The sequence below is a fragment of the Macrosteles quadrilineatus genome, unplaced genomic scaffold, assembly GCF_028750875.1.
Source record: "Macrosteles quadrilineatus isolate MER2022 unplaced genomic scaffold, UCM_ALF_1.0 Scaffold_3__2_contigs__length_128488019, whole genome shotgun sequence".
In the NCBI taxonomy this organism is placed as follows: Eukaryota; Metazoa; Arthropoda; class Insecta; order Hemiptera; family Cicadellidae; genus Macrosteles; species Macrosteles quadrilineatus.
In genome coordinates, this window is record NW_026542596.1 from 105,594,603 (window position 1) to 105,666,691 (window position 72,089).

General features: G+C 33.7%; 1 protein-coding gene across 1 annotated transcript; it reads right to left on the reverse strand.

Annotated features, from left to right (window-relative positions):
* Window positions 1-8,932: 8,932 nt before the first annotated feature.
* LOC128988349 (zwei Ig domain protein zig-8-like) lies at window positions 8,933-46,608 on the reverse strand. Its single transcript, XM_054409561.1, has 7 exons — window positions 46,530-46,608; window positions 19,880-19,966; window positions 19,096-19,283; window positions 15,872-16,085; window positions 13,236-13,413; window positions 9,995-10,131; window positions 8,933-9,043 (listed from the first exon to the last, which is right to left on the reverse strand). Exons 2-7 carry the CDS (start codon window positions 19,941-19,943, stop codon window positions 8,940-8,942), a joined length of 885 nt encoding a protein of 294 aa, XP_054265536.1. The 5' UTR covers window positions 19,944-19,966; window positions 46,530-46,608; the 3' UTR covers window positions 8,933-8,939.
* Between the last annotated feature and the right edge of the window lie 25,481 nt (window positions 46,609-72,089).

The window sequence follows — 72,089 nt, forward strand, 5'->3', positions numbered from 1 at the left end:
AGAAATAAGGTAAACAAATGAAATGAAAAAAATGGAAAATGGAAAAAAAAAAAAGAGAAAATAAATGTTAAGCAAAAAAAAATAGAAATAAGAAAAAAAAAGTTAAAAAAAAAAAATTGTTTTAAAATAAAATTTTTCCCAGCATGTTTTTCACACTTTGAAAATATTAATATTGAATATTTATTATATGAGTATTATTCAAAAAAAATGTAAATGTGAAGAAATTGTTTCGTGTTTAAATGTATGTAAATTGTAACTGTGTAAATGTGAAACTGTTGTGTAAACGTCTCTCCGCCGTCACAAGCGTCGCGTCGCGCCGCCGGTTTGAAAATTGTCCCGGGTTGGACGAAGTCTTCTTGCGGACCTTGTGGTCGCTCGGGCCAATTTTTTTGGCAAGGGGGCATCATGTACCGATTCAAAATGAATGACCAAATGAAAATTCAAATCAAACTGAAAACGCGCGAAGGCAAGGACCAACAACGGCCAATCACGTGAGCGCGGAGGAACACCAATTTGCTGACTTGTGCGGACGTCTTTTTCTAACGGTCACTTGGGACCAAGCTCTGAGCCGCGATGTACGGAAATCTTTAAATTCTCCTTTTCAATTTGCAAAAATCACTTTTGGTAGTCGTAACGTGTATTTCGTCAACGAATCAATTGTTCGATCTCCGGAGTGCATTGATATCTAAAACCGTGGAACAGCATTTACTAAATTACGAATTGAAACAAAACGAGTCTTTAAGTTCGACGTCGACCGGCAAAATTCGTCAGATTTGACCATTTTCGTAGAGCCTATCCCAAGTACAGTGTCGTAATTATATGTTTATGTGTCGTCAAAATTGTCTTCTGTGTATGTAAGTAAATGTTTTGTGTAAATTGTATTTATATCATTAGGAGAAGCCAATCTGTCCACATTCATATTTGTTTAATCATGTTTCTTGCAGGTTTCATGTCTTAGTGTGTAAATTCAGTCACATTGCTTTAGAATTATTGCCATTTACTTATTTTAAAATACATACTGTGATACATTTGTAGATATTGTTATATTAATAATTTGGGTAAATTTTTATACCAGTTAAATTTCATATTAGTTTTGTGCTTAAATTCAAATTATATTGTTAGGGTAATCAGCTATCTGTCACGTAAAACTGTTACAATTTGTTCTTGCTTTAATATTTGGGTTTGAAATCACTTCAAAAATACATAAAGAGATCACTGAGAGTATTTGATTGGGTGCAAATTCAGGTTTCAATTAGAGCATTGTCCCGGTTGAAGGTTAGGTGTCAATACAGGCTACAAGGTAGGCTTCCATTAACGCCATAAAAATCATATTTTTAACTTAAATTAAACAAACGACTCAGTAGTCGTTTTGGTCCAGTTTGCTACTGAGCAACAAAGTGTGCTGTACACAGATCTACGAATAGCCCCTTTGCACATAAGATCAACTGGCCAGTTGTAAGTAAATACCATACTTTGGGAAGCCTAATAGCCTAAAACAGATTGAATAAATTAAACCTAGGTTCCCGAGGCTCTGCTGTCAATATTTCAGGAAAGAAAGTCAAAAAGACCACAATCAATACTCTCTCACATTAAATTGAAGTGTAATTAGTAGAAACTAAAATATTATAAATTATAGCTGAAACTTGAATATTATTAATTTTAGCAGAAACTTGAATATTAATATTGATTATTTGTAATATTTGTATTATTTATAGTGATAATACACAAAGCTTATTCTTTCATCAATTTTATTAATTCTCCTGTGTTAATCTTTTCAAGGTAATCGGCTTAACCGAACAATTGCAATAAAGTACAATATCATTAAGTAGTCAATTGACACATAATTTATTATATATTGGTTCATCAATATTTTGCATAATCGTTTCAATATTTCAGAGTCAAAACCAATGTTTTAACAAAGTTTCAACAAAGAGTGTAATTTTGCATTCAGAGTATTTGATAGACTTTTTATTGCATCTTAAGAAGTGTTACGTTTAAGATTATTGAAAGCACTTTCAGGAGGACATATCAGACCTCTCAACGGTCCATAAATCGGACTTCTGGGATACACAATTATCAGGGCTCAATACAACATCTTACTTCCACTGCCGGCTCTGTGATTGGTCCTCAGTTGTCTGATCAACTAAATTAAATTCATTGAAACCCCACCAGGGGGCAACTTTTTGTTGTACTCACACCTATATGGAATAGCCAAATTGCATTACATAAAGGTGTGAGGCGATTTTAGTGATGGAATGATCAATTAATGTAAAGAGTATATTTTGAAGTAATAAGTAAGTAAAGAACGTTTATTTTTTCTTTACAATCCAAACAGTCCCTGATAGTCTTGTAATCCTTCGGCTTCAAGCAGTGTACCAACAGTCGTACTATCAAAAGTAAAATGCATTGCTAAATTACAGACACGCAGAAAAAACCATGTTTTGAACCAAGCTGATTTTATGTTGGCAATATGAATTCTTATTGGTATATTCACTTTTTATAGTAAAATATTTACATAAAATATTGGTGGCTTATTTGTAAATATCTTTACTATCTGTTACTATCTGTAAAGAGAGCATTACAGTATAAACTGAAAAATGCATTTAAATATGACGGTAGAATTGCATAATCGTTGATTATACGCTAGGATATGGTCGATTACGCTACAGGACCGGAAAGTAGTTTTTTACGGTACAAACATGATAATAACTAAGTGGCATTGTCAAGCACGAGTTTTCATATTACAGTAGTTATTCAAGGAGAGTACTTAAACACCTCCGACGAGTCGCGTACGAGACTTATCCGCACACTTTTACCAATAACCGATTTTCATTTCATTTAATTTTCATTCAAATTAAATATTCAGAAAACACTCAAAACCCATGCACATATTCACAACACTGTTTACTTTACACTATTAAGACCTTTTCATGTAGTTTTTCATAATTTTGTCTAATATTTATTGCGAAGGTGAGAAAGTACAATGTGTCCGTACAAAGCTACTCTAAACAGAAGTAAAACATTAATCCCAGAAATATAAAAACCAAGATGACTTCAACCAACGAAAACAGTTGTAAATACTGTACTAACATTACAAACCCTTTAGCCTTTTGACTAATAATTAGCTTAAGTTTGCTAAAAACCCCTTTCCATAGGTATCAAGTCAAGACCAAGTCAAGATGTGATGTAACAACAATAACAGATTGTCCCAAGAGTACTCTTGTGTTCTAGGCTTAGTAGGAAGCAATACATTCTGTTCTCAAGAGGGCTGCACGTCAAACAGATTCATTTGGTAATATCCAACTTTACTTAGACAAACCGCACTGTTAACTATCTCTCTGTCAAGATATTTTTAAGCTTTGGACCCATCTAAAGGTCGATGGAAGAAGCCAAGTGATGAAGAATATATGACGCTTGGAAATTGTTAAATGGATTGAACTTATTTATAACTTCCAAACTGGACAAAACAAAACATACAACATGTTTGTGAAAATTTTTGTAAAAATAGACAAACGGGAGTTTTAAATTTGATTAATTTTTACTTTTAAATTATAATTTCAAACCGTTAAGGAAGAAATTTTAAGGAGGGGAAGCGGTTGAAGATCGTCTAAAAGAACGGAGAAAATACAAAACTTTACTTTTTACTTTTTCAGCTACTACATACCTTAGTTTTAGTGTCTTTTTTGACGTTTTACTTAGAGATTTCGGCATTATCACATTGATAAAATCCATTGGTGATTTGGCGGGATTTGAACCTGGGACTTCAGGAACCGAAGTGCTGCGCTTTAACCACTAGACCAGTTCGTTCCCCACCTTAGTTTCAGTAAAAATAGGATCAAGACCATTTAAAATATATAATACATACAATGGTTCAAAAGACTTCTCGTTCGATTGAAGGGTGGCTGTCAAAGATATTTGATTGACAGACGACACATAGATGAAGCTGATGTACACTGACAGAGCATTATATCTCTTTGCCATAAAGACAGGCTTCATGCCACAAGTTGGACCCCCCCAATCGACTAATGGAATGTCAAGTATACATATGCAATACGTTCACTGACTACCGATCTCTAGACATTGCTCTCGTGATTATGAATATAGCTAATGCTTATGACTGTATAGAGAGAAACTACTGCTACAGTTTCAGATAAATATTAAATTGTGTGCTTTTGATATTGTTACCACTCTGTTTGAGCATTTTTGTTAAATTTCTATTTCCAATTATTCTAGCTTACCTCAACTTACTGCAATTGTTGAGTCTGGTTAGGTTAGGATTATTTTCCTTTATACTGCAGAAACAACAGCAGTTTTAAATATATGCGTTTTTGGGTTAGAGTAGCATTTATATTTCGTACCTAGGGCCGAAAATGAGGTTTTGCCGGCTGGAGATAGTTTTAGAACTTAAAAACGATCGAGAGCTGCAAAACCATTTCGGTCCGTAGTACGAACGCAGTTTTTCACCACACTATACCCTACTACCAATATTCACCACAATAATAATGCACACTGATAGTCAACAGAACTAAAACTTTAAGGTTATGTGAAGAAATAATTGGAGGAATCAGCAAAAATAATATTAAATAGTTGTTGGTAGCGCTGACAATAAAACAATTCTATTGCAGTGCTATGGATACTGATTGTGTATTTAATATACATTCAAGTAAGCGGGCAGCTGATTTTGCGGCCCTAGAGATTTAAAAACCTGCTCGGCCCCCAAATAACGATGACAGCTGGCATGGTCAGAAAAACGTAGCTTTCAGCCATCAATTAACGTATGTAAAACAGCTAAAAACGTCATAGTGTGGTGAAAAGCATTTTTAGTCAATAGGGAGTAAAAATTAGTTGTCAACTCAGCTTTAAATTTTGATTGGAATCAAAATCCCATGTATCGAAAGTATGTATCGATTGTTTAATCGATTGTAGTTTGTTGTTGCCTTATTGTAAAAAGGTATGGACAAAAAGGTATTGTAAAAAGGTAGATATATCGATATTCCTAGGGGTATATCGATGTCACTCTAACATCGAAAATGTTCACTAACACAATCGACTAAAAGACTACAAGACCGCGCCACTGATCCTACACTCATCCTTCACTCACATTTGGGTTAAAATATGCACATAGTGGCGTCACCATCTTAAATAATTGATATAATTGTAATAGACGGAAATATTGAATCACAGCTGCTCGTTTCCATCAGCAAATTAAATTGAAAACAATTTAGAAGTAGTTTTGATGGATTATCTTTAGGTGAAATAGTTATTTGTGCAACTAGTGTGTGAAGTGGCACTTCCCTGTACATGAGAGAAATGTTTACTCACGAGCCGCAGGTGAGTGTGGAAAGTTTCCTGAGTGTAGCAAAGACACTTTGCACTCGCGTTACACATTATATTTTTCCTACATTACTATAAAGCATTAGTATTTCAAGCACTACACAACACGTGTTCAAGTTAGGTGAAATCCAAGCGTTGAATGAAATGGCAAACGATGGACCAGCTGATCGTAGTCTTAGTATCTTCAAGTGTTGCCAATTTATTTTCAAGCGTACACGTATTACGTGCCTAATAAAAGAACTCTGTTTTGTGTTGTTTGCTTGGAATCCTGGAGTGCGGCAAAAAGATTTTGCTGCAAAAGTAAGTAAACGCACCAGTTAGTTACCTGGGGAGCAACTAAATTTATAATCAGTGCAAGAAAGACCACTTTGTCTGGTAACTGTACAAAAACTGTTTTGTAGCATAATTCCTTAAAATAATGGTGTAATATGGCGAAAAATATAGTTCATCATACGGACAAAAATAGTCCTTCCAACCCTTGCTCATTTTCAGACCTCGACTTCACCTCGATCGTAAAACTTGAGCTCGGGTCAAATACAGTTACGGCCTTTTTGTCCTAGGACGCTAGGAGCGAGCCCGGAATTGTTTACACATTACTTCAGGCTAGAACTAGGGTTTGCGGCATTATCACATGGATAAAACCCATTGGTGATTTGGCGGGATTTTAACCCGCCACCTCTGGAACCGAAGTCCCGCGCTTTAACCACTAGTCCAGCTCGCTCCTTCACTTTAGGCCATATTGATGAAATATACAATATATAATACCTCTTTATAATGGTATTATACAACTGTCGTGCAGGCCATGGATCAAATCTCGCTAAGCCCCGATTGCTTGTAGCTATGTGATAATCGTCACCCATTACTGGAGCGCTTGGATTTAACAGTTGGTGGACCGTTCTAGAATGATTATAGAAAGTTTCTATCAAACAAGGCAATATTATATATAACAACAGGTAATACCTTTCCCTTCTTTAGTATTTAGTTACAGAAAATAAACATCGCAAACACATACACCCATATGCAACCCTCCGAGCTCTTTAAAGTGGGGCAAATGCAATTGAAACATTTAGGAAAATGAGAAACTTGTGTCGAGTCTTGAGGGAATTCCGTGATTCCTGAAACAAAAAGTTTGTTTTTGTTGAAAGGGTAATCTACGAAAGCAAACATTGGGTTTTGTTCAAATCAAACCCACTTTGATTTTATTACCTGTTTCGATAGGTATTGCTATCGTAAATTTACTAATCCCAGGTGTAAAGAGTTTACCCTATTTTACTAAGCTACCTTCCAAAAATACAATTCTCTAATGTTAATACAAAGTACCCAAGTTAATACAAGTACCCCATACCACACGAAATATAGTCAAAACGTTATAATAATACAGGTATTATGACACGGTATAGGTACTATTAAACTAATATGTACTTAATCAGAGATGTCTTTACTATAGTTATTTTAGTAGCCGTACAGTGGTAGTCTTGTAGTATCAGTAGTGTTATTTTAGTAGTTATCTTGGTACCATAGTGTATTCTGGTATTTTAAATTTTTAAATCAGCCAATTACTATCCTCCAAGTATATTTTTTTACTCAATTCATTATCCACAAACAAAATATCTTAATAGGTTACACCAGATAAATAAAAGGATAACAAAATATTGAGCTATGAAAGTATTGCGTTTGTTTAAACAAGAGATATTTCAGTTGAAATATTTTTTGTCGTCAGAAATGAAACTGTTGTAAATATTGAACTTAATTTGAAACGAAATCCACTTAGTGGCGTGAATAAATTTTCTTGAAAATATTGTTTGCAAAAATAAATTATCTTTGTAAAAAACTTGTGTAGTCAGACATTATTAAAAACGTCAATATCCAAAACTTGAAAATATCCTCAGAAAACTTAACACCTTAGGAGTTATAAATTCCGTCTTTTTAGTACTCCATAATATGTTCCAAATGGTAGGCCTACAGTAGTACCTTATTATATTTCTTTACCTTTTCCTTATTTTTTTAATTGTATGTATTCAAATGTGTATTAAATATTTTTCTACTATTTTTTAGAGGCCTAATTGCGAAAAATGTTTTTGTTATTGATAGATAAAAATTAAATCTTCACTCACATTTTGATGAGCTTGCCAACATTCAAAATGATTTTGGACATTCACAATTTCGTAAGTAAGCCAACAATTTTAATCATACATTTAGTCTATTCTTTATTATATTTTAAATTCTAATACATAGATTGTTGAATCAATAATCTATTTTTATTCATTTATAGAATAAATAGATTTTTGAATCAAATAAGTAGGTAGTAATATTTAACCAGCCGCTATACCCGTGCTTTGCAGCAGGGGGTCAGGCTTCAGTAGACACAATACCATAAAAATGGAAAATACCGTAAAGTGGTTTCACATCTACCATTTAATTCAGAGACGGAATGCAACTATACCACTTTCTTGATACAAATTTTGTTTTTGTATGCTCGTTGAACAATTATTTAGGCTATCTGGGATGATATAAAAGTGGTGCCATTGTACTTATAAAAATAAAGTATGTAACCTTTGGCTTGTTATAAACACATGTTACAACTCTCTTGTTTAGTTTTTCCTTGCTATTTCGTTCAAAAAACATGGCTACCTGGCAACCTAGAAGGCCAGTTGTGAAAATATTTTTACTTTCAATTATATTATTTTGCGTAATTAAATTTTGTTGGCAGTTTTAGCTGCATAAACACGTTTTAAGGCCAGAAATAAATCATTTACAACGTCAGACCCGTTTTTGAGATCTTTGTTCAAACTACATACATACATACATACAAGCAAACATTGCTCATATAAGAGTATAGGAATAGGATAGGATGATTTGTCAACGTCTTATTACCAATGTATGTACCGTAATATTATTACAGTTTTTAATATGTTTGAATCAGCTTCAGCTCCGTGGAATTGTGAAATCAAAATGCATTTGACATTTCTACATTTCTACATTCCTAGATTAAATTTTTTGTTATTGTAAGTTTGCTCCTTGTTACCATAGAGACTAATGAAGATTTACTTTTAAAAGCCTTACCTAAAAACATTGAAAGCCCATGGGGCAGAGTCATAAGTCAATTTCGAAGCGGGGATAGCTCTAAACTGTTCCTCGGTCATGTAGCAATGTATTTGTGAAATTTTAATCAAATCAGTTCAGTAGTTTTATTCTTTTATCTCGTACAAACTGACACCACCTCTTCTTTATAATATAACTAGCAGTCGTACCCGTGTTTTTCAACGAGAAGAGGGCGCGAAATAGAAGCCTCTTTGATATTTATATCTGTTGCATGAAATATTTACTCATCCGCCAAACGCTTTTAGAAAACAAAATTCAACCCAAATATTTATTTGATAAGCGTTGATGCCTTTTAAATAAAGGTAAAATGGCTTTCTTGTCTACAAATAATACCTTGTAGGTTTTTACAACTAAAAATTAAAACCCAAATTGTAAACAGCAAAATGTATTCATTTCTATACACTTTATACAAAAGTTCTCCTAAGAGCTACACAGGTTGAAATTCGTATAATAATGATGATGGAACTCTCGAAGGTGTGGATTGGCTAGCGTTGCTGATGTGGTCAGCTGAGCATCAGCAGCCATGACGTCATCAGCAGCATCAGCTGGGGCCAGCAGGCTGATAGCTGAGGAGAGGTCCCATGCTGCATCGCTGCCGGAGTCTCCCCTAACAAACAAAACATTCGTATCTTGTCACTGTGTCTCAAGCTTTCCCTAAATCATATAGCTATATCATAGAAGCAAGCATAATTATAGTTCAATAATGGGTTTCCCTGTATCGTCCTTTTCTCACCCGTCCTACACGAATGTAGAGTGGGTTAAAGCTATCTAACATAGGGAACAATTGTAACAAAAAAAGTTAATTTTAATTTAATGTAGTAGTTTTGTTGACCTAATAATTTTCTTCAACCAACGTGACCTTTAAAAGATTAAAGGGTATTGGATTATTAGTTTTGCCTCAGAAACAAGCATTGACCCGTATTAAATTCGTGATTTGGACACGGGTTCCCTCGTTTAATTTATTAGGTTTCAAGAAAAAGTATTTCGTGAGAAAAGTATTACAATAGAAAATAACTTCCTACATTGTGTAAACTAAGTATATATTACGTTTAATATCCTCGCTGAACACCAGTAATTTGAAATGACTTGGCTAAGTGGTCTACATATTTTTGTTAATGAAGATAGAAAATAAACAAAATAATAAACTATGAAATAAATAAACTAATTTGTCGTTTGCCAATGCCAATTTAATATTAGTTTGCGATATTTAATTTGGGGTTTGGATTAAAACTATCCCACTTCCATTTGGTAATACAAACTAAGAGGGGTCGAGTTTCAACCCATAGTCTTAGTACATCTAAATCCTAAAGCCACCTGAATTTCTAAGAGCTGCATTTATCTAAATTACGTGCAAACACGTGTACTTTACGGAACTGCGTGTCATGTAACCTAAAATTTAATTTGAGATTTCCATACGGAGTTTGCATTTAAGTGGAACTAAAATGCATAGCAGTGGAGCAAGCCCAATGGACATTTATACTACAATTGCTCCAAGTAAATATGTTTGAAAAGACATAAAAGCACGTTATTTGCGGTTATAAGGAGGCTCCTTACTTACCGTCAAGGACATGCACAGTTACGGAAGTTGTAGCCACATCAGATAGGGAACAGGAGTAGTTTCCGGTGTCACGTGGGGTAGCGTGAGCCAGCAACAGTCTACTCCAGGCTCCGTCTTCGGTCACATCGGTCCTCACACTGACCAAAAACATAAATCTGACATTCAGTGACAATAAATAGTTAATAGATTCTATGATTGACAATACAGTCTGACACTGCCACGTAGTATCTTATATGGTGGTAGTATCTTCTGGAAGTGGTGCCTTAATTTTTAGAAGTCTACCAAAAGGAAAACCTTTAACAACAATTTTGTGTATTTATTTCTAAATTTAGTATGCTGAAATTTATGAGTTTAAGCAGGACATTAATCACTGAAACCACGAGAAACTGTGGCGAATGGCACTACGACTATTATGTTTTTTTAGCCCGAGCATGAATTAAATATTTTGTATTACTATAAGCTAAGTCTTAATGCAGACATTGCAGTTATTATACGCACTTTATCTAAAACACGAAGCATTCTGGGTAACCTAGGTCTCGTGTTCAAATCCTGCCAATCATTAATAAATTAATAACCATCTGGACCTAGCCTAAAGTAAGAACCAAGGGTCCTAGGATCTAAAAAGTATCTACATTGTATGTCTACAGACCTGATGCCCCCTCTGGTAGTGTCATAGTTGAGTATCTTGTCTCCGTGTCTCCAGTGTAGGAAGTGTGAAGGACGAGGTACCTTGGTCAGTCTACACTTGAGTTGTATGGTGCTGCCTGTGTTGTATTACTCTATGGTATATCTACATTGTACGACTACAGACCTGATGCCCCCTCTAGTAGTGTCATAGTTAAGTATCTTGTCTCCGTGTCTCCAGTGTAGGAAGTGTGAAGGACGAGGTACCCTGGTTAGTCTACACTTGAGTTGTATGGTGCTGCCTGTGTTGTATTACTCTATGGTATATCTACATTGTATGACTACAGACCTGATGCCCCCTCTAGTAGTGTCATAGTTGAGTATCTTGTCTCCGTGTCTCCAGTGCAGGAAGTGTGAAGGACGAGGTACCCTGGTCAGTCTACACTTGAGTTGTATGGTACTATCTGTGTTGTATTACTCTATGGTATATCTACATTGTATGACTACAGACCTGATGCCCCCTCTAGTAGTGTCATAGTTGAGTATCTTGTCTCCGTGTCTCCAGTGCAGGAAGTGTGAAGGACGAGGTACCCTGGTCAGTCTACACTTGAGTTGTATGGTACTATCTGTGTTGTATTACTCTATGGTGTATCTACATTGTATGTGTACAGACCTGATGCCCCCTCTAGTAGTGTCATAGTTGAGTATCTTGTCTCCGTGTCTCCAGTGCAGGAAGTGTGAAGGACGAGGTACCCTGGTCAGTCTACACTTGAGTTGTATGGTACTATCTGTGTCGTATTACTCTATAGTATATCTACATTGTATCTCTACAGACCTGATGCCCCCTCTAGTAGTGTCATAGTTGAGTATCTTGTCTCCGTGTCTCCAGTGTAGGAAGTGTGAAGGACGAGGTACCCTGGTCAGACTACACTTGAGTTGTATGGTACTACCTGTGTTGTATTACTCTATGGTATATCTACACTGTATGACTACAGACCTGATGCCCCCTCTAGTAGTGTCATAGTTGAGTATCTTGTCTCCGTGTCTCCAGTGTAGGAAGTGTGAAGGACGAGGTACCTTGGTCAGTCTACACTTGAGTTGTATGGTACTACCTGTGTTGTATTACTCTATGGTATATCTACATTGTATGACTACAGACCTGATGCCACCTCTAGTAGTGTCATAGTTGAGTATCTTGTCTCCGTGTCTCCAGTGTAGGAAGTGTGAAGGACGAGGTACCCTGGTTAGTCTACACTTGAGTTGTACGGTACTACCTGTGTCGTATTACTCTATGGTATATCTACATTGTATGACTACAGACCTGATGCCCCCTCTAGTAGTGTCATAGTTGAGTATCTTGTCTCCGTGTCTCCAGTGTAGGAAGTGTGAAGGACGAGGTACCCTGGTTAGTCTACACTTGAGTTGTACGGTACTACCTGTGTCGTATTACTCTATGGTATATCTACATTGTATGACTACAGACCTGATGCCCCCTCTAGTAGTGTCATAGTTGAGTATCTTGTCTCCGTGTCTCCAGTGTAGGAAGTGTGAAGGACGAGGTACCCTGGTTAGTCTACACTTGAGTTGTACGGTACTACCTGTGTCGTATTACTCTATGGTATATCTACATTGTATGACTACAGACCTGATGCCCCCTCTAGTAGTGTCATAGTTGAGTATCTTGTCTCCGTGTCTCCAGTGTAGGAAGTGTGAAGGACGAGGTACCCTGGTTAGTCTACACTTGAGTTGTACGGTACTACCTGTGTCGTATTACTCTATGGTATATCTACATTGTATGACTACAGACCTGATGCCCCCTCTAGTAGTGTCATAGTTGAGTATCTTGTCTCCGTGTCTCCAGTGTAGGAAGTGTGAAGGACGAGGTACCCTGGTTAGTCTACACTTGAGTTGTACGGTACTACCTGTGTCGTATTACTCTATGGTATATCTACATTGTATGTCTACAGACCTGATGCCACCTCTAGTAGTGTCATAGTTGAGTATCTTGTCTCCGTGTCTCCAGTGTAGGAAGTGTGAAGGACGAGGTACCTTGGTCAGTCTACACTTGAGTTGTATGGTACTACCTGTGTTGTATTACTCTATGGTATATCTACGTTGAATGGCTACAGACCTGATGCCCCCTCTAGTAGTGTCATAGTTGAGTATCTTGTCTCCGTGTCTCCAGTGTAGGAAGTGTGAAGGACGAGGTACCTTGGTCAGTCTACACTTGAGTTGTATGGTACTACCTGTGTTGTATTACTCTATGGTATATCTACGTTGAATGGCTACAGACCTGATGCCCCCTCTAGTAGTGTCATAGTTGAGTATCTTGTCTCCGTGTCTCCAGTGTAGGAAGTGTGAAGGACGAGGTACCCTGGTCAGTCTACACTTGAGTTGTATGGTACTACCTGTGTCGTATTACTCTATGGTATATCTACATTGTATGTCTACAGACCTGATGCCACCTCTAGTAGTGTCATAGTTGAGTATCTTGTCTCCGTGTCTCCAGTGTAGGAAGTGTGAAGGACGAGGTACCCTGGTTAGTCTACACTTGAGTTGTACGGTACTACCTGTGTCGTATTACTCTATGGTATATCTACGTTGAATGGCTACAGACCTGATGCCCCCTCTAGTAGTGTCATAGTTGAGTATCTTGTCTCCGTGTCTCCAGTGTAGGAAGTGTGAAGGACGAGGTACCCTGGTCAGTCTACACTTGAGTTGTATGGTACTGCCTGCGTTGTAGAACTTGTCCCTTATTGGAACGTCCCTCTCGTCTGTGATGTCCAATTCTGGAACTACAACACGGATGATACTGACGAAAGCCAGAGTATATATTAGGAGTCAATCCTTATTTGCCTTTTCCATCACTCCATTTTCGACGCATTACATATGGTTAATCAAAGAGTCTGCCTGAATTATTGCAATAAATCTGTGCAATTTTGTTAATTTAAGTAGGCCCAAATGTATATAGGGAAGCAGTATACATAATTTGTAAGATAGGAATTAGAGGGACCTGGCCAACCTCAAACGGCTGTATTAGCATGGGTGTATACTCTATCTACTTTGTGAAAAATGGGAAACTAAAATTATTGTTTTTATTTCTTCACATATTACAATCCTAATTCGTACTTAGTCTTGCTAGTAGTTGCAGCATTTAGTATGTATGATTCTTATTAATGCCAACTGTAAACATAATACCTATTTTACCTATACCTATATTAATCAGTAGGTACTACATGAAGTCCATAGCATTTTCAATCATAGAAACATTCTAAGTAAATACTAGGGTGTGGTCTAATACATTTATATTCAATGATCTGTACTCTCCATAAAAAAATTAAACGTTCAGTATTGAAAGTTTTTAGAAACCATAAAGATACAGTTCAAAACCCAGTTCCAATTGCTTTGCCCTTTGCTCTAATCTTGTGTTAAATTCTACTCAGTGCAAAATCACATAAACGTTAAAGACAGTCATTGAAATATATCCGCTAGGCCAGATAAGGTAGAAATTGTTAAAGGGAAAAATCCACTCAAAACAGTCTACACTTCATATAACTACTTAATACATTGCGGATTAAATCCGACTGTAGTTTAACAAGTTTTCTTAACCCCAAAAATGAAAACAACAAACTTTTGTTTTTTATCTTTCTTTTCATTGAATCTGACCAACGTTGACACGGATTTTAAACTAAAACTTTTCAAGAAGCGTTTGAATTTAACTCAAGAGTCCTGACTAAGGTCGTAAATTTCCTTTTGGCTTCCTTTTTATGTCCTGGTGATAGATAACGTTCCACTGAAGTTAATGCTCTTGGCTTCATAAGCTCTTATTTTCGGAGTCATGAAAACAAGGTTATTCTAATTTAGTGGAAGAAAATGTTCGTCCTGTTTGCAATAAAAAAAACTAAAAATATAAATAAACAACCTTTTTATATAACTTTACTGAATCAATCAAACTCCATGAAATAAAAAGGTCTGTGAATGGAAATTTGAAATTAATTAACATAAATTTTAAAATAATGATACAATGCAGGGTATAAAATAAATAACACGATATACTCAAGTTTGTAAAGTATATTGGTAAACCACTAATGTATTAATTTATTTTAGAATTAGCTGAATGCAAAAACGTGCTTTTAGGAAACACATAAACTGCATAACCCTTGTGGAATTATGCTTCGGTTAGGCCTATATTATTAACTCTTTATTATCTGTCCGGAACATTCACTTTACTAGGCTACTTAATGTCTGTAGTCCTATTTTATTGGTAACCAAAGGCGATTGCCTTACAAAAAAGAATTCAGATATAACTATAGCTCAATGATCGCATCACTCGAAGAGTATAGCTACATGTTAAACCATTGAAGACTGGTTATAGCTAATAGCTCCATAAATATATCTATCGCAACCAGATGTAACTAGACCACATCATTGATTTATCACACCCCTCATTACGTTGAAATACGCAACTCTATAAGTCGGCATCATACAGATCTATTAACCACTTGAACATCAAGGGATACAGCATACTCAATAAATAATGATACTAAAAGATTACTTGGATTATATCACTTGTTTGGAAAACACCGTCTCTAAAATAACAGTTAATTTGCTTGAATCTGTTACATTTATTTATATTTTCTATAATAATATTTTAAGGAGATTTACTGGTTAATGATAACAACAATGAGGAAAACCAATGTTTACCTCGTCCAAACATTTTAGGAAGCTTCTGACTCTGGGTTTTCATTTGTCGAGAGAGATTGTTTTGTCAGTTCCAATTATGTGAACTCAACATGTGTGGATAAGCTTTTTGCTCGCTTCAAAAGAAAATATTTAAAACATAAAGGATTTAAGTAATTTCTTTTTGTAAAAAAGGATTGAAATTTTTTTTAAGAGCCCTTGGAGGCTAGCGCCCATCTTGGATTATTTTTAACACCTGCTGATATATTAATTATCATTCAAAATTAGTTTTTCAAACACATAAGTGATTATAATGTAAATATCTAGTATACTGTGGGATTAGAAATTTGCTTTGTAGCTTTTTAATTGTTTTATGAGTTAAAACGTCTAGGCTCCAAGTACTTTTAATAAAGTATCGCATGAACTAGGGCCATAATAAATAGTAAAATTCTTTATTCACTATTCACAAACTCACTATCAAGTTGTGTTAGCACCTACAGAGAAGTAACGGATGGGAGGGGAATGTTCCCTTTGGAATCCCAACTAATGTTTTTATCGTAGTTGAGAACTCACCAACGACATGGAGGTGAATGGAGTGTACTCTTGGAGGATGCGATGGTACTTGACACTCGTACTGTCCCTGGTCAGCCTCCTGGAGCACCCTCAACCTGAGACTCCAGTCCCCGGGGTCTGAGAGCCTCACGGAGTACCGTGGGTCCGTGGAGTAGATCTCCAGACCTACAGCTAGCAGTCTCAGCTGACCGTCCTGCCGTCTCAGCCAAGACACCTGGGGATCACATGGTCGGTCAATGCTATCCACACGATTGTCAATATTTATTGGCAATCCGGAGGCAGTAACCAGGGGGCTGTAACTAACATGAAGAATTGTAACCGTTCTACGAAATTTGTCCGAGCCGTAGAAATCTAGCTCTTTTCTAGATAAATGGACCCAACATGGTGGCGAATCACCGCCTCACAGAATTTCCAAATCTATTGTCGAATAAATTCATGTTGGCCTATTAAATATATAGATTTTATACTTGGTTATTTAGATTTATCGAATGTGTTAGATGTAATCATTGAAACTTGCTTTGTCCGTCCACGGAAAGGAGCCCAAGAGAATTTAAGAATAAATAGACCGAAGTTTTGATTTACCTTTGTATAAAACGTCTGCACGGTCGATTTGGTAGCTTTTGCGTCCACTCAAAATAAACAGACACCAAAACCTCCTCTTTATTATATATTCTATGTTATATATGACTGGGACGGGTGGCGTCGTCCTGTAATCCAGGTACTAGGAGGTCACGAATTGTGGATATTTATAGGGATTCTCTGTGGATGCGATGCTCCCTGGTGTGGATTAACGTTCGCACTAGTGAGTACTACGACTATCCGCAGTACTATCCTGATAATTAGACCAATTCGTAAATTACAAGGAAAAAATATGGTTCGGATTCCACTATAAACTGTAGGTCCCTTAGTTGCCATTAGCTGTATGGGCTATTAATTAACAGCTGTGTATAAGGAACATGTCGGCCTTAGTCACTAACAAGACTACAAGATCGCGCCACTCATCCTACACTCATACTTCACTCATATTTGGGTTAAAATACGCACATAGTGGCGTCCCCATCTTAAATAATTGATAATTGAAATAATTGATAATTCTTTTAATTATACTGGCTATTTATTCTGACCATGTTTCGGGGTGCTATAGTGTGAGAATATAGAAGAACAATGCATTGTTTTCAAGACTTACAATAAGAAACAGTTATAATACACTTACCATAAGTCATAGAGGCAAAGCTCAATTGAACTTATTGTTTATTTAAATTAAGATCTCTTTTGTATACAAAGCTAACTAATGAGCTGTCATAGCATAATCAAAACTCATAAATTGTTTGTTTTATGTACATAGACGATCTATAAGCTTAACTGATATGAAAGTTAATCAACCAAATATAAAAAATCCAATACTGTAAACGGGTGACTTAAATTCAATATTTAAAAAAATAAAAATAAAACTGTAAGGAATTTTTCAAAATAATTTTGACCTGACAAAATGTAAATAATAACTTGTATTGTTTTTTTACAAATATGTATCTGTAAATCCAATCTGACGTTTGTAATCCAAGGTATTTTTCGACTACAATAAAAAAAATATTATTATTATTTAAATGTGATAAAAACGATCCTTTAATTAAGGTTTGTACCAAATACTTAAGGGTTTATCAAAAACTAATATTTTTCGAGGAAGCTATCAAGGCCTTTCATTCAGGTATGCGATTTATAGGTGTTCAGAAATTCAGACCCTTCTTAGCTTTATATTTAAATCATGATCAAGGTAAATTCATGCCAAACTATGTCTGTTAAGGTATTAGAAGTTGGTTTTTCTCTACAAGGTGCAAGTTATGTTATTGAGAACAGACATAAATAAACGTGAAACCGACAATAACCATGTTCTTTTGTATTTGCGGAACCTTCAATAAAAACCTTGTCGTCGTGTTCGGTTCGACAGCTATCTGCATTTAAATTGAACATTTTCCAAATGAAATTGTTTTCTCCACTGTGTTGACGGGTTCTGATTCAACAATCAATCCGCAATAAATACAGACCGTAGCTGAGTGTGCACAATTTATCGTTGATAAAAATTCTGCTCGTCATCGTTTTGTCAATGTAGCCCATCACTAATCTTTACTACTCTGGTTTTTAATCACTCGATTTAGTATTTTCGTAATTGAGAATTATAGCCTAATTATTCTTGATGGTCTAATTATTCAATTTATTGTGTTAGTTGTTGATTTTAACCTTTTGAGATTCATCCCTCAGTTACTCATTATTTTTTATTCTTAACAGCGGCAATTATAGTAAGTTTATAACATCTTGAAAGTATTTAAAATTATTAATTTCGCTGCAACTAAGAGTTTTGTTTAAAATAATGGCGTATTAATTTAAAAAATAAAATAATAGAAGTCAGTAAATTTTAAGGTAAATGTTAGATATGCTTTAAATGCTTAAGCTTTTATAATTTTGGGATTTGTTTAATTTTTTTGTTCAAATACCATATCATAATTACTACATTTCTTATTATTTCTTTCGGTCTCCAAATACTATCTTTGATTTGAGAAGGCTAAGATACTATCCTTTGAGTGAATAAAAAAAATGAATTTATCGGAATGTGTATATGGTGTAACATAAATGTTGATGTAGTGATCACAGTGTATAAACTTTTATAATTAAATCTGTACAATCTCCTTGTCTCCTATCTTTATTTAACCTTAGGTTTAAACACCTTACACTATTGTTCCTATTTAAACTCATAAAAACATTCAAGCTTAATTTTCTTTCAACTCATGTTGTATGAAAAATGTTCACCACTACAAATTATTGAATACAATCTTCTAAACAATATTTCCTGTAGTACCCTAGATGTCTTTTTGAAAGGGCTCGTGGTATGCAATATACACAGCGCACTTACAAATGCAATACAATTTCGTTAACTAGCTTAATAGGTTTTCAATTAAGTTTTCGGGTGCAGGGTGGGAAGAGCAGCCTCGCCAAATGCCTTAGCTAAAATAAACTTAAACTACCCAGACCCAAAATATGTATTTGACCTAAAATATGCTATTTTAGTCTAAAGACTCCCACTAAACTGAATAATCTTAATAAAATGTGACCTGTAATTCACTAACCAAAATATTTACTATCCATCCTTTACTAACCTCGTCGTTAAAAGGTACTAACACATACAATAACTTAATACTACAAGGAAACTAAGCCAACCCTATGAACCTCACCGTGGTATCTCCTGGCAGTCTGCTGACTCTACAATGAAGGTCGACGGCAGCCCCTAGTTGGCCGGTGACGTTCAAGGAACTCTCAGGGTCCAGGAAGTACAGAGGGGTGGAGGGTGCACTGGAGGTCAATAGGTCCTCGCCCCAAGCAGTCGTCTTCAGCACGGACATGCCGGAGTAGCTCTGGCCACCTTGGAAGATAAAAACAACTTTGATAATGCAACAACTTTTGGTGCACTAAAAAAATTTTCCATATTCGTTTTTTTCTGTAAATCTACTCATATATGCCATGTGTTCATACATTGCCAAAGAGTTAATTTTATTGACACACTCTACAGCACATTTGATTTTTTTGAGCTGGGAAAACAACTTACCTACATCGTACTCTGGACAGGATTAGCCCAATTTTAAAGAAATTGATATTTTTCCATAGTGTTTGTAAACAAGAGAAAGGAGAAGTTTTTTGATACATCCTTAATATATCCATACATATTTATATTTAATATGTATATATATGTGAAAGATTTGTGCCATTCCAATACCTCCTGCCTTAAAAATGTTAATGTTATGTTTGTAAATACGTATGGCCTAAAGATATTTTTTTACACGAGCCTTAATTTACCGAAAGGAACCAAAGATTTCAGGTCAGAAAATAATTGAGTGTGAGAAATACTCTTTTTGCGCATACTATGTGCACGTATGATTTACTTACATTCTTACTTAATGCTACTATTAAAACCATGATTCTGTAGTGTGCGTGGTATAAAATGAAGTAAATGTAAATTACCTGGTATGTATGACGAGGAGTCAGTTGTAGCCCAAAGACCGCCCAAGAGTATCAAAATTAGCATGTCGTGCACTCATTATCAACGTTCTGAAACAGAATAAATAAGACGATTCTTTAATATTGTGGGAGAATATTAAGAGTTAGTTAAAACTTAAACTGATGACATTATTGTGAGATGAAACTCTAAGGCGAATAACTCTGCTGTTGTATAATCGAAAATACTAATTATATAATTTTTTTTTTATTCATATTATTTTTTAGTTAATTATAAGAAGGTTTTAATGTGATGTGATTATTGCATACTAATGCTTATGTTGAATACAAAAGTATTTGTTATTTGAGGGTACATTTACCATATTTGCTTTTTTTCTGGCTCCAGAAAATAAGTATTAGTTTACAAATAAATCATTGTATTTGATCATCATATCCTATCCTATTTCCTATCCTATATGCTATCTATACTTTATATAAGCTATGTTTGCTTGTATGTATGTTTGCTCAAAGATCTCGTTATACAAATATAATGAATAATTTATTTCTTGCCTAAAAACGGGTTTACTGCAGTTAAAACTGCAAACTATGAATTTAAAAGTTGAAAATCTTTTTAACATTGGTCTTATGGGTTGCTAAGTTTTTGGCCTGTCATAATGTTATATGATGTCAGTATGTGAGTTGAACAAAATAACAAGGGGAAAGTAAACAAAAGACTTGTAAGATCTGTTTATGACAAGCCATCCACAGTCGACTAGCAAATTACAAAATATAGTAATAAGGGGAAACACCAGTTACTTTTGTGCAAAGAGTACACTGTAGATTACTCGATATAGATGAAAAATAAAGTAAAGTGTTCATAACAGCCATCCACAGTATACTAGAAAATTACAATTTACAGTATAAAGGGGAAAAATCTGATAGGGGAAAATAGTTTCGATCAAATACTGATTATTTTACTCAGCCCTCCCTCCCCAAAACTTAACCCCTGAAGTACTGAGGCATTCCAAATAATATAATTACGTCTGAGGGTATTAATTGGCATAAAACTATTACCTTATGCTAAATACCAATGATAAAACAGACAGAAACTAAATTTATTTAGAAGTAGTAGTGAAAAAGCGGAAAATTGATGTCACAGAAATGTGAATTTTTATATTATATTTTTATCTGCGGTCTTTGGTGAGCTTAAATGTCAAACGATGTCAATGACAAGATGGGAGACTTAAACTTATGTATGGGCGTAAGAGTGTTATTCGTTTTATTGCATACTTTTACATTTCAAAGTTGTTATTATTACAGCGATCAAATATACGCTAGAATTTTTTGTTTGTAATACAAATGTTTTTCGTTAATTCACATTTTCTTACGATATTGTTTTAAAGATTAACACGTTCGCTACCAGGCGTCGTATAGGGTGAGTCATTTAAGCTGTCCTAAACATATTGTACACAAACGGCTTGACATACAGTGATAGAAACGAAGCTTTCCCCCCTAATTCATACCCAAAGAACAACGTTAACATATTTTTGCATTTTTTTTAATAACATGGTGTTCGAGAAACTGGGGGTCATGGGTTCGAGTCTCAGAGTTTTCAAATATAAACATATGTAATGTTATGCGTCATTTTAAAGCTCTAGACTAGACAAACAATTAAGTGAAAACATAACTCAAAATGACGGCCATTTGTATGGAAAAAATATATATATTTACAAAATACCCTGTAGGCCTATCTTGGAAACCACCAAACTTATTTTCGTTCTGTTTGAATACTCTTAGTCCTCAAGATTTCAGATTTACGTTTATTTGCAGATATCAATATTTTTAAACTAAATATTTTTTCAATGATTTTTTATGTTGGTAGCCATGTAAATACAAAAATTTTAAATGGCAACATACGTTAAATTGCGTACCATTTTGAAAGTTTTGCGAAAACAAGCAACTGTTAAATTTAAACCCACCGTCTATCTTTTATAGTTTTCCAGTATTTAACCAAAAACTCCAATTGCCCACGTAAACCCCATGTTAAACGTGCAGTACTGGAGATTAGTGGATGTAGATACACTATTCAAAACCCGGACACGTGGTTTTGTAGGTAGATGGTAAGCAGGCCCGGACTGGTACCATTTGGGATTGATAAGTCAGCACTGGAGAAAATATGACTGAAAATAACTAATACAAATTAATGGTGCATATGGCGTTTTTATTAACTGTGTATCTTGCTGGAAAATAAATATTTAGAGTTAAATCACAGGCTGACGTAGCAGAAAAATAGGAAATATAACCAGTTTTTCAACCCTGATACGGTGGCTAAATTTGTTTAAAACTTATAAATCCACTCATTCACGGATTCACTTTCATTATGAATCCTACAGCGGTGAATCCCTGTCCTTTATTAAACAACTGAATCAACTTGGACTTAGTGATTCGTCAAAAAAGACTGTAAAAGAATTCTCCCTACCAACCTAGATCAGATGAGATTCCGAGGGTTTAATCAAAGTTTCGAATTTAAGTTCATTCCCGGATGGTGAAATAACACTAACGAGAGAAGTAACCACATCATTTTCTTTACTCGTTTCTTTACCAACGATGTTTTCAACCATCTAAATCAAAATTGTGTAAAAACATTGAATTTACTTTTGACGAATATATGGTTGCCAAACATAAAATCTAATCAAAAGTATTTCAGAATTACGATGTTTTACTTTTAAATCAGCACAATTTTAATTTCTAATATTCTATTTCTATATTCCTATATTTCTATATTTCTATATTCTATTCCATTTCTCTTTCTTATTCTGGGATAAAATGATCTAGCCTCTTTCTCTAGTTTTTTTTCAACCAGTCCAAAACTATTTAAATAAAAACAGATTATGTAGTGTAATATATTCAGTAATATTCTGTATTTATTCTGTAATATATTACAGATCATGTAGGGCTTTGAATATTATTTATTCAAGTTGTTACAAAGTAAGGGAAACATAATAAATAACTTATTACAATTCAATAATGGCCACAGTATCTAATTAAACTGTATTTTGTTTTAGTTATTATTTTTGCCAAAGTTTTACACTGGATGGAATGAATAAATGATTGTTTGATTTATTGATTCTCCTTCATGAAAATTACTGAATAATCCCTAATAGAAGTTTAGGTGGATTATCTATTTATTGGGAACTAGCTGTAACCCGCGGGCTTTGCCCCGTTTAACTTCTTAATTTTCAAGATTATCTCGTTCGCATGGCTCAATCACGTCCTGGTTGAAGTTTGTTCGCTACGCTCACTCACCTTTAGGTTGGAGCTCGTTCGCTGCGCTCACTTGCCTTCAGGTTAGCTCGTTCGCTACGCTAACTCGCCTCCAGGTTGAAGTTCGTTCGCTACGCTCACTCACCTTTTGGTTGCAAATTAGCTGTTGTCATAAATGTAAAAGAAATAATAGTGCTGCACCCTGTTGGTAATCCTTGTAACTTTAATGCTATTGAACATCATAGAACAGAACCAACTTGTTTAATTGAAACAGCTGTTAAGATTCAATAATTCCATTTCTCATAAGGTTAACATGGGATACTCCAGAGCCACTGGCGAAAGGATTTTTGAAATAAGAATATGCCTATATGTTAATCGGGAATGTGAGCTATCATCATGCCAAATTTCAGCCCAATCCGACCAGTATTTTTTGAGTTTACTTTATAATAGTATAGATAACAAAATTTACAACAATGTCTTGCTTCGTTGTAAAATTATTTGATAGAAAGGTAAAAGTATTCTCATTCTGCGAAATTCTGATTCTTTTAACATTTCCAAACTTAAAGTTTAAGTGAAGTCGAGCAAAGTCACCGAGGATAAGGCTAAACCTCATCTTATCATAAAGCTGTAAACATAAAACTTTTGCATTTATGTTTTATAAAGTCGCTGTAAAGTTTTAAGAATGAATCCTGCATTTCAATGAAGATGTGCAGACGTTTATGGATATTTCTTAGTTTTAGCCAATCCTTTGATCAGGTAAGTTATTCTGCTTCATTTTTGGTTTTATTAAAATATCGTTAAAAATAAATGTATTCAACCTCATACGTGAGGGCTAATGTATACGTCTTACACTTTTTTCCAATACGTTAAATATATTTTGTAAACTACTGATCGATTTCAAAGCCGAAAATCATCAGACCCACCACGAATGGGGTTTGTCCTTCCTCCAAGGGAGAACAATAATAGTCCGGAGACCCTTCCTTGGCCCCTAACTAACTCGTGGTCATGCAACTACCACTACCTCTGCTTCGCCTATTATTCTTAAGGGAGTTTACCCGGTATCCCATCCTCATTGCGTTCCTATTTTCACTTTTCACTGACCTGTCGATATTTATGTCTAACCAAATTCAAATGTAGATGTTTTTTAGCATACCGACGATATCTTACTATGGGTTTCAGCCAGGAATGGGGATCATCTAGGGGCCTTGGCATTTGAGGGTCGAAACAGAGCGTTTTGCAATGCTTTAATTGCAATAAGCTTCTTTAACTATAAAAATATAATTTTGAAGTTCAAATCAGATTCTCAGAAAAGCCAGCTCCATCGATTGAATTGCTTTGCAATTAAGAGCTCACTTCTAGTAATAAGGCTCCCAAATGTCTTGGCTTGGTGTTGGACAGCTAGATACCCCTTTAGGGCAGTATAAATCACATATAGTAAAATAAAATATTATCAAGGATTAATGGCAGAAGAGTCTTTAAAGGTTTTTCAATATCCATGTAACTGTGAGTGCGAATAGTGGACTCATTTATCCCAATATTAACTAACTTAGTGGCAGACTGGGGATGTGAGAGTGTGCGAACAAAATTTGTCTTCCGTCTTCAGAAAACAAAAATCTCCGAGCGGTCTTCAGAATACTGTATAATATCTTGTCACTTCATGAAAACCTCTCTTCAAGGAGCACCAAACTCGTATATATATATATTTAAGAGGTTGGCGGCCTCTTTTAACCTTGCATTTGCCCGTCTACATAGACTTAAGCGCCCGTGCGTGGATCGTTTACAGCAAAGCAAGTGAGCCGGTACAGTACAAAGGTGAACTGTACTGATAAATTTTAGTGGCAGTGACCAGGATCCGAACCCACGACACCGCTGCCTTGGGCCCAAAGTCCGCGACGCAACCGACTGAGCCACGGACTCACATCACATTTAATATTTAATATTTCCATCCATCCTACATACTGAATTGGTTAAAGTTTTTTAAAAAGAAATTTTTATCTTTTTCAACTGAGGTGCCATCAAATGCAATTTTCTCAGACAGAGACACATTTAGCTACCCAGATATATTGAAAATCCTTTAATACGATCCGGTATTTTTAAACATTACTAGGTTTTGTATTGCACTGCTTAAGCCGCTTAGAGATAGGGTTGCACCGAGCAATGTGGGATATCAGTGAAACACTTAACAAAAATAGCTCTCAATAGAAAAATAGATAAGTTTCTGAGCAAATCTAGTATAACTGAGTTAAAATTTGACCTTAAATTTATTTACTTTTAATCACTTTCCTGGCACTTCCATACCGATTTACTCTGGCTATAGATAAAAACTATTTGATTCCAAGAATGCTTTATGTTTCCTTCCTTAATGTTCTCTTCAACGTCTGCTAATGTATACTTGATAATATACATTGTTTGAAATCAATTGCCAATTCAAATGCTAGCAACAGAGCCCGTTGAGGTTAAATACAACGGTCTCAAGAAAAATAGTACATTATAATATGCTTTAACTACAAAGGTTAACAAAGAAACTACTGTACCTGTTGCTTGAATTCGAGCAATTGCGAAGTATTACAGGCGTTATTTTAAAACGAATAACAATCATAATTCCCGATGACTTTAAAAGAGTCCACTCAAAGATTATGGAAATACTCACTATGTACATAAAGTTCGATACAATCCACATTTCTTGTAAATATCTTATTATTTTTCAAAATCTGATCTAGTTTTTTAGTATTTTCTACAAATGTTTCCCACTCATAGCCGCATTATGTTGTCCATAATAACGATTATAAATTCTAAAAAAAAAACATAATTTCAATTTTTTCTACTTGATTGTGTTCTATGACTTTCCTATGTTTCTATAATTTGCAAATCTTCTCTTTCAATGATTGCTCAAGAGATGCAACTCAGTGTTAATTCAGTTTTCTTTCTAGTAGGATATCAAATTGAACACTGTTTTTCACCACACTGTACAAAATTTAGAAAATGCATTGTATACAATATACACACTAACAGTCACCACAACTGTAATTTTAAGGTTATGTGAAGAAATATTTAGAGGAATCAGTAAAAATAATAATAAATAGTTGTTAAGCAGTGGTGACAATGAAACAAGTATGTTGCAATGCATATAGGTATCTTATGGGTAGCTTATGTAGTTCAAAATGTACAGGGTTCGGAAAAAGTAAGGACAGCGCCTATTAAATTTTAATGGGCTACACCAGGAAAACCAAACTCTGGGCACCCCTATATTGCATAAAAGTGCACTCTTCTGTTGGTATCAAAATCTTGCCGGAAACCCCAAAATGAGTTATATTGGGGACAACTCAAAAATTTTAAATGTTAAATTTGAGGATTCAGCCAAAAATAATAATAAATAGTTGCTAGGCAGCGATGACAAACAATTCTATTGCAATGCTATGGATACTGATTTTGTATTAAATATGCATTCATGTTTTAAGAAAGTAAGTGGGCGGCTGATTTTGCGGCCCTAAGGATTTAAAAACCTGCTCGGTCCCCAAATGACAATGACAGCTGGCATGGCCAGCAAAACGTAACTTTCAGCCACCAATTAACGTATTTATGCAGCTAAAAACATCATAGTGTGGTGAAAAAGCATTAACATATGTTCAACATGATCAGAAAATGCATACCAGCAAATCCATTGTATGCAATCCAAACCCAGTAAGTGTTTTAAAAAAATCTAGCTCTCATAATTATTTGCAAATCTACATGAATTAAGCTTTCCAACGACACATTAATTAGCAAAATTGATCCAGTAGAACTGTAGATTTTGTTGTACAAAGTTAAACATATCTCTAACTCAGCATTTCCTCACCACTATAAATTCGTAGGTTGCTTAGCATTTTTGCAAATAACTTTTAAGTGGTGAAAAATCAACCAAAGTGGAAGGTGATATTCTAAAAAGAATACAATTTCCTTCATATTACCTTTGTGCATTTCTTTTAATACTCAATAAAGACAACCAAAATTGTCTCCAAATGAAAAGTTTGAAAGCCTCCAGTTTCAATGTATTTCTTATGGGAAACATGTTTTTTAGATTTTTCACCATAAACTCTAACAAAAACAAACGTTCGTAACTATTTTCAAATCTAAAGAGTGTACGCTTTCTAACAACCCATTATGTCAATTCATAAAATTGGCTCAGTAGAAATGTAGACTTAGTTGTACAACAAATTATTAAACTGAATTACTTTAAGAATAGATCAATTGTTAATGTCTTTTTAAAATAGGTTTAAATATAATATAAATATCCTTAGTAGTGTTTTATTGTATGTGTTAAATAATTCTATCTACATATAATAGTATCAATGGTTTGAAAATGAATGAGGTTCGGATGCTTCATGTGATTTAATTATAAATGATGCATCAAATAAAACAAAGAGAAACTGAAAGGGGTTTTTCTAAAAGCCAACAAGTAAGACAAAAAGACCAAACCTTTGTGAGAATTTTCTCTAGAATACTTGATGCAAAAGCTACATGGATTCTGTTTGCCGATTCATGGAGGTCGAATTTTTGTTTGTATTAAAAACCCCACTTAACTAAGTGGCGACTATCACAACAATCATTGATTTCATAATCGTGGAAATGTGTTGTACCAAAATGTGCATTGTAAATATCTTGGGTTTGTAAAAAAGATTTAGAAATTGTGAGCCAGCTCAATAATATCGAGTACAAGTGTACAGATTTGGTCTTCATTGGTCCAAATGTCCACTCAAAATGTGTGTATAACGGGTGTATAATGACGAAATAATGCCAAGCCAATACGTAGAAAATTCCATGAAGGACTAGCTATATGTAATCATGTATACCATATATACAGGGTTAGTAAAAAGTGTGTGGAGACCCCCTGTTATTTTTTTAACGGCCCATACTAGAAAAACTAAACTCGGCACACCTTTATAACATGTTATGAAGTACTTTTTGGGCATAACCGTCACTTGTGGTGCACATCCCCAAAATGGGGGATTTTGGGGAAAACTCAAAAATTTCGAATACAAAGACCCATCGAGTGACCCCTCATTTTGAAGGTCCAGGTAAAAAGAAACCAACATCGTAAACTAGAGGTCTTTATCTCAATCCAGTAAAAAATAGCAGCCAATTGAAATTCTCAGAAGTTCAATTTAACTTACAGCTTTCCAAGTCTGGAGACCTGCTGTACATTTTGTAGCGGCTCACACTAAGAAAACTAAACTCTACACACCTTTTTGGCATGTTATGAAGTACTTTTTAAGCCTAATAGCCACTTGCTTACCAAACCCAAAATGGGGGATTTTGGGGGAAACTCAACAGTTTTAAATGATAAGCCGCATCGAGTGACCCCTCATTTTGAAGGTCCTGGTAAACGAAAACTAACAACGCAAATTAGAGGTCTCTATCTCAATCCAGTAAAAAATGGAAGGTGATTGAAATCTTTAGAAATTGGAAATAACTTGCAATTTTATATTCAACTAGCTGTAACCCGCGGGCTTTGCCCCGTTTAACTTCTTAATTTTCAAGATGATCTCGTTCGCATGGCTCAATCACGTCCTGGTTGAAGTTCGTTCGCTACGCTCACTCACCTTTAGGTTGGAGCTCGTTCGCTACGCTCACTCACCTTTAGGTTGGAGCTCGTTCGCTGCGCTCACTTGCCTTCAGGTTAGCTCGTTCGCTACGCTCACTTGCCTTCAGGTTAGCTCGTTCGCTACGCTCACTCACCTTTTTGGTTGCAAATTAGCTGTTGTCATAAATATGTAAAAGAAATAATAGTGCTGCACCCTGTTGGTAATCCTTGTAACTTTAATGCTATTGAACATCATAGAACAGAACCAACTTGTTTAATTGAAACAGCTGTTAAGATTCATTAATTCCATTTCTCATAAGGTTAACATGGGAAACTCCAGAGCCACTGGGGCGGAGCCTATTGGACGGATCACGAAATTGATGGTGTATAAACCTATTCCATGACATTCTACACGTATGTACCAAGTTTCGTGGCAATCGGTTCAGCGGTGTCCGAGTTTATCACCCCCAAACAAACAAACAAACAAACAAATATATATACAAACATCCTCTTTTATACTTATAGATTAGCTGCCATATTTTACTGTGTTAAGATAGAGACCTATAGTTTGCGTTGTTACTTTTCTTTTATTATGACCTTAAAAATGAGGGGTCACTCGATGGGGCTTATCATTTAAAATTTTTGAGTTTCCCCCAAAATCCCCCATTTTGGGTTTGGGAACTTATGAGAATTTCAATTGGCTGCCATTTTATACTGAACTGAGATAGAGACCTCTAGTTTGCGTTGTTGGTTTTCTTTTACCAGGACCTTCAAAATGAGGGGTCACTCGATGGGTCTTTGTTTTTGAAGTTTTTAATTTTTTCCCAAAATTCCCCATTTTAGGGATGTACACCAAGTGACGGTTATGCCCAAAAATTACTTCATAACATGTCATAAAGGTGTGTCGAGTTTAGTTTTTCTAGTATGGGCCGTTAAAAAAATAACAGGGGGTCTCCACACTTTTTACTAACCCAGTATATTGTGCACTATAATTGTAGTAAATCATTTGAAATATTTCATTTTCCACATTATTCAAATACATCATCCGTTGAAATTGTATAATCGTGGCGGTGTGCTTAACATTTATTTACCGATCCAGTGGACAGACAGTAGTTTGCAAACATTATTTTCCTTTTTGTTGTATAATGTTTATGTTTATAGATACAAAACTTAAAAAATGACTTAACCAGTCTTGTGCTTATCCATAATTAAATTCAGACACACTTCTGTCCAATTTCTTGTGTCTATTTAATAGAAAGTTTGTTTCTTGCACAAATTACAGTAATTTAACAGCTACTAAAAATGTTTCATTATTCATTTAAAAAAATATTAAACAAATTTAAACGTTACGGGAGTTCCCAAAACTTCAATCAGATATAATACTTTTCTGTAGAAAAATAGCATATTGCTTATAAAACTGTTGACATAAACATTTAATTCCGAGAAGATACCATTATGTTTTTGCAAAAGGTACGATTCAAAAGCAGGATTATTAGTATTTTTACTCATTATTTCAGATATTGATTATTTTATTAGTGGAAAACAGAATAGTTATTTGATAGAATAGTATTCCAAGTACTATTCTTCTCTTTACTACTCCCATTCATCAAATGCATTTACCAATCCTTCTAATCAAGATAAGAATAATTTTCAATACAAAACATATCTCGTCCAAATGGACGATCATTAGTAAAACAACATTTACTAAGATTGATTCGCTCATGAAACATGGATGAACGCTTTTCTCAGCTTGGAATTCATTCTTCGCTAAAACCACATTAACTAGAGAATTTATTTTTAACAAACACAATTTTACTTGTTCAGCCGAAAATGTTGAAAGTTTCCTTTTACTACTGAACCTGAAAGACCACGGGATTATGTCTGGAGGCAGCAAAGACGTAAGAATTGAAGAGAAGCTTACTTTCCTCTAGGGACTTATTGATCTCTTCAGCGAGTTATTGCTAACTATTAATTAGAGATTTTTCTGCAAAATGCAGGACCAAATTAAAATTGTATATCTTTTTAGCGAATTTCCCATATAGGGAATAAGCTATTAACGTAGTACTCATTGTAAGAGCTGGACCCGGGACCGATTTTCTTTTTCGTTTTGAGGTACCTGAACACCATCCATTCAAATTCATATACAGTATATATATGTGTGTGTGTGTGTCCGTTATCACGATAACTCGAGAAAAAATTATCCTATTTTGATGAAATTTTGTATAAACTTGTAAACCTACAATTAATCATTCGAACGAGTTTGCGATCCAGCATGATCAGACTATAGGGACGGGGGTTTATGGGAGGTTTTATGGGAGTAAAAATTGAGTTTTCTCATTTTCGACCCTAAGAACATAAAAACCAACAATTTCTTTCCAAACCATTTTGTAGAACTTAAAAAAATAATTTAGTATATTAAAACATTATTTTGCACCTAATGATTACAGAAAAAAATTTAAAAAAATTTAAATTTAATTCCCACGTTATTCATATGAAGAATAAGTAAAACTGTTGTTGTTTGCTTGTTTATGGTTATGATCACATTTGGAAAATGTATTTATTTCATACTAAACTATTAACATTAAAAAAAACTTTTTTACCCCTCCCCCCCTGTTGCAGCAAACCTAGAGTACTCGTTAAAATAATCATATTTAAATAGGGAATAGATGTGATAATTTTAATGAAACGTGTGGATCCAATTAGGCAAATGGAAATTCGATTAGTCTGCAGGGCTGCTGCGGTGGGGGTATTTTTTTAATTTCAACGCAATTATCAAAGCTAGTCGTAAACAGTGCAGACGTACTGTGAAAAATACGAAGGATAAATAGTTGTTTGCTGTTAGTCTAGTTGTGAATAAAAGCATCGTTTACTAGATAAGGTTCGTCAATTACGACAATCGAAAAAAATGTCCAGCCTTATTCATAAAATAACGTAAATTATGCTTTCTTTTGATAAGAAAATGCTGTTTTTATAATTTCAGATTAAATTACACCATTTAGGAATTCAATTTATTGTCGTGGTGTTACCGGAAGAATTAATTGACAAATTAAAAAATAATCATCTGCTGCCGCCTTGTGGTCCAAGTAATGTTTTATGTGTACATGCGTTTTGTTTGTGAACTTTCGACACAGCCTCATCAGGCAAGAAGGTTTTTATATGGATCTGACTGTAACAATTCAATATTTTCACTGATTTTTTCCATAGAATAATTTAATTTTTACCATATGTTTTTCATTTTATCTAAATGTCAATCCACCTCTTTTATTAAACCATGTATAATATTTGTCCTAACAGACTAATAGGTAATTGATTCAATATAATGTAATAGGTATAGAACATTTTTGAATAAGCTAATTATATGTAAATATGTGATAGCTTTTCTAAATAATAATTTTGTCACCTTTTGTAACAAAATTGCTTCAAATTTAATATAATTTTATTAAAAAAACGTTTAAAAATTCAAATTTAGCTCTTTAGCAAATGAGTGTTGTTATAATATATGTGTGAACAGTGGCCTAAAATTTTACTGTGATAAAGTCAGCATTGACATGTGATGGAGTGAAACAATTCCTAAACTTTCCTCACATCCAAGAGAGCTGAACTAGTGTGAAGATGTGAATTGTTAACTGGCATATTTCAGTATCAAAATTAAAAAATATATATATTTTGAACAAAATTAATGAAATTTAATGAAAGAAGATTCGTCCTTGTTTTACAAACATTAACCTCAAGAATTATTGCATTACCGGAGAACAAGACTTCAAAATTGGCGAGATCACTCCTGTATAACCTTTTTCTTGGATATCCATTAAAACATTTTAGTCCTTAACTTATATTTAAAAACCAAATTTAACTAAAATCACAAGATTGAATTCTAACGCCAACCGATCACACCAACTTGAGATAAAGATCCATGTAATAAAACCCCTGAGCCTAATTTAAAATATTGTACTAGCCTAACGCTTTTAATTAGTAAATTCAACTCCTCACATTGTAAACTCTTATTGTGAATCCTTTTTAGCGAATTTCCCATATAGGGAATAAGCTATTACCGTACTCATGGTAAGACCTGGACGCGGGACCGATTTTTTTCGTTTTGAGGTCCCTAGAGGCCAAAAACACCATCCGTTCAAATTCATATATATATATATTTATATATGTATATATTTATATATGTATATATTTATATATGTATATATTTATATATGTATATATTTATATATGTATATATTTATATATGTATATATTTATATATGTATATATTTATATATGTATATATTTATATATATCATTCTAATATTATATATATATATGTGTGTGTCCGTTAGCACGATAACTCGAGCAAAAATGATCCGATTTTGATGAAATTTAGTACAAACGTGTAAACCTACATTTATTCGAACGAGTTTGCGATCCAGCATGATCGGATCATGTGAACGGGGGTTTACGGGGGGTTTTATGGGGTAAAAATAGGTTTTTCCCCCTTTTGACTCAAAAAACATTAAATTTAGCAATTTCTTTCCAAACCATTTTGTAGAGCTTAAAAAAAAAATAATTTAGTATATTGAAGCGTTATTATGCGCATAATGGTTACGGAGAAAATTCCAAAAAATTGTAAATTTAAAATTCCCATGTTATTCTTATGGAGAACAAGTAAACTGTTGTAGTTTGCTTGTTTATGAACATATTTTGATCAAATTTGGGAAATGTTTTTATTTCTTACTAACTATTAACATAAAAAAAAACAGTTTTACCCTCCCTGATGCAGCAAACCTAAGTGCTTGTGAAACTAATTCTATTTAAATAGGGAATAAATGTTATATTTTTAACTAGACATTTCAGTGTAAATCCAATCAGTCAAATGGAAATTCGCTTAGCCTGCAGGTTTGCTGCGGCGGGGGTATTTTCTACTATAAATCTTTTTGTACTGTTATTTAATAAAATTAAGTTTCTGTATTGCAAATATGGAGTTTCCATTGTAGGCTTAAGTTAAGAATGATTACACGACAAAGGCTTTCGCGCCGAAATGCGCTACAGTAGGATACTATTGTGGATTTTTCTACCGACACAATCAGCATTTGAAACTAGGCCAACCATTTCAGAAAAACTTAAACCCCCCTAAAACCTTAATGACAAGCGTTTCTTTTCAATTGGAAATAATTTACTCATAAAGTATAATATTTGTTCTCTCAACTTAACTAAAACATAATTTTACTGAGAGATTTGTGCTATATAACTAAATGGGGAATTCAGACATTACTGCACTTTTATAATTTTATTCTATAAGTGTTAACGTTATTTTACAATAAAAAATAAATATTTTTTTCGGTAAATTTTCAAAATAGTTTACTTGTATATTTTAGCTACTGGTTGAATGAATTTAGAATATTTCTTAATTCTGTTTATCAAAATAGTCCTTTTCAATACAATTGATGTTATTTATTCTGGCCCAATTCGTATTTAATATATCACTCTTCAAACGCATTCTTCTGTTAATTAATACAGATTTCCATAGAAAGTTGATCTCATAGGATATGAAGAGCATTTTGCTTTTTTTTATTTTAGACATTTTTATATAAGTTCACAGATGTAACTAGAAATAATTTACGAGAAATTAGGATTTATTTGTTTTCTGTATATGAATGAAGAATTCTTCCCGAATTAATTGACATTTCATAATAGGAAATAGCTTAATGTAAAACTAATAAAACCCCCAAATAATTTAGAAGAATTTTCTTTCAATGATAAGCATTGGAAAATATTTTTAGTACATTCCGTTTCTTCGGTGACACTATCGTTAGGCCTATGTCGAGTCTACTTGTTAACATTGTGACAATAGAGAAACCATAAACCCCGGAGCAAATGTGTTGAAACAACCAAATGCCTTTGTGCGGCTGGTAATTAGGCATTTGTTTGTGGTAAAGGTAACAAAAGTCCCGATATCCACATTTGTGGTGTTGTTGACACGTCATTAACCGCGGTGTGTCAATTATCTCCATACTTGTGGCCGAAAATTATCAGTTAGTAATTAAATCTTCAGGTATCAGTATTACTATCCATATTATATTATCCATTTTGAAATCTGTAACATATTTCGAATTCACTCAGAAAACGTGTAACTATTTATTATTTATGTTATTAGAGCTCGACGGTAACCATACGTTGTACTGATCAATGGAATGTTTGGTATACTAATACTTTGGCCCTACTTAAATTTCTTAGAAAAACAGGCCCACTCGCTTTTACAGTTGATTAAATAAAGCTAATGGAGTAGCATTTCTCCCCGAAAAAAATACAGGATTGAGAAAAGCAGTTTAGGTGGTAAGAGACCCGTGGCCTGTATACTTTGCAACCTAGTACAGTAGTAACCTAGCCTAACCTAACCTAACTTAACCCTACCTAACCTAATGCAGTTTGTGGAGAGTCTTAGTTTTAAAGTGTTAGTTTTTTACTATCCTCCCAAATAGATAGAGAAGACCTGTAAAGTATTTTTGGGACGAAGAGTTACTAGTGAGCAGGAAGAGAGTTGGACCTCAGGCTACATCAGAGGATTTCGGGCCGAAGTGTAGAGAATGTATGTAAGGACAGGTGGACAAGGAATATTTTGTCAGAATTTTTTATATTTAATGTTATGTACTATAGTTTATAATTATATTCCCTTAATTTCACGCCAGTGGCATTTTATGATTGTAAGGGCACAGATAAAGCCCTAGTCATGTTGTTATGTGACTTTAATCCACCCCGTCGTCGCCTTTTACCTCCCAGTGACGATTGGCCACTGGGTGGTTAGATGTAGTTGTCATGTTTATTCTGAAATTAGGAATTGACTTCAATGAATTAAGTGTAGCTCAGTGGGTGAACATGTTTTTTAGAAATATTTTAATCTCAGTCTAACGTTGAATTTATCCAATTATTCAATTTATTAAAGAAATCTAACAGATTTATTTTGTAAATTATGGTTTAAGAACAATTCAATCTTAGCTCATCTTATTGATTGTGTTATTTAAAATACTTAAACGACTCAAAAACTACCATGCATTTCATAACAAAAACTTGAGCTACTAAAATGTGAAAAAGATACCTCTGATTATGGAAAAGGATCGTCGTTAGTTTGTAGTATAAATACGTGTATGGTTATTTTGTTTTACTGAAACTCCGGCAATACATATTTTAACGGAGGAGAGTCCTCAAACGCAAAGAAGTTTCTCCTCCACTCAGAGGCAACCACTTAATTATTGAATAGCTTGATCAATATATTAAAGCGAGCTCCAAACCACCAAAAGAGGTCAGATCTTAGCGTTGGCACAAAGCTAAAAGGTATTAGTAGTAGGAAGGATTGAACCAAAGTCTTCAGGACAAAAATCCTGCGTTTAAACTAAACCAACTGCATCTTGTAATTCAATAAAGTGATAGTTAAACCTATTTAATCCAAATTCTTTAAACATTATAGCTATTTCTATAAAACCATTACTATACAAACTATAGTAGTGTATAAAGTTAAAGTTAACTTATACTATTTCTGAGTAGAAGTTAAAGAATAATTTGAGTAGCAAACTGTAAGAAAATGTGTAATAATCAATAATCATTACACCCATTGTGCTCAATATAAGTTCCCTAAAAGTGGTAGTTCCTCAAGTCCTGTACAATGCGGTTTACTCGAGTTTTCTCTGTCTGTGATCATCAGAAGCATATTCTTATACGTTCTCGTAGTTCTGTTCATTAACTACAGAGCACAAACTTTCTGCAAGTTAATGCATAAACAAGTGAGTCAAACTTGGAATAGATGAGTTATAAAAGTGATTGAGTTAAGTGGGGCCAAACTTATCACAGAGAACATCTGAAAAAGATGTTTGACTGTTATCGCAAAGAAGGCGAGATGAGATGCCAACTTTTAATTGAATCTTCATAAGTATCTGACTGGGTTTTATGTACCAAGTCTGAACGGTTTCTTGGCAAAATCTTCTTTCTTTGAATTCGTGATATTACTGGTATACTAAGATCAAATAAAGTAATAGGAAAATAAGTTAGTTTGATGTTTGTTTCATTGTATTTAATATGTGTTTGTTTCTTGTCATCAATACAACATATCGATAGTATAATGTTGTGTTCCTCACATGGTTTAATTGTAGAGCCTAGTCTGGAGATGTATTTCATTACTTGGTGTTTCCACTTCATCCAAGACCTACGGTAATAGCTTATTCCCTATATGGAAAATTCGCTAGAAGTAAACAACAGTGTGTTGGAAGAGATTTTTTAAAGATTTTTCTCACCATAAACCTGGTATTCACGCCAAACTTGATTAAACACAAGCGTTTGGGATGCATAGTTTAAAAAGACACATTTCCTGAAAATGCAACCCGGTCACGGTAAGAAAAAACTCGCGAATATTAGGTAAAATTATAGGTTACAAAATTTGCAATACCGACGATCGGTATTTTTGTACATAATTTGTAACGTAAACATATCAATGACAGTTTACACAAAGAATCTTTCCCGTAACTGCTGATCGATTAAAGTATTAAAATTAAGAGATACAGTACGAACAAAAACAAATCAACACAATCTACGAGTGGATTATTAAACTATGCTAACTAAGTCAAACTATTTTGCATTAAATCAAATTTTAAATGTTAGCCACTGCTGCTAACATTTAAAATTTTTTTAAATAAATTTCTAAAAAATTTAAAATAAAATAAAAGTAGTGGCTTTGGCATTTCCGTTCCTCTCAAAACTATTTTATTCCCACAGGAGAATTGTAAACATCCATCGAGGGGTTGATTCGGAAAAAGATTTAAGTGCAAACTGTTACAACGTGCAATAATAAATTTAAAAGGCTTTGATTTGTATATTTTGTATATGATGTCCAATATAAATGCAACTCTGGTCACACAAATACGTCTTGTATACCTCATAAACAGTTATTTTTAACCTCTAGCTTTTAGATGACTTATTAATAATATTACAAAATCCCTGGTCAATATTGAAAAAGCAATTTCAAAAGATTAGATGTCAATTTCAGGAGCCTATAATGTAAGTAATCTTCTTAAAAGGCAGACAGCTCAGACGCAGAGCGTAAGTTCATGGAAAGCTTGTCCTGAATATTTGATCTAATAACTAAAATTGAATTGAATTTAAGTTCAAAAAAATTAATCACCAATGTTGATTTTTAACCAATTATTTTTCAGAAGTTATAGTTTTAATACTTAACAAGTTTCCTTTTGAGGGTTCTACTTTTATGAATTTTCAGGTTTATTGAATGCATGTGAAACCTTTGTAATTAAAAGATTGCATCGCAATAGTATTGTTTGAACAACAAGAACAAATGTATTAACAATATTTGTAAACAACATTCAATGTAAACATATCAGTGACAGCTAGAAGAAAAATAATCTTGATTTGAACAGCTGTTCGTTATTTCATAGAAGAATATGTGCTAAACATTGGGAGAAAACTTTACAAAAAATCGCACAAAATTGGGTTTTTAAACGTCCGTCATTTTATTTACAAAGTGGTGACGCCATATTTTAATGTCTAAAGACAATCTCGCCAATCCAGTGAATACATTAAAATGATTTGGAACTTGATAGGTACTCTCGTTTTTGAGGAGTAGGCCACGTAAAATGGCTCTTGGGTCGTAACAGACAGGAAGACAGACAGAAATTTAGATGAGACTTGTTTCGGTTTCTCCAATGTATAAAACGTAAAAATAACCTAAAAGTTTATGATTCTGAGCAATGTACAGACAAAATTCTAATTTTATTTATATAGATAGATGTACTGTATTAACAATGCACCAAATGTAAAGTTAATTATATTACTATCAGTGCGTATTCTAATCCTCAATGTCAATTACCTATTTAAAAACCTATGTAAAAAAGGATATGTAAAAACCCTTCGGCCCGGCAGAAGCCCATCTTTAGGTTATTATATTACGCTACAGGTCTATATTTTAAGCAAAACTAGTGCTTGATTAGGAAAAAGGACTGTCTCTGTATTAAAGATCTCCTTAAACGGAAATCCATAGAATGGTTAAGGATTTACTGATAAACCTACTTTTAATTTTTGTTTGAATTAATCAGCCTTGACACCTTTTATATTTTTACCATCGGTAAGATTTTACTTACTTTTGCCTGAATATGTCAAATGCAGTTAGTTCATGTCACATGTTTCGAGCTACTAACAGCTCATCTTCAGCATCATTCTTGTATTAAAAATATCACATTGAACGATGTTTGTTGACTATTCACAGTTTATGGATTATTTACACACACACACACACACACACACCCACACACACACACGCACAGAAATAAACATAGAAATTTCTTGAAATTGCAAGTATTACACATGTTTCAGTACGCATGATTAGATTAATATCGACTCGACCGGTCGACATATGATGACATTTGTAGGCATACAAACTTTAAGTTTTATTTCAATTCCCTCTTTGTACACTGTTACTGTTAGATTCTACTGTGGGTAATTTCTCATTCACTTGAAATTTAATTTATTTGTAACGATTGATAATTATCATCAAAATATAATCTACGATAGCTTAATTATCTTGTAAAAAAAGTACCCCATTATCATAATCAGGTTGCATTAATTGCTGGATAAACTAAAAGTGTTACAAAATTCTTAGTTACTGCTAGAGTAAAACATATGAACATTCGGTTAAGGGTTTGTAGACCTCAAATCAGGAGTGGTATTGGTGATGCAAAGCCGTACAGCAGGATTGATATGGTAATGCATATCCTTCCAAAGGATTATGTGGCTTGATGAGGTAGTCAACTACTGTACGTTTGGTCCAAAGCGGGCCTTGACTTTAGTCTCCTCACAGAGTAACCACATTCGTAAGCATTAGTTTCGAAAGCAAGGCATTCGCAATGTCTATGTGTTGCAATATGTCAATACTTCTATATATTTGCGAACAAACGTTTCTTTAGGGACAAAATTCAAAATATTAAATTTAAATATTTTAGTTTTTATATCAGCAAATATTTAATATTTATATCGCAATTATTATTAATTAAAAATCTAAATCCTTGACAACGTAAAACATTGACTTTACTATACAAAAGGAGACATTCCATGTATATGGACCAGCTGCACCAATGTATATATATATATGTTGGGTTTTCTCTTCCGAGTCAGTTCGGTTTTTCTACCCAAGCAATTTTCATAATTTTGGTCTTAAATTAAAGGTGTTCACTGTCAGATTTGCCATCAAGCATCCGCACTCTTTTATCTGACGAATATTTCGAGTTATGCACAAAAGCAACTTCCTCCCTGTACTTTCTTAAGAGACTTAAATTTGTTTATTTTTCTTTTTGAGATCGTTTGGCTCTTCTATCCAACCTATTTTCATAATTATCTACTGTATTACACAACCAAAAAAACTAAATTTGATTTTTTCGAATTCTTCAATTCAATTTTTTACTATTGATACAACCGGACTTCCCATCCCCATGTTGAAGTTTTCGCCAGTTTTTAAATCAAAATCGTCGAAGTTAATGTAAGCCACCGACATTGTGCTGATCTACAATTAAATAATGTATATATATCGATATTTTTCATTTGAATGAGTGTAGGACGTAAACTAAAGTGCAGCCGATGCTATAACTTACAATTATATCGAAGATTATTAACAAAACTTAAACCGTCTTTTACTATTACCGTCCTAACTGTCTTTTAAACCGATCACAAATAACATAAGAACACCTAAGTGTTTCATAGAACAAGCGAACCTAACGACCAATCAGATTAATCATAATTAGTTCTGCCAAACTTCTAGATGATCGAGTTTAACAAGATGAAATTAGATTCTCTGGTCAATCTCTATATTTGGTCTTATCAACTCATGAATGACTAACAATTTTGTATTTATTTTAACATCATTATACCATACACAAATGATACAAATGGATGTAGTTTATACCCGCTACCACCAAAACAGGGGCTGCTTACTTACTACTTTGACTATAATAGAAGTAGTTCACGTACCTCTGACAAATTGCGCTGAGAAAATAACAGATTTTTGACGAATATGTCGGGGTTTCAACCAAGTCTTACTTTTGTCGCAAAGTTGTTGCATTGTCGTACGGGTTTTCTTTGTCGCACAACAGTATCCCAACCAAACAACACAAAAAAGTATGCTTTCATTATGCACGTAGTCCGTGTACGCTTGGAAATAGGTTGGCAACACTTAAAGATATTACAATTACAATCAGCTGTTGTAGTGTTTCCCATTTCGTTCAACGCTTGGATTTAACCTAACCTAAAAAGGTGTTGTATAATGTTTAAAATACTAATTATTTATATGATTCATATTAACTGTATAATGTGTAACACGAGTGCAAAGTGCATTTTCTACACTCGATAAACCTTCAACACTCGACCAGGAAGAAATATGCAATACGTAAGATATCTACTGATAAATGTATATAGAAAATGTACCTTTGCAGAACGTTTTAGTAATACAGTTTTTAACTTCAATGGACCTGTGACTAAATGTGTAAATCCATTTAAAGCACTTAAATAGTAACTAAACTGTATGAGAATGGATACCAAAGCAAAACAACGTGTGTGTGGGGTTTATGGGAAAGACCTGGAAAACTAAAATTTTATGGACATTCCTTTGGTAGGCAATGTTTTAGTGAATTCGTTCCAGCGCTTAAGAAACTTCGTTGTTACAAGAGTCACAGAATGCATTAAGGTCAAGTTAAAAACCAATTGAGTTTATAACAAAAGATGCATGTAATGTTTGTATAATTTTAGGAATTCATTAAGTCAACCTATTTGAAATGGGATAAAAGTTTATTAATGAAAAAAAATTGCTTGTAATTGCTTTTTAGGCCTTCTATACGAAGGTCTACTGTACTGCTCTGGTTATTTATTCCCAAAAAGATTAGAAATGTAAGAGCGCCTGTTTTAACTGTGATGCAAAACGAAAGGTGTAGCGATATTGCATTGTACAGATGTAACGGCGCGCGCATCGTTACAGCATTTACTGATCCATTTTGGTGGAATTTGTAAACGTATACACATACAGTACAATAGTATACTAGCAGCTACCCAGCGCGCGTTGTTGCGCTTAACAACTATTATTTTTAAATGGTAATTTGTTGTTAACGATAAAAAATAAATATTAATACCAAAAACTAGAATATTAGTTTTACTTTAATGCCAGTGGATAAACAATGTTTTTGTTTTTGCATTAGGTGTATACAACGTGTTGGTACGCCTAAAAACTTATATTTTGTATATAAGTTTTTAGGCGTACCAACACATGAGCACCCAAAATACAGCTGTCTATGTGAAACGCATTCATATTCTAAATTTAAACCGGCGATAGTCAGGGATTGCCCTTGTGACTTATTAATTGTTGCGAAAGCAAGACACAAAGGAAATAATTGTAGTAGCTTGAATTTAAAGGGTAATTCAGATGAAATCATCGGTATTCTTGGGAAGACTAAATTCTCCCATGAACTCACCACTGATGATTGTTGCTACGATCAAGTTTGATGTAATTTGATTAATCGTCAGTCTGGTTCCGTTGCACAGCTTGGGTGGATTTAAGTTTCGCATTAGTATTATTGGAGTTCCTTCATTTAATGACAGTAATTGTGGTGGGTTAGTTAAAAATGGGAGGCATTTGCATATATGATACAGCAAGCACGATTATTATTAACTTAATAAATTATGTAAGATTGTGTGGGAATAGAAAAAAATAAAAAAATCAAAAGTTTCAAATATATTACTAACATTTTGTAAATGGACTTAGAACTTGCCTATAAAAGCCAACTGTCAGTTTATGATTCGTATGACTTCTTTAGAAAATAAAAAAGATCATTAACATTTGAAAATCCTTTAGTAGGGCCAACAATTCTTGCTTCAGTTAAAATTGTACCTTCAATTGATTAAAATTAAGGCCTTAAACAACTGAAGATATATATTTGGTTGTATCGCTAATAAAATGAAGCCTGTAAAGTCCGACAGAAAAGCCACCGAAGGCCAATAATTTACTAGGTAACCTCAGAATTAGATAAACATCTTACAGTAAATATCTCAGTCCAACACACCAGCAGCATCAATAATGTACAATTTACCTCTAATAAATTCACCTTTCTGTTTGACTGAAAGTGATTTAAGAGCGTTTCCTGTTTTCGTAGATTATTTATTTCACTTAACCACAATTCCAGGTCGGGTACAGGACGCTGGTTTGAAAAGGCTCGCTTTGTTTTTGCAAAGACTAACGTAAGACATATCGTTTTGAGAGGAAGCTTCAGTCTCCAAAGGGTTATCAAAGGAGGTTCCGGGCTGTCAAACTACTTTCCCCGGAAGGTAATTTGAATGGATTGTTACGGCGTGTTATGCTATCCAATACATATATCGTCAGGCATCATTGGGAGATATTGCACTTCCAGTATTATCCCAAGTTGGCAATCACTTGTTGTCCCTTTAATCTATAATTATCCATTATTTAAATTGTGACCATGGATTCTTATGACAGATTGTGATTGGAAACAGATGTGATTTTTTGTAACATATGAGGTTGAATAAACTACGGTGTTGATATAATAAACTGACTAACTTAGTGGTAAGACAGTGTAGGGTAAATTCCCCGCCCAATAGGTATCTCCGTCTACAGTAAGCTAATAAAATATTCTCTTAACCCAGCATAAAAGTATTTCAAATACTTTTATTTCTCAACTGTATGAAGATAAATATCCAAAACACCCTTTATCGTTAGTACAAACCCTAAACAACGTACGCCATAGACAATTTTGCTACGTAAAAATCAACATTTCTTCTAGACATTGTCAAAAGATTATTGAGCCATACCTTTATTAACATTTTACCTGTGCTGAGTTTCTTGGGTTTTTACGTGAGTACCCGTTTTTATTCTAGTCGTTACAATACGACATCGTTTGATCAAGATTGTAGTACCATCAATGATCCTCTAAAAAATCTATAAAACACTACATTCATCAAGATTGGACTTTGTATCCACGTTTCAAATAGGAAATTAAAGGATATAGTCAAACGAAAATTTTATATTTCACCCAACAAGTCACACCTAATGTAACAAAGTCCTATCCAACAATAAATGTTATTTTAAGATAAGACTTTCCCCATAAATCCAATAAATGATCTAAAATGTACACATCTCCTTCATCAATCAAGCACAGTGACGAAATCAACTACAGTTGACACAGGTGATAGTCGGGCGGTGATTGGCTGGATTTAACCATTACCCATTAGGCCAGCCGAGCCCCAATTGACTAATTGACTATCGATTCGAAAAGCAGACATCCTCATCGATGTTGTGACGTTTGAATCCGGTTTTAAGCGTTTGTAACACCACAGAGTGATGTTTATAAAACTCTCACATTTTGTTTAGGATTTATTAATTTTATCGTTTGTGATGATTAAATTCTTAGAGTTTTACTCAGTAACGTGTTAGAGGTGCAGAAGAAAAGCTTTATAGTTTATACCAGCACACTTTACATTTGTTGTAAAGCTACATTGACAAACCAGCCGAGCAAAGATTATAAGTTGCCTCAGATATTTTGCCAAGGTTTGATTGAGAAGTATTCGTATAACTTTTTACTAGTATTACCTAGAGAGAATTAGAGTCAATGGGTTGGAGGAACATATGTTTTCACCACACTATGATGTTTTTAGCTGTTTTACAAACGTTAATTGGTGGCTGAAAGTTACGTTTTGCTGGCCATGCCAGCTGCCATCGTAATTTGGGGACCGAGCATGTTTTTACATCCCTAGGGCCGCAAAATCAGCTGTCCGCTTAACTTTCTTAAAACATTAATGCATATTTAATACACGATCGGTATCCATAGCATTGCAATATAATTGTTTTATTGTCACCGTTGCCTAGCAACTATTTATTATTAATGTTGCTGATTTCTCAATTCATTTCTTCACATAACCTTAAAGTTGTAGTTGTGTTGACTATCAGTGTGCATTATTATTGTGGTTAATAGTGGTAATAGGTTATAGTGTGGTGAAAAATAGCGTTCGTACCACGGACCGAAATGGTTTTGCAGCTCTCGATCGTTTTAAGTTCCCGACTTCGTCTCGAACTTAAAAACCATCTCGAGCCGGCAAACCCTCATTTTCGGCCCTAGGTACGAAATATACTATTATTGTGTTGTTACCTCTTATGGATGTGTCTGTCGATTATTAAACAGTCAATTTTTCATAACTCGATTTTGTCCGTCCAATTAGTGTGCATTATACATGGTGAATAATATGTCTTAGGACGGCTTTATAAATTTAAAAGTATATAAATTTAACAGTGATATCACAATCAAATTTGGCATATCATTTCTGTTAAAAGTAGGCTACTTTTTGTGTATATGGTGACCGGATGTCAGCTATGGGGTAGAACCCAAAGGGAGTAAGTTGTAAATTTTAAAGGTTAAAGGTTATAGATTGGTATGTACATCACATTAAATGTCTTGTTTAACTAAAAACAATGAAGCAACCCGGACCTCAAAAGGACAATCGAGTCAACAATTACAGCTGTTCAAGGATTAATTAACTTGCAATGCGTAGGGGGTGGAGGTCCCTATAAGAGGGGGAAAACCATTAACGTAAGCATAGGCCGATATACACACACAATTAAAGTCCTTTAGTAGTAAATGCAATGCAACAAATTTGAGCCCAAATTAACGATGAAAAGGTGGCAGCCGTTTAAAGATTCAAAATGGCAGATTCAAGAAATCTTTGAATGGCTGACATTTTTGACTCAGTTGTCCATGCCATGAGGTCCGGTTTGCAGCATTGATAATAAGACCTCAATTTGATGTACATTTCAACATATATGCTTATCTTTAAAATTTTGAACTTATTCCCTATGGGCCGCTCCCATATGTGACATCTGATCACCATGTACACAAAAAAAGCTTACTATTACCACTATGCCAAATTTTGTTGTGATATCTCTTTTTTTTTAAATTCATAAAATTGTCCTAAGACTTAACTGTCACCCTGTATATTGTTAGTCACGCAGCTCAAGAAAAACGGAGTTATGGTCACCGAGAGTAAATTGATGTTGAAATTGTTGGTAGATAAGTAGTAATACCAATGAGATCTAAATTGACAAAATAAATTGGTATTTTATCCCTTACTTTTGTTCCTACATTATTATAATTTGTCTTTTTAAGGGAACGGTAAAAATTCTGGCCTAGTTACTATCTAAAAAGTTCTTTTGTTAGATGACATCATTGATTAATCACCCATGTCTAACGGAAACAATAAAATATGGTTTGATTATTTAAGATTTTTCAGAACTGTTAGTCGAGTTTAATGAACATCCAATAACTCCAGTAATTTGAGTGCAAATAATGATCAAATAACACAAAAAAAACTATTACGACAAATGCATACAATATTTATCGATTTAGAAAAGTTTTAAAAACTGTAGCATTTGACTGAGCTTAATGTCAATTTTATTTGTAGGAAATAATATAAAATAAATTAATGGTAATTGGAAGTATTTAAGTTTAACAAATAGGCTAATTAATAACCGCAAATAAAAATTATTAAATCTTAATTTCAAAATAACTTTAAAATTGTAAACGAATACCAAAGAACTTTTTTCCAGTAATATCTTGGTGGGCTTTTAACTTTCATAATTACCAACAACCTACAATATATTCACTTTCGATTAGCATCATCAATAACAGTGTGTTGCCAATCGTAAATAATCAATAAACCACAATTAATATGTTTATTGATTAGTATTTAACACAGTCTTGGTGCATTGCAGATTCACTTAAAGGAATAAACTGTGTACATTCAACAAAACTACAACTAGTTCTTACCTACATAGTAAGATCGTGATAAGTTTTGTGACGAGTGTTTAAACCCCACACACAACATGGATGTTGCTTGAACGCGAGCTGAGACACAACTGAAGCCGTCTGAACCTCGGCGGGCCTCGGATAACATCGGTTAACTTCGTCAGGTCTCGGAACCATCCATAATAACAAGTTGTATGGTATCTTTGACCATGTATACTAGAATTAAACATTAAAACTACCCCCTTGTATATTTATCAACCTCATATAGCTGGAGATAAGTTTAAGGGTTGCTCCGTTAGTATTTGTGTATTCATAAAAAAATATTTTTTCCTACAGTTACTTAACAATGTACATGTTTTCTCACTGATTTGAGAAAGCAAAGTGGCCAATTCGCTCACCAGTGAGACAATGTTAACAATGTTAACATTGTCTCACTCTAATTACTTTGTCTCACTCCAGATTTGCAACGTGAAGGCACGAAATAATGAGCGCGTAACATGCAGACAAGGTCGTATGTGCGCGAAATACGTTGGCAGCACTGGCTGTAAATCAGCTGGTCAGCTGTTGTACTGTTGTATCATTAAATGTCATATTAAAAGTTCATTTCTGTGTAAAAATATGTTACGTTTCTTTACCAATTTATTTGTTTTCTGGTATCTGTAGAAAAAATATAATGTGCAACTCGAGTTCAAAGTGCAATTGCCTCACTCGAGAAACCATTCCTCACTCGCCTACGGCTCGTGAGTATGTATTTCTCTCGAGTAAGTCAATTGCTCACTTTGCTCACTAGTTGCACAAATAACTATAACGTAATACTATATTTCTAAACCATTGTTTGTCCTGTGGTTTTGCAACCAAATATTAAAATACAAATAGGAAAATCTGTCCTAGAATTTAAGTGTATTATTCAGAATAATTACTCAAACGTCACAAATATAAAACACATATCAAAACAGGTTTAAGATTTTATAATTACGAGAATTATAGTTGCACTATTCAAAGACAATTTTGCTATTACATTTTTTACATTACATTATTTGTCATGAGAGCCGAAGCCCCCTGACTGCATACCCGGTACCTATCCTTTAGGACATACCCGGGCCCCATGATGTAGGCCGAAGCTTACGCATCAACCTTTAGCACATCATGGGCGGATGACTTAAGGTCATCAGGCTCGCCGGCTGCCGAAGCAGGCCCTTCGGAAGGAGGGTTGCCCCTCAATCCTAACCAGGGATTCCGGCTGCTTGTTTAAGCGTCACTCCACCTGGGTTCCACTAGGTCAGGACCTAGAGGTCCATGGTAGAGCGCCCCGACGCATTTAGTGCAAGCAACACTCGGGACCTATCTAATCCCTGACAGGCAGAACCCGCCATCAATAGCCAGGAGGAAGGGGACCGTCAGCACGCTGACGGGGGGAACCCCAACCTCCCATTTACACCACTACCCGATCGAGGCCTTACCCATTGCTGGGAAACCAGAGATAACCAGAGCGATAGATCCCCAGATACCCCTGGCGGGCTCGGACCCAGCACCCGATCTACTTCGTTTGCCCGTCAGACCCAACATCACTGCCAGGCCATCAGGGTTTCCCAAAAGGAGGCAGGTATAGAAGTGGGACCCACCCGGATGAACCTATCCACCAGAGGTGGCGACACCCTTGACTCAATTGAGGTTCCGGGAAGAACCCCCCACACTCAAGATAACCATACCGTCCGTACTCAGAGACAGGGATTGGTTTGCATAAGTGCCTACAAACCGTTGCCCTCACACTGCGGAAAGTTACGTTGCCCTTGAGTGTCCCCGTGAGCTACGGGTACTTGCCCGTTTTCACCTCCAGGAAAGATTACTTCCAAAGTCGAGGATTTGCCCACTGAATGCTGGTCGCACACAACAAGCAGGCCGAAGCCCAAAGAACCACAGACACAGGTAGGTTAGAGATTATGATGCACTTCCATCTCTCCTAGAGCTAAACACCCCTCCATCCTGGATAAAGGAATGTCACTGGGACCCAATGCCCAGTCGTCTATGTCCATGAGGCAAGTCTCTAGGTAATGCATGTTCTATCATATACATACTAGTAAAATTATAAAATGGACAATATTTTGTCCAAGATTTTAAGCCGGTTACTTTAATGAGCTTAAAACTAAAATTATGCTTGACTGTCACCATATTTTATCATTATGTCTAAAATTGTCTATTGATAATAATATTGAAGTTAACTATTATATAACAACGTATCACAACAAAATGTATACGGAGGATGACCATACATCATAGCAGCTTAAACATTCGCACTGCTGACTTTAGTTAAGCCTTTCCAAGCTGCACACATGGACCATGGTAAATATATATTGTATACAATCTAAGTTATCCACCAAAACTTTGTTGTATGTAGTATAGTGTTAAATGATTTTTTTTTATTTTTAACATTGATGATATGTTTATAAAAACATACATTTTAGAAACAAAGGAATTATAAAATTTATTTTGTAAATACACCCAACAAAACAAACCCAAGCTCAATTACACTGTTGTTGAAGTTCTTGAAGCTTATTAGGCAACTAATTAACGGGTTATAACGAAAACTGTTATTGTTTTATGTCAAACTAATAACACAATACGCTTTCAACTCTACAATGGACTTGTTATTGTGTAATTATATAATTAGCTTAGTCCTATAAATTTTAACTTTTTACTTAATTCCATTCATGGGTTGTCTAGGTACTATTTTTGAGAAATTGATATTAGTTTTCTTACATCTACAAGCTTCGATAAATTGTTATTTAAAAGAAATAAACAATATGTAGCTTACTTCAACATGACCTGGCTAAAAGGGGCAAAGAAACTGATACGTAAGGGTCCATAAAATAATTCACGAATTACTATGTAACTTATTCTTTAAAAACTTTTTTTTTGTACATTTGAAAACATAATTTAAGTCAAATGAAATTAATATACAATGAGACATACTTGTACTAATGCTATATCACCTTTAACATCAAGATTTCTCACAACTTACGATGTTTTTAGTGCATGCATCGTCTGCAAAATACCTTTCTGACCCCTAGTAGCTTCTTCTTACATCGACATGAGTTTCGATGATTTTAAGCATCCGAAAAGTTTTTTTTTTTAATTTTAAACACAGCACCTAGTAGTGTGTTAAATGCGAATTTTGCTAAATATAGAACAATACAATACAAATACTGCACAATAATAAGAATCGTTTTATAAGCAACACAATGATGAGTACAAAATGTAAATGGCATTTCGAGGTATTGCATTGTTTTAGAGATTCACAACTTGGTACTTCCAATAAAATGAACGCAAACCACATAATTTCTACTCGGTGAGTTGAAAGCAGAAACTGTAACATTATCTTAAGTACTTTCTAAGCCATCTTGAGGCAGGCACAATCACGGCAAATGGTGTTCTAGTTGCCGCAAAATCTCTTTTTGAGCGTAGGATTCCTTTAAGATGTTAAGCCCCCAGTATTATTATTTGATTGATTTGTAAGTAAAAAACAATAGTTTTCTTATCAACAGAAATTCTAATTTTCATACAAAGCCGGTATGTATTCCATATGGTGAACAAACCAAGCAATGTTTTTATTCTTTTTGTTTATATCGAATCAATAATAAAAAATTTTATTATTTTACCTGCATGAAGAATATAGTTCACTACAAAAAGGTATGGTAGAATAAAAAAATACTCTGTAATAACAATCAAACAGCACTTCTTATCACGCCTTTAACACCAATGTGTAAGTTAGAGGTTTGCTATCATACGCATGGGGTTCGATATCGGTGTTGAGGTTACCTCTATGATATTATAATAATTTTATGATTACTACAACATAGTTAAAAGTATATGAAATGTTGCTCAATATTATACCATAATTTCTCTTTATTTCTTCACGTTCTTTAAGTTTCCGTGATATAATGTTTCGATAAAACTAGTGTTACTTATTTTACTCTAATAATTACTTGTAATTATTAGTATACTCCCTTATGTACTCTAAGGGAGTATGCTTAATCTATGGTATTACCCTTCGTTTTTAACCCTAAATGTTAGTTTTTGTATTCGTGTATGTGTGCGTGTTAAATGTATTTATTTATTATGAATTGACGACCTTCGAATGAAGCGGGAAGCTGTACTGGCCCGACGATGACTCCTATGTGAGTCGAAACCGGTTGCAATATAGTAACACATTTATCGCATCAATGCAGATATTTACACTAATTCTTAAGTATTTATATGCGATCAGGAGTAAAACTCAATATAATGAAGTACAACAGTTGATTTATTCTCCATAAAATAACATGGATATTTTTAATTTACAATTTGTTAAAAATATCCCTAACCGTTGGCACACAACAACGATTCAATATACGAATTTTTTAAGTCATGCTAAATGGATTGGTTGTGAAATTTTATCTTTTAGGGTAAAAACTTGGAAATCCTTCATACCTTCAAACCTTCATATAACCCCCGTAAAACCCTTTTCCCACAGTTCAATCATGCTAATTCGTGAACTAGTTCGGAAAATAATTTTTTTCTCGAGTTATGGTGCTAACGGTATCTACCTATATTTACAGCTATCATTAGTGGTATATATAAATGTGTGTGTTTAAATTTGAATGGATTATGTTTTTAGCTTATGGAGACATCAAAACGAAAAATTAAATCAGCCCCAGGTCTAAGTCTTATCATGAGGCCTACGGTAATATCTCAATGGGTAATGGGAAATTCACTAAAACAATGTAATAATGAATTCACGGTAAAAGTCTAATTTGTTATGCGTTATGACTGCTAAAGGAAGCCAAAAAGAAAATTATCGCTAAATCCAGCAGAAGTCTTTATCCAGGGGTGTCTCATTGTTTGAAACTTAGTAAGAGAATTTTCACGGATTTCATTCATAACTTTCAGACCTCGGGTGAATATATTTATTCTTGAACAACCATTTTTTTATATTTCATCAACGAATCAATTTCAGCTCAGACATCTATTAAACTGTATAATAGTGCAGCACGACGATTGAATAAATTAGTTGTTAATAAAGTATTTGTGGAGATCACATGGTGAACTGAGTACTGAAAATGTGCATGTATTCCAATGCCTCTTTCTAATAGTTTCAATCAATATTTCAATTTAAAGAAAGGCGTTTTTCTTAAAGGAATTTATTAACGAATTTGTAGCATAAACATCTACCATAGCAAACTTAACTACAATGAGGTAATACAATAAAAACCAATAAATATAACGAACAAAAGCAATTACAGCTACGCTTGGTATTTTTGCAGAAGTGAACAAGTTATAACTTTTGAATCATACGTTTTCATGAAAATGATTTTTTTTTTCAGTAATTTTTTTGTATCGAAAGTCATAACTGTTCTACGTCTACACGTTTTATACTCTGGGATCACATCTCATTGTCAACTATGATCAAACTACTGTTCAACTAAAGATGAACACATTTCAGCTCTGGTTCTCGATTCTAATGAGTGCCAGATCATCTTGGACTGTTGAATAAGGAGAAGAAGTTGTACATCTGTAACAAACCACTGAATGTTAAATGGACTGGATAACTCCCGGAACCGTACAGTTGGCATAGTTAGAGTTGCATCACTTCCAAGCCTTCAGATACAACTGTAATATGGCCTGATTGATTCGTGTATAATTAAAACTTTCAGCTTTCCTCACTATTCTTTTTATGGTACAAACAACTTTTGATGGAAAACAATTCTAGAGTGGTTATTTTTTCAGTAGAACTGCATCAATATGAAAAGTCTGTCAGGTAACGATTAGCGGCATGTAAGAACCCATCAAGTGACACCAAAAATATTTTCCGACCCAATACAATATTTCAATCAGGGAAGCCTTTTTATCATCATTAATCAAAAGACCAAAGCTACCTTAGTAAACCAATATTTATTCCCAAACATGTTTTCTGTCTTTAGAAGGATTAAAATAAACCTCTGGAGTCATTCAAATTATTTATTGAAAATAACAACAACAAAAGCAAATAAAGACAAACAACAAACTGATTTTTACACAAAATATGCTGTACTGAGATATCTATCCTAACTCATACCTATATAATTTGTATGAGTTTGTTTAAATATAACAATATCTTTTTTTTACATTTGAGCATTTTAGGGGCTTATGTCCCTAAAAGCCACTAGTTTGTTTTTTACCCTTACAGTTCATGGTAAAATCAATTCGCTACAAATACGAGTAAAACTTGTTTTAATAAACTTTTTAAATACAATGTCAGTCTCTATAATACAATAGGCCAAAAAAGTTTTAAATTTCAGAGTGATTTCACTCATCAATTCTACCACTATGTAGAATATCAAAGGAAATCGTTCTCTACGAGTGGAAGAAGGGAAAGGTATTGATGGTAAAATCTATTATTTACAAATAACACTTGTTTACTTAAACTTTTAAAATACAATGTCAGTCTCTAGAATACGATAGGCCAAAAAAAATTAAATTTCAGAGTGATTTCACTCATCAATTCTACCACTATGTAGAATATCAAAGGAAATTGTTCTCTACGAATGGAAGAAGGGTATTGATCAACTAACAGCTGTTAATTGTGTTTATGAGCTAGTAATCTAGCAATGAGTTATGATTTTGTACGTATTGACTTATCCTTGAAAATTTTGTATGCTTTCATGAAATAAACCATTCTCATTCTCATTCCATGTCATTCGAGAAGTATACCACACATTACAATATTTTGAATAGGTTGTCATTTGTTATTCTCTTGTGTTTAACTATATTTTAACTGTAGGCCATAATGACCATCTCCGTAAAATTTAGTAGATCAGAACATTATTGACCTCCGTAAAGAACATAAACATGAATAGGTTTTGATACGTATTATTAACGGCAAACACGTATCAGCTAGTAGCGCACAATTAGACAATGCTCTTGAAACATGCCTAGAATACGCTCATAATGTAAAGTAAATTTAACACAATCCATTCACTAATTCACAATGTAATTTACCATTCGTACAACAGAATATGTCAATTGAAACGACAATTTCCATAACCTCTAGTAAATTTTATAATGATTTTTTCCTGTAATTTGGTATGATTATCATTCAATGTTTAATGTATATAATAGTGTTCTCCTAACAAGAATCAAGAATATTTTTTGACATGAACACAAAATTCAGTCGTCACAACTTAAATTTAGAACAAGAAAATATACAGATGATATACATATACATATATATAAATGGATATAAACAACAATATTTTAACAGGCTTTGTTAACAGATATAACGCAGGTCATATAGATTGATATTCGTTTCCATCAGTCGTAAAAAACCCTCAAACTATTCAAGCAGAAAAGAACATGTTTCGGAAACTAGTTTGGTTATTTCTGTTACAAAGTTGATGATTCTTATTAAAAATGTTGTTTATCCAGACAGGTTTTTAATGTGCATAATGTATTTTAACCCCCCTCTTCTGAAGTAAATTATCTTCATGATATATCAGTAAAATCAGTCATCTTTACGATAAAAAGTATTATGTTTTAGCTGTTTGCAATATATCCCCAGAGTAGATTATTAAGAATTAATGTCGTATGAATTTGCAATTTACAATAACAGTTAATTACTGTTACAAGTAATGTTGTTTTGTTATTTTAAAGATTTACAAAAATCATTAGGTAGAACTTTTACTAGCCTCTCATTAGAAAAATGCATAGAACTGCGTCCTTATTATATATAAAATAATATAATAATCATTATATAAATATTTTTATTATTGAAATATGTATTATTATAATATAAATACTATCCTATATATTAATAAGCAAGGATGTTTCTTGAAAACCTTGTTTCTCAGCTCCTGTATATCGTAAAGAAAATCTACGCATACTGTTAGAAAGATATTTTTCTATAGATGTGCAGAATCCCTTTATAAATTAAAATAGGCAAAAAAAACACAAAAATGAATTTAAATTTTTTAAAAATTAACATGTGCCTTATGGTTTGCCATGCTGGTTGACAAAATAACAACGAAATATAAACGGAAAATTAAACAAATGGAAGAAATTCCCATTACACGTTTTATTTAAAGCGTGGGGTTCAAATATAGAAGTTTGCACAATACATATTTTTGTTCGAGTTGTCGACCACGGGGCGACCTCCAGTATTTATCACTATTATTTATTAGTACCAGAAGACCGAGCGTTTAGGCTTTCCAACCAAATAAAATCAACGGTGCCGCCGGTTTACGATTACGCGCTAACTTTAGTTACATAATAGCTTCAGAAGAACCTAGATAAAACCCACTGGTCTCATTAAAATATATAAACTACTTACCCTCCAAGACTATTGTTAATAAACGTTTGCCCTTTCTTAAGGACTAACAACTTTTAATTGGGTGCTTTACCTCAAATCTTGTAAGAAAGTTTCTGTTTCTGGTTGTTTGCGGTTTCTTTGTGAAAGCTTGTAGCTTTAAAAATTTCAGAGAAGATCAGATCAGCGTTTTTTCTTAAGAAAGACTCATGGAGTTCCATTTCACAATAAAATCAAAATATTTAGTTGAATTGTACGGAAATATATTTTTTACAGTACTATTGCATACAGTGGAATGTTCATACAGATAAACACACTTAAGGGATTGGATGCAAAAAAATTATTCTGATACCTGCCACACCTATTAGTTTAGCTCTAGCCCAGGATGGTCTCTGAGGGGGGCTCTACTACACTTCTGCTTTTGTTTTACAAATACTCCTCCTAAACGGCTGAAGTGATCAGCGCGAAATTTAGCACAGTCATATTAACCAACAACTTGGGGAAGGTACAAAATCGCACAACAGGCATTTTACCTTGAACGTGAATTCAAACTTATAAAATTAACATATGGGCATTATGGGTTAATTGGTCACCATGACAGTATTTGCAAGATAATATGCTAATATAGAGGTAAACAAAAGAGACGTAACATAATGTTTTTCATCATATCATCTAAACTATCACATCTTATATGTTTAAAAATGTTGGTTTTTCTTTTCCGACTTCGTTTGGCTCTTCCACCGATTTTCATGATTGATGTCTCAAATTGAAGGTATGCACGCACATCAAGCATCGGAAGATAGTTATCTACTGCATTGCTCGACCAAAAAACATAAATTAGATTTTTTAAATTCTTACTTAAAATTAAGATGTATTTCACCAGTTATTGAATTGAATTGAATTGAAAATAACTTTATTAACTAACTTTATAAATCATACAAGTATGTACATTGAATGGCGTCAAAATTCTTAAACTACTTAAACTTACAACATAATATCAGCTGTACAGTTCATCAAAATTATACAGTACTTTTTGTGTTAAGTATATTTTAAGCTGGGATTTAAATTTTTTACAATCATCAATTTTCCTCAACCACTCTGGAAACCCTTCCAAAAATTTTCTTCCAGCAAATGAAGGTTTTTTGTTATAAAATTCCAATCTATGGGCACCAACAGCAATTTTGTTTCTATGCCGGGTGCCATATTCGTGGTTATCCCCTAGTTTAGGTAACATACTTTCAGACAAAAGATTTTTAGTTAAAAGAACTGTATGGAAAACATAAATGCCGTACACAGTCATTATACCCATGGCTAAGAAATTATCACGTACGGAAACATCCCAGTTTAAATTTAACATTAGTCTTATTGCTCTTTTCTGAAAAATTAAAATTCTATCCAAATTTGTCTTTGATGTTCCACCATAAACACTTATGCCCAATGATATTGCGGATTCAATGAAAGCAAAATAAAGCTTTTTCAAAATATCTGCTGAACAAAATTTAGACATTCTATAAATTACATAAATTCCATATTTGAATTTGCTGACAACATGGTCAACATGGGAGTTCCATGAAAGATTTTCATCAACCACTAAGCCCAAAAATTTAGTTGTAGTAACTTGATTAAGATTAGAATCTTTAAAATTAATCACTGGATCTATTGGATTTTTTGTTTACCTGTTGAAAATACCATAAAGTTGGTTTTACTGGAATTTAAAAGTAATTGATGATAGTTTAAGAAAGCATCTATCAAACAACCCCTAAATAAAATACAAAGATAAACAGTATTTGTTGATTATTATTTCTTTTTCTTATATTGCTGACAATATTCCCGTGGCGGAGCACGGGCGGTTAACTAGTTTTATTAAATATATTGTTTTGAAGTGAGTGAGTTTTGAGTTATAGTTGTATAGTACTATATAATTTGGTCTAAGAACCTTAAGTGAAATACCGGCTTTCATTTAAGCTATCAGTTATTCAAATTGGACGATTTTCAAGCAATCGCAAGGTGAACGACAAACAAATTATTTTTTATATTGTTTTTCTATGAAGTCAATAGCTCCAGGGTTGTTTATGTTGTTTTTCTGTCTACCATAACCTAAACTAAGTAGAACTACGTTCTAACCTAGCCTAACCTAACCTAACCGCCGCAGCAAAGTGTCATGAAAATCATCGATATTTATGGCACGTGAAAAGTATATCTGAGTCGATAAAATATCAAACTAATATATCATCCGATAATAGGTTCTCTTTGGAATCTAGAACCAATTATTCTAGGGTTGTAAATAAGGCAATAATATGTCAACATGTTTTTATTTAGTTGATTCATCTTTTTCATCAGAAGAGCCAATCCGAGAAACCCAGTAAATCTTGTGTAAGCTACTAAGGCGCTTCCAATTCAGCTTCACTAGTCCATTCATTTGGACAATTGTCTCCACGAGGAGCATACCGACGAATAGTAGCTTTGTCTTTGCGAATCACATTGTAACAAAACCGAATGTCCATTTTAAAGCAGTTCCCATCTTTCTTTTTAAACACGAGTGTAAATTCTTTGGTTGCATCTTCATAAGTCTTTTTTTTCTTTGTGTTGATGTATATTCCTTCAACTCCGGACGTACAAGTGTCTAGGGACAACTTTTCCAAGATTATATCTTCATACATTATAAATCCTACTGCTATTGTAGAATCTTCGGCCGGGATCTTGTTGTATTGTTGGCACTTGAGCTTGAGGTTAGGATCAGTTTTAAAATCGGTTGAGACAGGGTTTCCAACAGGATCACCATGAAGGTGAAATTCGATGATTTCGTAGACGTCCGTTGGTAATAGCTCTATTATAAAACATAGTAAAATTATTTTAATAAATTTAATCAATATATCTTTTTACAATTATTTTAAAAGTTCCCAATTATAATATAATATCTATATAACCCAGAGGTTTACTAGAAATATAATAAATCAAACAAATAAAGAGCACAATTTCTCAAATATATCCTAACAATTGTAGATAATAAATCTAGTTTGACTAAAGATTGTTATATTTTTTGTGTGAAGTTCCAGTCCAGGGCTCTGAAACCCTAATGGACTGAGGCATTTTCAGGACTACGTCCTCTTCAGCCAGGGAAAGGATTGTGGCCACGGCAGATACGTGTAAATAACGAAAAAGTTTAGTAACTATTCTGCCGCAGCCGCTGATTAGGGCAAGGTAGGTTGGGTGTTGTTTTTGAGAGAGACAACCATATTGTGGTTGTGGTTCGAGGTTCGTCGGTCGGGTTGTTGTGGTTGGGTTTAGTGGTGTGTGTTTATTTTCATGATTGGGGGAAGGAGTAGCTGGATTTCTTACTACTCATACCATTCTAACTTACGAAATACAGGGTGATACAATACATAAATAAACAAGTAAACTGTAAATGTTATATTTGACTTGTTGGCTAAAATGGTGTTTCAATCGTAAATACTTACCGCTTTCATAATCTGCATCTTCCTGAAAATAAAAAAGGAAATAACAATTTTTGGTAAGAATTAGGCTGCTGTAATTTGTTTTATGTTTAACAAAACCTGTCTAAGCATGATAAATTATAGGAAGTTACCCAAAGATAAATATTGTAAACGTAGATTATTAGACCCATCCTCTTTGACGGGGGTAGCGGATTTTTATCCCCCTGGAATTTTACCCCCTGGGCGAACGTGACGTCACAAACCAGGGGGTAACATTCCGACCGCGAACTTTTGAGTTTCGCGACATCAGTTCGATGGATTAAACGCGGAATAAACGTATATTTTTACGGTTGTGAATTTAATCAGAACACGTCAAATTATAAAAAAACCTATAGTTTACGGGCCGGAATTTTACCCCCAGACTTCTACCCACGGAATTTTACCCCCCGGATTTTTACCCCCTGGTCAGATATATGAAGAGGTCAGCTCAAAATGTACGGCCCGGATTTTTACCCCCGGAATTTTATATGGCCTAAAATATCCACTAGATCAACGCTAGAAAGGTTACAGCATGAATGGCTACTAACAAAAAATCTTATTTTTTATATATTTTTTTCGGATCAAGTATTGGTTTTCAAAAGATTTTTTTTACCACAGTCAATATTTCTGCACAAAGTAGTAATGGTATCTCTTAAAAATTGAATATTCCATCTAATCACAAACACTTTTTCGAAATATTATATCAATTTTAGGTCAAAACGTCAAAAAAAGTTGGAAAAACTCATTTTCTTTTCCTAAAAGATGGGAGTAAGCAGGCTTCTTGCAACAGAAATCTAAAAATAGAGATTTTAGGCCATAATCATGTAGAACTCAACTAAAAGAAAGGATATACCAAGTTTTAATAAGATGTGTTCAGAAATATGCAATTTATCGTATTTTATTTTTTCCCTTAAGGTTGACACAGGAAAGTGGGTATTCTTGTTTTTTTATCATTAAAAATGAAAAAGAAGGACATTTTAGGCCATTATGCAATACTTCTCAACTAGGATAACCCATATACCAACTTTTATTAGGATGTGTTTAAAATAAGCCAAATATACAATTTTGTTCATTTCGCTCAATTTAATTAATTTTAGATTTTTTACAATATTTTAGATTTTGACCAAAATAATCCCGATAAAAGGTATACATAAATTTACATTTCCTTGTTCTTCATTAAACTCTACAATTTTTGGTAAAGTTGCAAGCTAAAATCTTGAATGGTTACTACATGAAGAGCTGTCAAAAACAAAAAATAATTTTTTATATAGATTTTTGTGAAAATATTTTATTTTTAAACTTATTCTTTATCAGTCATAACCAACATGTTTGCCCAAAACAGTAATGATATCTCTTTATAATTTAATATTCTATCTATCAATGCAAGTTTTATAAAAATATCTTGTCAACCTTTCAATATGGAGGTCAAAAAGTTCAACATATACACTAAAACCCGAAAAAAAACTAATTTTACGTATAACTAGACAACCAGTGAGTATAGGACTTATGCTTTTGGGACATTTTTTTCAGTTTTGACCACAGGAACCATTTCCTGAAGTTTGTCACAGTTCCCGTGAAACAGCCTGTATATATATACAAAGCTGAAATGCTATACTATAAATTACCGTTGAAGCCTCGTGGATGTATTTTAATATTAAATTATTTTAACTATAAAACTACAACCATATTCAAGACATTTCTGATTTTGATTAAACCTAAGATATATTTTGTCACATAACGTATCAGTTTAAACTTACAATCTTTATACCCTGGCTATTCGTATATTTAGCGGCCAATCGGTCCAATGTGTGATAGTGAAAAAATGAGGTAATCTTGTAAAATCTGCTGAGATAACGAACAGAAGTCCTAGACAGAGGTTTCCAGATGTTGAATTTTGCAATCTTCACGTTAAACTTGTAGATTATGCTGAACGTAAACTCATCATCTTCAGCTCTCTCAGTCGAATATTTCCTTACAGAAATGTTACTAAGCAATTGTGCGCAAACCATATTACTTTTTTCTAGCTTCAATCTATCTATGAAGTAACCTTCTGAGCCGAATACAAACGCATTAACTTCATTGTCACCTTCTACGCATTTAACAAGCAAACTTTTGCCTTGTACGAGTTTGAAGCTTTTTTCAGTTATTTTACCACCTTGTAGTTTATTTTCTGGGTCGATGCGCTTCGGCAAGACTGGCCATGATTCAAAAAACTGGGACACACCTCGTTGTATAGGAAAGTCCAGAACTGAAAGATACATTATACAGCTTTATTACAAATAAATAACATTATCTAACTGTGCTGGTTTTAATCTTGATACAACAAACCTGAAAACCCCTTTCTCATCCAGTTAAATAGACTTGTTCTTAGGGGTTTTTACCTATTAAATTTGGTGGAAGATTTTAAAGTTTGTTAGTTGTTTCCACTTTTGGATGACCTTTAAAAAGGAAAGATTGAATTTACATCGTAATATTTTGAATGGATGTTTTAAAAGTCTTGATAACGTAATGTGAATCCGTACAAAACTAGATTTTATGTGGGTTTTATAATTAAATCAACAAGTACCGACAAAATAAGAAGAAACTACCAATGTCAATGAGTTTCAGTTAACCAGGATTCTAAATTGTTCAAATTATAAACCGATAAGTGTTGCTTTATAGTTAGAATTTATATTAAATTATAATAGCGTTTGTTTTAACTCAAATAAGGTTTAAAAGATCCTAATTAACTGTTAGTAAAAAAAATATTTTTATAAAAGACAAGAATTATAAGAGTTATATTAATCTACTAGATAACTAAAAATAACAATTCTTGTAGTTCTAATAAAAAAAACTTATTTATGAAATGACAGTTTGAGCTTGTTGATGTATTTACAAATGAATTAACTAGGATTGTTCCCAGCAACATCATTTTTTGTGGTTAAGGCTAAATTGGAAAGATAGCTAAAAAGATTAAGATTATTTTTGAACACCTAACCTGGAAACTGAAATCAAAGTAAAATCAGAATCAGGATTATTAAAAAAACTAGAGAATGAGACGCACTTAGACTAAACATAAGTAAAATAAAGACCATTAAGATACAAATACAGACACACACGCTAGAGGTACATACTATTTATACTGTATTTTTTTAATAAGTCACAGTACCAAAAAACTCCCTTGACTGGTGCATAAATTAAAATAAATCTTTTTCCCCTTTTATATAACCAGTAAGAGACTTAAAAGTGACGGATACACATAAAAAATGGCTGGACAGTGGAAATGTCCCTTCTAAGATTGATTTGGTGGCTGTATGTGGTTTTAAGTTGGAGCAGACTTACACCCAAACAAAAAAAACACACGCACACATGTTGTTAAATAAGTTTTGAAATAACTGCCTAAATTAAAGAATATTGATTAAATGAACATCGGATTTACCATGGCCTTTGATTTCCATCCCCTTCGAAAAGGATCCCATATCAGATAAGCTTTGACCAATCTGCAACAGAATAATCCCATTTCAGATTGAACAAAATCTTTTTTATCCTGATTATTATGTGAATGACAAACATTAACATACTAGCAACAGAGCCCGTTGTAGTTAAATACAACGGTCCCTAGAAAGTACAGTAGTACATAAACCCCCCCCATGTAAGTACCTGAACATTTTTTTAAGAATGAAATTGTTTAGAAAATAAACTGATTTTCTAAAAGAGTAAAATAATGAAAAACAAATAAAATTTTACAAAAATATTTTATTTACAGTATTTCTTTGTAAACAACATTCTTTGTAAAGACTTCATCTGATTGTTTTAATAATCTTCCTTGTTCTTTGCCAGGGATAATTTTAATTTTTATGTCTTCAAACCTTTTAACCATTGATATTGCAACATACAATTGTCCATGGCTGAATACTGGTGCTGGAAGGTATATCCCAACTTTATCCAATGTCTGGCCTTGCGCTATGTTTATTGTAATAGCAAACGCAAATTTTAAAGGAAATTGCCGTCTTTTTAAAACAAATGGTAAATCTGTGTCCGTCTGTGCTAAGTCAATCCTTGGAATGAATACAATTTCACGTGCTGCTGATCCAGTTAAAACCTCAGCAATTATTAAATTGGGCTTGAGTTCTTTAACAATTAATCGTGTGCCATTACATAACCCCCATTTTGTGTTAAGATTTCGTAGCAACATTATTACAGATCCAATTTTTAAATTTAATTTGCGTATTGGCATTCCCAATACACAAATTAAGGAGGTTGAGGAAGTTGCATCATCTCTGAGTGAAGTGTTGGTCAGACTATCTTGTTCTGTTTCTTTTTCATTTTCTGGGTCTCCATCCTTTTGATTGCTTGATAAAACACTTTTTTACCCCTTGGAATAAATCTTTATCTATACTATAATTTAGTTTCTTCAATTTATTTTTATGAGCTGTTGATTTACGTCTGCCAGAACATGTTTTACTTTTTCTATTTTTTTATGCACGGCTACGTTTTGATTTTGGTAAGATTATATCCTCTTGATTCTCAGGCACACTATTGTCTATCAAAACATCGTAATGTCCAGCATCCACATTTCCTGAAAATCGTAGTTTATAGATCGTTGTGCCTTCACCAGCCGTTACAAAATAATCCAATTTCTCAGCATAGCCTATATTTTGAATTGGCAGTCAAAAACTCTTGCTGCAGCTTCGATTTCGACATTACCGGCGTATTCCCCATCTTTGGTCATCAAATTTCTGTATTGCGTCGCGTTTTTTACTTCTAGTCTATATCTCTTATCCCCTACGATCAAAGGACAATAGTAGTCCCAGTTATTGACGACTTCATCAACTACCGTGGATCGTATATCACTGTATCTGGATTGAGATTTGTGGCATAAAAATGAGACACTTCTAAAGAAACAGTTTCCATCACCAACCATGTAGTGAAGAGTAAAGTTATTCATTTTTCAACTAATGTAAAATATTGAGTTTATAATTAACAGTTCAATATAACGAATATTAAATACTATTTTAAACTGTGAATTATAAATTAAATTTGAATAATTTATAATTGACAGTTTAAAATAATAATTTTTGGTTATGAAATCCATACATCACTTAACTTACCAATACTTATTAATGGTACAGATTAAAAACATCACTTTAGAAACACACTTTACGGACCTCAACCACCAATTCAAATAGTAAACAACTAAATGTAAACAAAGAAAAATCAAGGAAATAACAATAAAACAATCAGCTGTTAAACTATAGTTTAATACATGTGTTCCATATGATCAGATGATGCATACTGGCTAACCCATTATTACTACCATAAATTTTTTAGATTATTCATACCGGCAAACGCATTACTACCATAAATAAATAAAACTCAAACTTTACTAATTATTTGGAAATCTACACAGATTTTATTGACCTATTAATTAATAAAATCGGTCCAGTAGAACTGTAGATTTAGTTGTAGAAAGTTAACAAAAATCTCTCCAATTCAATATTTTCTCACCACAATAAATTAGGAGGTTGCTAAGTTTTTTTGCAAATAACTCTTAAACGGTGAGGAAATCGACCAAAGTGGAAGGTGATATTCTGAAAGAGAATAAAATTTGCTACAAAGTACTCTTAGACGTTTTTTGAAAATATCCAAAAAAGGCAACCTAATGTTAACTATAAATTGAAATTTTAAAATATTAACTATAAAAAAAAACAGTTTTTAATGTATTTTTGCTTTTTATTCTTTATTCACCACAAATATTTAATAAAATCAAACTTTCATAATTATTTGCAAATCTACACAAATTAGGCTTTCCAACGATACATTAGTGAACAAAATCGGTTCAGTAGAAGTCTAGATTTAGTTGTACAAAGTTTAACAAAAATATCCCTAATTCAGTATTTTTAACAACTAAAAATTTGGAGGTCACTTATCTAATTTGACAATAACTTTTAAATGGCGAGTAAATCGTAGAAAATGAACGTGATATTCTGAAAGAAGATAAAATTTCCTACAAATAACTTCTGTGTATTTCTTGAAATTATTTAATAAAGGCAGCCAAAAGCTGACTACAAATATAAACTTGAAAATAAAAACCTGAAAAAACAGTTTTTAATGTATTTTTGTTATTTTTATTTTTCCTCCGCGAATATTAAATAAAATCAAACTTTCATAATTATTTGCAAATCTACATGAGTAAGGCTTTCCAATGACTCATTAATTAACAAAATCGGTCCGGTAGAAGTCTAGATTTAGTTGTACAAAGTTTAACAAAAATATCCCAAACTCAATATTTTCTCATTATTATAAATTCGGAGGTTGCTTAGCTTTTTTGCAAATAACTTTTAAATGGTGAGGAAATCGACCAAAGTGGAAGGTGATATTCTGAAAGAGAATAAAATTTCCTACAAATTGATACCATACACTTCTTGGAAACACTAAAAAAAGGCAGCTAAAAGTCGCACCCAAATAAAAAGGGTGAAAAACACCGTTTTCAATGTATTTCTTATGGAAAACATGTTTTTTTGAAATTTTTCACCATAAATCATAATAAAAACAAACTTTCATAATTATTTGCAAATCTACACGACCTAAGCTTTCCATCGACCCATTAATTAATAAAATCGGTCCAGTAGAACTCTAGATTTAGTTGTACAAAGATTTTTAAAACTGAATTATATATAGAATAGATTGATCACAAAAATTTCAACCAGCAAGATGGGGTCATGGAAATTTCGTGTTATGGGGCTTTAAATTAACTGACTGTGTAAAGTTGTAGTGTACTTGGCTGTTTGAAGTTGTAGATCACATTATATATGAAATAGTATACAGCCAATATTTTGAAAAAATATTTTTAGAATTAGCGTTTTCTTATTCTTTTAAAACATAACAATGCCAAATTTTCTTTGAAACCAGTTGGGCCCAAACATAGTGTACAAGGATCCGATGTCGGAGAAATAAATATAACGGAGAAAATAAAAATGTACATTCTAAATTGTCATGCTATTTTCAAAGAGAAAAAGTAAAATGAAAAAAAGAAAAGAATGAGTTTACTTGTTTATGGTAATATTTTGATTCAATTTGCTAAATTTATCTATTCAATACCAAGCTACATTTCACTGAAAACACCCTTTTACCTGCTATTTAAAAGCAAACCTTAGTAACCTTTGGATCTAATGTTGTTTGAAAGGAGAATAAATCTGACCAGGTAAAGGAAAAAAAATTCAACCAGACAAATTGGAATTCGCTTAGTCTGCAGGTTTGCTGTGGCAGGGATGTTCGTTACACGGTGCAGCGTCAGTGTTCAACTCAAAATAAAATATCTTTCTGTTCTACTTATCATAAATCCCATAGAGGCTTGTATGGAATCTCTTATGCAAAAAGCTGTGCTAACATTATATAACAGATGACTTTTTAATACTTTTGATTTTTGACTAGCATTTGAGGACAGCACTGTACATTTAAATTGAAATTTAATAAGATGGGTGTTCTAAATATTTAAATAATTGTCAAAATTAAAATATTCTCTGTAACATCTGTTTTTGGCCGTCCTGCTTAATCGATGTTTACGATTGAAGAATCATTTCATACCTTAGGCCTATTATACATAGTGCATGGATGAATATAAATAAAATACCCCCACCGCAGCAAACCTGCCGACTAAGCGAATTTCCATTTGTCTTAATTGATCTTCAATTAAATATATTTTAATTTAGGTTTATCCAGTACCTAGGTTTGCTGCTACAAGGAAACTAATAAAGTGTGTTTTTATGTAAAATATTGAAAGCTTAGTACAAAATAAATAAATTTGATCAAAATACAAAATATATCCATAAAAAAGTAAAACTACAACATTTGACAATATTCTCCATAAGAATAACATGGGAATTTTAAATTTACAATTTTTTTAATTTTCTCCGTTACTATTAACCGAACAAAAATACTTTTATATACTAAATTAATTGTTTTTTTAAGCTCTTTAAAAAGGCCTAAAGAGAAATTGGGAAATTTTGTGTTTTGAGGATCAAAAGTGAGAAAACCCAATTTTTACCCCATAAAACCCCCCGTAAAGCCCGGTTCCCATGGTCCGATCATGCTGGTTCGCGAACTCATTCAAGTTTATCCCGCTTTACACCTTTAAACCAAATTTCATCAAAATCGGACAAAAATATCTCAAGTTATCGCGTTCACGGACGTATATATATATAAGTGGAACATCAAAATGAAAAAGTAAATCGGTCCCGGGTCTAGGTCTTACCGTGCCACCTACGGTAATAGCTACTTCCCTATAGGGAAATTCGCTAAAAGTAGTTTCAGTACTTAACGTGTTATACCGACCACACCTAACCTAAGCTAAAGATGGTCAGGTAAGGTTAGGGTTAAAACAGTGTATTGATTGATAGACAGTACAATTCAATTAGTTTTTGTTATTTAAACGAATTAAAATTTTATTTGGAAGTCGATTTATCGGCTGGTGTAATACATAAGTACTGTACCGGAGTGTCCTTTAGGGCTTCGCACTACGGTTTGACTATTTTCTAGACTTCACATCCAAATGTCCAGCGATGCTGAACAACTGTTTTTCCTCTTAAAGCAGCAAAAACATGCGGTGTGGGTATAAAGCAGTTCTCTTACTCCCTTACTTGTAAAAAGCATTTTTCTTTTTAGTCGCTAGGGAGCAAACGTAAGCTTTTCGTGGTTGGTGATGTGGCTAGTGACGTGACTAGTGACGTGGCAGGTGACGTGGTTGGTTACGTGGCTGGTGATGTGGCTGGTGACGTGACTAGTGACGTGACTGGTGACGTGGTTGGTGACGTGGCTGGTGATGTGGCTGGTGACGTGACTAGTGACGTGACTGGTGATGTGGCTGGTGACGTGACTAGTGGCGTGGCAGGTGACGTGGTTGGTGACGTGGTTGGTGACGTGGCTAGTGACGTGACTAGTGACGTGGCAGGTGACGTGGTTGGTGACGTGGCTGGTGACGTGGTTGGTGATGTGGCTAGTGACGTGACTAGTGACGTGGCAGGTGACGTGGTTGGTGACGTGGCTGGTGATGTGGCTAGTGACGTGACTAGTGACGTGGCAGGTGACGTGGTTGGTGACGTGGCTGGTGATGTGGCTGGTGACGTGACTAGTGACGTGACTGGTGATGTGGCTGGAGACGTGACTAGTGACGTGGTTGGTGACGTAGCTGGGGACGTGACTGGTGACGTGGTTGGGGACGTGACTGGTGACGTGGATGGTGACATGACTAGTGATGTAGCTGGTCACGTGGTTGGGGACTTGACTGGTGACGTGGATGGTGACATGACTAGTGGTGTAGCTGGTGACGTGGTTGAGGACGTGACTGGTGACGTGGCTGGCGACGTGGTTGGTGACGTGGCTGGCGACGTGGATGGGGATGTGACTGGTGACATGGTTGACAAAATGACTGGTGACGTGTTTTTTAATGTTTTTTTTTTTTAATAAGGCAGGAAAGTGTATTTCGGTTAAAGATTTAGACCTTAACTCGTGAAATTAGATTATGAAACTCGATTCAGACATGTAATTTATGATATTTAATAAACAATAAAAACAACACATGAAAACCCTAATTCGTATTTAATCAATGTTTTAATCAATTTGTTACACAACTAATGTTAGAAATTGTGAAAAGAGTAATTAGTGCATAAGAGTTCATACAGATTAAATCTTACCAGTAATGATCCAAAAACCACAGTCAATATTAGTTTCATTTTACAGGTATACGGGTCGAACTAGACGCGCACATACATTTGGAGCTCTGGATGTACAGTACGTAGTTTAGTTGTCAAATTAAATAGTGACAAATTACCACAGGCATCGTCTATCTAACAAAATTATGGCGCGAATCAATAATCGTAATATTTTTTAGCGAATTTCCCTATAGTACCGTAGTAGCGAAGTAGCTATTGCCGTAGGTTGGATGGTAGTACCTAAGACCCGGAACCGATTTACTTATCCATTTTGATGTCCCCAGAGGCGAAAAACACTATTCGTTCAAATATATATATATATATTTATATGTCCATGAACACGATAACTTGAGTAAATTTTGTTTGTCCAATTTTGATGGAATTCAGTTTGATGGTTTAAGGCGGGATTAAATCAGCAATTGATCCATTTGTTTTAGTCCAGATAATAAAGTCATAGAAAGAGTTATGAACAGTAAACAAAGCGTACATCACTTGGCTTTATTAGTATCTAAATAATATTTTCACATCTAGTCACGATACAATATAATGATCAGGGACAATTAAGTTTCTACCCAATGAGATCTTAAAAAGTGACAAAAACCTTAACGTAAAATTGCACTAATTAGCTCTAGGCAGTCATAAATATTCAAACGCAGATTTGCACCTTTAACAGCAGCGTGATAAAGTCTTTTTAGTTTTCTCGTTCACTAACCAAAATCCAAAACTCTCCTTTGAGAGAGCTTTTATAAGACTTTTCAAGCGATAATTCCAGAGGTAATTAGAATCAAATACAGTAGCCTCAGCCAATTAATTCTTTAATTAGATGTGAAAATTGTGGTTAAGTCTACAACTTTATTTTCGTTTATTCATGCTTAAATTATTATGTTTAAAAGATTTCAAAATATTAGTTTACGGTTTGAATTGCTTTTGTTGGTAGTATATTTCGATATTAGTGCCAATAGACTTTTCCATTCATGTTTAAATTGATTGGGGCACTTATACAAACATGTTGCCGAAAATATGGTAAGATATGAAGAAGGATTGTATTCTTTGTAGTAGGTAGTCAAACTCTCAAAAACCATTTAGCTTGTTACTTTAACACTATTCGTGCTGTCGACATGTTTGAACATAAAAGTTGCATTTATTTCAATGTTAAGCAATTGCGGGAATTCCCGTCATCAGCACCCAACGTGTTAAACGGTTTTTAATTTGTTTCCGACTCTATCTTGACTTTTATTGTTATTCTAACGTTTCGTTTAAGTACCTAAAGAAAATTTTAGAAAATGTATTGCCTTAGTATAAGAAGCCTTACAAATTACAAATTCAAGTATAGTAACTCATTAACTATGATCTTTCAATATGGTGATTAATTTTAATTTTTACCTAATTCTAAAGGTCACAGTAACAGTAATCCAGCCACGTCCAGTATTTAATATCAATTCATGCAAACTAATCACTGGTTTAATCTGGTTCAGAATGGTGCAATTTATGCAAGTCTCGTATGTAGTATTTCTGTATCAACATCTACGCTTATCGTATTTACGTTCTTCGCTGATTCCGTTGATTGTAACTGTGTTGTTCAGCTTTAGTATGATGACCAACACTCCAGAAATAATAAACTGTAGAACTGAAGTAAAAAAAACTACTAAACCCCAATGATAAGTTAAGCTTGGCTTCTCATTTATATTTTGTTAACAATTCACCTCGTAAGATCTGTATGATTTTATCATAAATTTCATTGATTGAGAGTGTTTTTTTTTTAATTTGATGTCATATTATATAATCGATCGTACTGCGAAGTTTTTGTATTTAATATTCTTTAATACACATTCACATAAAAGTGAATCGATGTATCAAGTTACAGTGAATGTCATTAATTCAAGTAAATCATTAGATACCGTATTCTAGCCTATCTGCGATACATTTCATGACATCGGTGGTAACAAATAAACTAAAGATAATGTTTACCAATTAACTGATTTAGTTGGAAATGTTTCATATTGTGTTATGTAATCACATTATTCAGTGGTACATATGTTCATGAAGTGTATGTTCTGTCTGACTGATTCTATGATGTTTCCAGAGGCAAAGTATAGACAGACAAACTGTTACACCTCTCGTCAAGATGGTATAGTTAGACAAGCACTAAGTTCAACCTGGTTGGTATTTAACGCTGAGCCTATAAATAATTGATTTAAACAACCTAAGATCTTGAAATTTTTCTCATAGGCTTATTATATTTATATTTTACACAGAGTTAGACTAGGTACTCATTATATTCACATGTGCAGTGTATGTGTAACTTGTATTTTATTATCAACTACTTACTGCCATGACATCTTGTGTTGTTAATCTAAGGAATATATTATAATATACAAAAATGTTAAACGATAATTCAAGGTAGGGAAACCCATGAGGCTAATTAGTTTGTACAAAATAATTACTAGAATATGGGCTATTGCCCCTACAAGCCACTAGTCGATTCAATTTGTGCAATATCTTATTATTTGATAAAGCTTTTCCGCAAGTTAAGATCTTGTAAGTAATATGCTATCATAAAAATGAGCGTGTGTTATTATAGCTATTTCTAAACAGGATTGTTGGAGAGTCAAAGAATGAGTCTAATAACAATCTTAAACTTATAAGGGTTGCTAGACCTTATGTAAATAAAGGTCTGTTGCACCTTCCTATTATAAATACGATAACAAAACAACAATAGGATAATAGAGCAGAATATTTGTTAATGTTATAAATAAGAAAGTTTTGATGTATTAATGGATGTTTATGACAAGTAACGCGAAAAATACTGGTCGGATTGTGCTGAAATTTGGGGTGATGATAGCTCACATTCCCGATTAACATATAGGCATATTCTTATCTCAAAACTCCTTTCAGGCTCCGCCCCAGTGACTCTGGAGTTCCCCATGTTAACCTTATGGGTATTCGCATTTAAAAGGAATTAAATAATTTTGTCAGATGATTCGACCAAACGAGTTCTATGATATTGAATAGCATTAAAAAGTTTTAAGGTTTACCAACTGGGTGTAGCACTATTATATTTTTTGCAATTATGATAACAGCTAATTTGAAGTAAGCAGCATCAAAAAGCTGCGATACACAATGAGAACTGTCAAAGTAGGATTGTTTACAGTAATGTTTATGTTTTAAAAATGTAATACATAATTTGTGATATTGTGTGAATGTTTGATAAATTTACTTTTGTTTAGGTGCAGTGCTATATCAGACTGGCTATGGTAGATGTGTAATACTATACTGTATATACTATACTATATATGTATACTATAGCATACCGTAAATATAAAGAACCAAATTCTCTCAAGCGTTATCCTCCTTCATTGCAAACTCAAAGCTAGATTATAACTGCAATAACCATTTTATACTTATACGCCAACCCCGTACGAAGAACAGGTACTCTGCTAGTAGATCATTATTATGTGTATGTATTTTTATAGTTTTTTATTGCTAAGTAAACGAGAATCTCCATTTTAAGTCTCGTGTAACTTGGCTTACTACACACTAAAGATTTATAAACATGATTAATAGTTTCAATAACTTGAACAGCTGTGGTTGGTAAAAGCATGGATTAAAGTAGTAGACAAAAGAAACCTAGAGGTAAATTGAGTGCCACAACTTGAAATGCTACAACTTTTAATCAGCTGATGGTTTATCAAACACTACTTACATCTGTGATTATAATTACCAGTGCGGTACAGTTAGTTGTAGTTCCTACAAAAAGGAAAGCTAGAGTAGGTAGTTTTAAAATCATTTTACTAGGTGATTGAAGAGTGAAACATTTGTGAAGATTTTTTAAATGAAGTGTTAAACGTTAATACTGTTGAATTACATTGCATAATGTGTTTGTGTTCGACTTAAAACAGAACGATTTAACTGTATAACCAACCAATAAAACTCAATCTTCCTTCCTAGCATTTTCACTCCTCTATGTCAACTATATGAGTATTTTGTAAGACGCCAAGTGTTGATATTTATCGTTACTATACAAAAATTAAATAACATTTGCTATATTCCTGGATGCACATCTCAGAATGATCTAGAAAATGTAAGCTAGAACTGAGTGGGATTCC

Bases quoted from the DNA above. Each gene is read 5' to 3' on its own strand.
- LOC128988349 (XM_054409561.1), bottom strand. From the start codon at position 19,943: ATGCTAATTTTGATACTCTTGGGCGGTCTTTGGGCTACAACTGACTCC. The intron at 19,284-19,879 runs GTAATTTACATT...TTATCTTCCAAG, and splicing joins CTCCTCGTCATACATACCAG to GTGGCCAGAGCTACTCCGGC. The intron at 10,132-13,235 runs GTCTGTAGCCAT...GTTTTTGGTCAG, and splicing joins ACTACTAGAGGGGGCATCAG to TGTGAGGACCGATGTGACCG.